This window comes from Glycine soja, chromosome 5 (assembly GCF_004193775.1).
Source record: "Glycine soja cultivar W05 chromosome 5, ASM419377v2, whole genome shotgun sequence".
Classification (NCBI taxonomy): Eukaryota; Viridiplantae; Streptophyta; class Magnoliopsida; order Fabales; family Fabaceae; genus Glycine; species Glycine soja.
The window spans coordinates 15,006,048-15,078,136 of NC_041006.1; the positions used below are offsets into that span (position 1 = coordinate 15,006,048).

Below are 72,089 nucleotides of genomic sequence, written 5' to 3' on the forward strand. Positions count from 1 at the left end.
AGGTACCCCTGCATGTCATCAGACTCGCCGCCTCTGGATGACAAAAGGTGTGGGTAACCATAAGGTACCCCCGCATGTCATCAGACTCATTGTCTCTGGATGACAAAAACGTGCAGAGACGACCTTAGTCTCTGCGTGTCAATGGACTCGCTTGCCCATGGTTGACAAAAGGTGCAGATGACGACGTTAGTCTCTGCGTGTTAACGGCCTTGCTTCCCTCTGGTTGACAAAAGGTGCGGATAACCATAAGGTACCCCGACATATCATCGAAATCGGCGTCTCCAGATGACAAAGGTGCAGAAGACGATGTTAGTCTCTGCGTGTCAACGGGCTCGCTTGCCCCTAGCTGACAAAAGGTGTAGATGACGATGTTAGTCTCTGCAAGTCAACGGGCTTTCTTGCCTCTGATTGAAAAAAGGTGCGGATAACCATATGGTACCCCTGCATGTCATCGGACTCGCCGTTTCTTGATGACAAAAAGGTGTGGATAACCATAAGGTACCCCCTCATGTCATCGGACTCGCCGTCTCTGGATGACAAAAGGTGCGGATAACCATAATGTACCCTCGCATGTCATCGGACTCGTCGCCTCTGGATGACAAAAGGTGAGGATAACCATAAGGTACCCTCGCATGTCATCGGACTCACCGTCTCAGGATTAGTAAATGGTGCAGAAGACGATGTTAGTCTCTATGTGTCAACGGGCTCGCTTGCCCCTGGTTGACTAAAGGTGCAGATGATGATGTTAGTCTCTACGTGTCAACAGGCTTGCTTGCCTCTAGTTGACAAAAGGTGTGGATAACCATAGGGTACCCCTGCATGTCATCAGACTCGCTGTCTCTAGATGACAAAATGGTGTAGAGATGACCTTAGTCTCTGCGTGTCAACGGGCTCGCTTACCCTTGGTTGACAAAAGTTGCAGATGACGACGTTAGTCTCTGCGTGTTAACGGGCTTGCTTGCCTCTGGTTGACAAAAGGTGCGGATAACCATAGGGTACCCTTGCATGTCATCAGACTCGCCGTCTCTGGTTGACAAAATGTGCGGATAACCATAAGGTGTCATCGGACTCGCCATCTCTGGATGACAAAAGGTGTGGATAACCATAAGGTACCCCCGCATGTCATCGCACTCGCCGCCTCTGGATGACAAAGGTGCAGAAGACGATGTTAGTCTCTGCGTGTCAATGGGCTCGCTTGCCCTTGGTTGACCAAAGGTGCCGATGACGATGTTAGTTTCTGCGTGTCAACGGGCTTGCTTGCCTCTGGTTGACAAAAGGTGCGGATAACCATAGGGTACCCCCACATGTCATCAGACTCGCTGTCTTTGGATGACAAAATGGTGCAGAGACGGCCATAGTCTCTGTGTGTCAACGGGCTCGCTTGCCCCTGGTTGACAAAAGGTGCAGATGAAGACGTTAGTCTCTGCGTGTTAACGGGCTTGCTTGCCTCTGGTTGACAAAAGCTGCGGATAATCATAAGGTACCCCCGCATGTCATCGGACTCGTTGTCTCTAGATGACAAAAGGTGCGGATAACCATAAGGTACCCTCGCATGTCATCGGACTCGCCGTCTCTGGATTACAAAAAGGTGTTGAAGACGACGTTAGCCTCTGTGTGTCAGCGGACTTGCTTGCCCCTGTGACATCTTGGAATTTCTACCCGGAATTTTGTAAGCGTTATATTTTAAATAATTATATATATATATATATATATATATATATATATATATATATGTATTATTCAGTGTGTGTGTGTGTGTATATATATATATATGTGTGTGTGTGTGTGTGTGTATATATATATATATATATATATATATATATATATATATATATTCTTGGTAGAAGTATGTACATTGTGGGAAAGATACGCGGGTTAGACTAATTAGCGAAGAGAAATCCATAACTGGACAATTATAGACTAGTCCTCCATTAATTAGTCTAAAAATTATCATTTTGCGTGCAACTTAAAATTTAACAAAACCAACCTCTGAACCACGCTCAGGGTTTCATTCTGAGCGTTTTGATATATATATTGCTTACTTTCGAAAATGGGCCCCGACGGATGCAGAGAAACGCGAGGGACTCGAACCAGAGAAGCGGCACACAAACCGAGGCAGGATTTTAGTATTCAAAAGGTCAAATTTTTCTCCCCTTGTGGCTGAGTATGAAGTCACATCAAGAGAAAAAGTGGGACCCTTTTTCTCCACTCAAAATGAGACATGTGGCATTGCTTTTAGAAAAAGGAAAGAGAAAATCTTTTTAAAATAAAAGCCAAATTCTCTCTCTTCATTCAGATTTCAGAAAAGCTTTTCCTCCCTCTTCCCACGTTGCTTTTCTTCTTCCTTTCTCCTCCACCATTGTTGTCCTTTGAAGCTCCAAAATTGCTCATCACTTCTACTCTAAATTGCAAAGGGAAGCCATTTTCGAAGTCGTGAAGCACAATTGTAGGAATTTGATTTATACATGATTTAGGACTTGTAGGATCCAATTTGAGCAAAATTGGATGTGGGCAAGTTGGATTTCGGAAATCTGCCATATTATGCAGAAAAATACTATCAAAATTGTGCAATAGTTTTTTTTAACATAGTGCAGAAAAATGGTTGTGCATTGCTAGTCATGGGAAGAGTAGTACATCTCAGGTTCCAGGCATTTTCTAGCAGATCCCAACGGTCAAAATGTAGATTTATGTACTAGGAACCTCCAGTAAAATTTTCAAGTCGATCCAATGGTTAACAAATTGGAACAAAGATAATGTTACTGGGGTATATGAGTAAGGAAAGCTGTGGAATTTGAATGAGTTTTGGGCAGAGTTTTCTGCCTCTACTCTGTTTTCTTGGTTTAGGGTAGTTTCATGATAAATGAAATCGAATTGTTGGATATTGAGGAAGCTTGGAGGGGTTGATGGGGACCCGGTGCTGAGAGGAACGAGGATAAGGGCTACGTAGGAGTGCGTGAGCTCAAGTTAAAGGTGGGCAACTGGGGATGGTATCCTTGTGCCTTACTTGTGGAAATGAGAGAGTTGATTTGCGCCATCGCCTGATCGCCACCTAGTACAACATATGACGGGTGTCCCATAATCCAATAAGCTTGATGTGAGAAAGTGTGGAAGAGTCAGTCTTCCTACTTTTGTTTGTTGACCACAGAGTGGTACCTGGAGATATGTCGCGGGGGTCAGGAGACCTTGGGGACGTCAGGTGGGGTGCGATTGCCCAAAACCAAGCTTGACTAATCCCGACCCAACCCGGGCATAATCAATCAATGAGAACCTGTGACGTACCTAAACAGGCGAGCTCCTGGCAGTCAACCAATAAAAGAACAAAGTCCACAAAGCAAGGAGGCTTGTGTGGCGGCTGGCCAGCTATGTATCTTGGGTGGTATATGGAAATTAGCCTCTGGTAATCGATTACCATTCGTGGGTAATCGATTACAGGGCTTAAAAATGGAGACAAGATGTTAAATGGCCTCTGGTAATCGATTACCAAGGGTGTGTAATCGATTACACAGGGTGATAGGGCACTGGTAATCGATTACCACTTATGTGTAATCGATTACACAATGTAGTTTTTAATTTTCAATGTGCAAAGGCTGTGTAATTCGTTTTTGGGCACTGGTAATCGATTACATACTTTTGTAATCGATTACCAGAGAGGAAATCCCTTGAGAAAGACATTTCGACTATACGTAGCCGTTATGGGACGCATTGTATTGTTACCTGTAGTTAGATTTCTTGTGAAAGAGTCTACCCTCTTTCTTTTATCTCTTGTAGATCGCGATGGCAGCGCAGTTGATCCATGATCGCGTGGTGATGGAGTGCCTAAAGGGTGTTTAGGAGACCTTCGAAGGCAATGAGAGGTGCCGATTCCGTGACACAATTCGACTCACTTATACTTCATTAGTACATCTAGAGGAACCCGCACGCACACTTCAGCAGCCTGTGGAGTGGATACTACCTACACCTACTCCATATCGACTAGTGGAGCCAGTTCAAGTGATAGAGGTGTCATCCTCTGAAGAGGATATTGAGGAGGACCCAGAGGAGTTACCTCCTGAACCTTCTGTGGATGCTCTTGACTTCCCAGAGGATGATGAGGACCCACTCCCTGATGTTGATTCTCTAGAGGATGTTATGTCAGCATCTGAGGCAGACTCTATAGAGGAGAGCGGCCCTGGAGGGACAGCGAATAGTGATGACTCTTCATCATAGCAGACGGCTCCTTAGACTAGGTGTACATACTTTTTGTGGATGGGTGTATCAAGTTCAGACTGCTAGGTTTACTCTTTTGATTTTTGGGTGGGTAGACCTATTGTATAGAAATTTTGATGGTTGTATATATTGTGGCTGAAGCCACCACAGTTGTTACCTTTGCTCTGGATGTCACTATGTTATTTTGCAAACTCCCATATTTTGGACAGTTTTAGATGATAAATATAATTATGTTTAATCTTATTATTTGAAAAAGGAAATGTTAACAAACTTTATTTGAAAAGAGTTTACCGACCGCATCTTATTATTTTTCACGTGACGACCTAAAATGATGGCTGGTATATTTTTGAAAGAGCAAAATAGTTTAGAGGTTATGAGTGATCAGAAAGAAATGAATCCGAATAGAGTTGTGAACTGGCCATTCAGGACTCTATAGTGATAATTTTCCTTCTGAATTTAATTGCCATGAAATGAATAACGTTGCGAAAAAAGAGAGAGAGAGAAAAGAAGAAAAAAATTTTCCCATGGTTTCCGCTATTTAATTTATTACTATTAATTCAGTCATTATTTAGGGATGCCACAATTGGTGGTATCAGAGCAAAAGTTGGATTCTAGTGAACCTGTCCATGGTCTTACTGTGTGAATGTTGTGTATCTCTGAAACTTGGAAGTAGGTTTCGGGGAGTGACGTTAAGTCACAAATTGTGTAATTCTACTTTCTTGTCTTAAGCAGGAATGTGCAATTGATTCAGTAGAATTGTTGAGTATATATATATATATATAGAGGGATATTATTGTAATTGTCATAGCCTATATGGTACACTCTCTCAGTAGAATTTCTTGGATACTAATAGCTTCCCTACAGGTTAGGAATGGTAGGACGTGGTAGGGATCAGAACCGTGATGTCCTAGATCGCATCACAGCTGTGCTGGAAACTCTAGTGCAGGAACGTGATGTGGAGCCGGCAGAGTATCGGGGACTCATGGCTTTCCGTAAGAACCACCCGCCGAAGTTCAGTGGGGACTATGATCCGGAAGGTGCTAGGTTATGGTTAGCTGAGACTGAGAAGATTTTCGAGGCGATGGGTTGCCTCGAGGAGCATAAGGTCCCTTATGCGACGTTCATGCTCCAAGGAGAAGCTGAGAACTGGTGGAAGTTCATGAAACCTGCATTAGCAGCACCTGGAGACGTGATTCCTTGGAATGCCTTCAAAGACAAATTCCTAGACAATTATTTTCCACAAGATCTCAGGAAGCGAAAGGCGAGGGAATTTCTGGATTTAAAGCAGGGAAACATGTCCGTTGGAGAATACACAGCCAAATTTAATGAACTTCTACAGTACTGGCCTCAATACCAAGATGCTCGGAACGAAGAAGACATATGTGCTCAGTTTGAGAATGGGCTTCGACTGGAGATTCAACAGGCAGTTAGCTACATGCAGATCACGAATTTCAATCAACTAGTGACAAAGTGCAGAATATTTGAGGACAAGATGAAAGAGAGGCAAGCTAGAGGCTTTGGAGGACCACAAAGAAGCCACCCTTTTAGAGGAAACAATAATAAGAGGATGAAGCCATATGCTAGCAACAAGGGGAAACAACCTATGACTACGTCCAACATGAGCTAGTCAAGGGGGATTGGGGTACAGTGCTTTCAGTGTGGAGGACCGCATATTAGAAGAAATTGCCTACAACTCCAGCAGACACAGGAGAATCGTTGTTATATTTGTGGCAAGGTAGGCCATTATGCTCGAGAGTGTAGGATGACTGGGAGACCGACGGTAACTGCCAATTCCAACACAGTCAATCGTGGGTCTACTAATCCCACAAGGAGCGGTAATGTTAGCAACAACAACAACACTAGTGGTGGAAGACCAAAGGTACCCTCCCGGGTATTTGCTATGAGTGGATCAGAAGCTGCTGCCTCCGACGATTTGATACAGTGTAAGTGTTTGATTACTGATAAACTGCTAGATGTACTCTATGATTCAGGTGCCACGCATTCGTTCATATCTCATGCATGTGTGGAGAGGTTGGGGTTATGTACGACGGAGTTACCATATGATATGGTGGTGTCTACTCCGACTAACGAGCCTGTAACTACCTCTCTGGTGTGTTTGAAGTGTCCTATAACTGTTGAGGGTTGATCTTTTATGGTGGATTTGATTTGTCTACCTTTAGCTCATCTAGATGTGATCTTGGGGATGGATTGGTTATCTACTAACCATATCTTTCTAGACTGCAAAGAGAATATGCTAGTATTTGGTGGAAATGTAATTCCAAATGAACCATTGAAACAAAATGCTGCCACCGATGGAGTAGGGGATGTTCGAACTTACATGGTGTTGTTCTCCATGAATGTGGAGGAGGTCTCTGAAGTTAGCAGTATACCGGTAGTGTCAGAATTTCCAAAAGTCTTTCCTGATGACATTTGTGAATTACCACCTGAGAGAGAAGTGGAATTCAATATTGACTTGGTGCCTAGGGCGAATCTAGTGTCGATCGTGCCCTATAGGATGTCTCCAGTAGAACTAGCAGAGGTGAAGGCACATGTGCAGGACCTTTTAAGTAAACAATTTGTTCGGCCGAGCGTATCACCATGGGGAACGCCGGTCTTACTGGTTAAAAAGAAGGATGGAAGTATGAGGATGTGTGTAGACTACCGGCAGCTGAACAAAGTCACTATCAAGAACAAATATCCTCTACCGAGGATAGATGATTTGATTGATCAATTGAGGGGAGCGACGGTATTTTCGAAGATAGATTTGCGATCGGGGTATCATCAAATCCGAGTTAAGAAGGAAGATATCCCAAAGACTGCGTTTCGACTCGGTATGGGCATTATGAGTATTTAGTCATGCCATTTGGAGTGACTAATGCTCCGACTATCTTCATGGACTATATGAACCGTATATTCCATGATTACTTAGATCAGTTCGTGGTTGTGTTCATTGATTATATCCTAGTGTATTCAAGGAATAAGGAGGAGCATGAAAAGCACTTGAGAATTGTGTTGCATATCTTGAGGGATAGGAAATTGTTTGCCAAGTTGTCCAAATGTGAATTTTGGTTAGAGAAAGTGCAGTTCTTGGGGCACGTGATTTCTAAAGACGGGGTTGCGGTGGATCCGATTAAAGTGGAGTCGGTTATGGAGTGGCAACAACCGACAACTCCAACAGAAGTTCGAAGTTTCTTGGGGTTGGCCGGCTATTATAGGAAATTCATTGAGGGATTTTCTAAATTGGCACTACCCCTAACTAAACTAACTCGTAAGAATGAGAAGTTTGTCTGGAATGAGAAATGTGATCAAAGCTTCCAAGATTTGAAGAGGCGGTTGGCAATAGTTCTAGTGTTAATTTTGCCCGACCCTAAGAGACCATTTGAAGTGTATTGCGATGCGAGCGGGCAAGGCTTAGGGTGCATATTGATGCAGGAGGGAAGGGTAGTGGCTTATGCTTCACGCCAATTGCGTCCTCATGAAGTTAACTATCCGACCCATGATTTGGAACTAGCAGCTGTGGTCTTTGCCTTAAAGATTTGGAGGCATTATTTATATGGTACTCGTTTTGAAGTTTTCAGCGATCACAAGAGCCTCAAATACTTGTTCGATCAGAAGGAACTCAATATGAGACAACGAAGATGGATGGAGTTGCTCAAGGATTATGATTTTGGTCTTTCCTACCATCCCGAAAAGGCTAATGTAGTAGCCGACGCGCTAAGCCGGAAGTCTTTATATGTTGCGACCATGATGATTCTGGAACAGAGATTGATAGAGGAATTTCGAGATCTAAATCTAGCAATCGAGATGCGACCCAAGAGCTTATTTGTGGGAGCGTTGCAGATCACCAATGAATTCGTAGATCATATACGCAAGGCTCAAGAGGATGACCAGTTTCTGCAAGGCAAAGTGTTAGATGCAATGGGAGATAAGGATGTGGAGTTTAAGAAGAACACAACCGGGTTAATTAGATTCAAGGGGAGGATATGTGTACCGCCTTTAGATGATTTGAAAGTTAAGATCTTGGAAGAAGCACATAAAAGTTGTCTTAGTTTCCATCCAGGGATGACTATGATGTACCAAGATTTGAAGAGAAGTTTTTGGTGGCATGGAATGAAGAAAGATATAGCTGAATATGTAGCAAGATGTTTGACATGTCAAAAGGCCAAGGCTGAGCACCAGCGGCCATGAGGAGAATTAAAGCCACTAGAAATTCTGGAATGGAAATGGGAGAGCACATCTATGGATTTTGTATCTAGTTTACCCAAGACGAGTCGGGGACACGATGCTGTGTGGGTCATAGTAGATCGACTCACCAAATCTGCTCATTTTATTCCGGTAAATATGAAATATAAAATGGAGAAGCTAGTAGAGTTGTATATCAAAGGAGTAGTAAGGTTACATGGGATTCCTTCCAGTATTGTATCAGACAGGGACCCGAGCTTTACCTCGCGATTTTGGACAATTCTACATGAAGCATTGGGGACAAAGCTGAAGCTCAGTTCAACTTATCATCCTCAAACAGATGGTCAGACTGAACGAACCATTCAGACTCTAGAAGATCTACTCCAGGCGTGTATTATAGAGCAACAAGGCAGGTGGATGGAATGTTTGCCATTGATTGAATTTACTTACAACAACAGCTACCAAGCCAGCATTGGTATGGCTCCTTTTGAAGCTCTATATGGACAAAAATGTAAAACTCCTCTTTGTTGGAACGATGATGGGGAAGCAGTACTCCTTGGGCCTGAAATGCTACAACAAATTACCGAACTAGTGAAATTGATTCGAGAGAAAATAAAAGCATCCCAGGATAGGCAGAAGAGCTATTATGACAGAAGGAGAAAGCCATTGGATTTTCAGGAAGGAGAACATGTGTTTTTGAAGGTTTCTCCTGTAACTGGAGTCGGGAGAGCTCTCAAATCTAGGAAGCTGACGCCCAAGTATCTGGGTCCGTATCAAATTTTGAAGAAGGTTGGGCCTGTAGCTTATCAAATCGCTTTACCTCCGAGCTTATCAAATTTGCACCCTATGTTTCATGTCTCTCAACTGAGACGATACAACCCGAATCCATCACATGTACTTGCACTGGACGAAGTACAAGTGAAGGATAACCTCACCTATAAAGCACAACCTCAGAAGATTACTGATCAAAGAATGAAGTCGTTGAGAGGAAAAGAGATCGCGTTGGTGAAAGTGCAGTGGGGACCCGACGAGGGTGATTCAACCTGGGAATTAGAGGATAGGGTGAGAGAATTGTACCCAAGTTTGTTCCTAGAGTAGTTAATTTCGGGGACGAAATTCCTTAAAGGGTGGGAGTATTGTGACATCATGGAATTTCTACCCGGAATTTTGTAAGCGTTATATTTTAAATAATTATATATATATATATATATATTCTTGGTAGAAGTATGTACATTGGGGAAAAGATACGCGGGTTAGACTAATTAGCGAAGAGAAATCCATAACTGGACAGTTATAGACTAATCCTCCATTGATTAGTCTAAAAATTATCGTTTTGCGCGCAACTTAAAATTTAACAAAACCAACCTCTGAACCACGCTCAGGGTTTCATTCTGAGCGTTTTGATATATATATTGCCTACTTTCGAAAACGGGCCCTAACGGGTGCAGAGAAACGCGAGGGACTGGAACTAGAGAAGCGGGCCCCTTGTGGCATTCAAAAGGTCAAATTTTAATGTGCTTCAGTCATTTACTTAAGTCATTTTCTCGCCTAATCCAAAAATAAAATAAATTTCCACCGATCATTTGATTTGTAATATCCGTTAATTTCTGTTAAAATGAAATCCGACCATTCGGTCGTGCCATAACCACGTTGGAAATAAAAAAAGAGGTAAAATAATAATATAATAATAAAAAAATACCTTTTAGTAAAATAAAGCGAAAAAATCAATCGGACGTTTCTCTTTGGGATTTCTCTTTCTTAATTGAATTGACTAATAACTAAAGTGAAACTAAGGCTAAAATCAACTCGCAAAGTCAAGCTTGTCCACTAAAAATCACTAAAAAGGATTTAAAAGTTCATGTCGCAACGTGCCCTTCGCGGGCGAGCGAAGGCGAGGCTCACGGGTGCGCTTTCCAAAGGAGGAAAGATGCGCGGAGTCGCCACCAACGTTTATTTGTGGAAAACGTCGAAAAAACCGAAGGAAACCGGTCAAAATGAAATTCTAAGTTCGGGAGTTGTATTTACGTTTGAGGAAGGTATTAGCACCTCTCACGTTTGTCCCAAAGGACAACAGCCTATTTTTTTAGAATTGTGGAATTGTGTTATCTTAACTTTTATTTTTTTTTATTTTTTGAGGTCGACAAAAGCGGGGCTTTTGCTCCTACGTACCCTCCTTTGGAGAGGAAATCAGACCTACGTAGTTCTTTGTTATGCATGAATCAAGTGATTCTTTTTACTTGAAAGGTGATCATTTTAAGGCGTTGGACCTTGAAAATGATCCATTTTACTTGGTAAGAAACTGAAATGATAAACTTTCAAAAACCCCTTTTTTAGTGATTTTTTTGGTGGACGAGCTTGACTTGTGAGAATTGATTTTAGCCTTAGTTTCACTTTAGTTATTAGTCAATTCAATTAAGAATGAGAAATCCCAAAGAGAAAACGTCCGATTCATTTTTCGCTTTACTTTACTAAAAGGTATTTTTTTTATTATATTATTATTTTACCTCTTTTTTGATTTCCAACGTGTTTACGGCATGATTGAACGGTCGGAATTCATTTTAACCGAAATTAACGGATGATACAATTCAAACGATCGGTGGAAATTTATTTTATTTTTAGATTAGGCGAGAAATGAATTAAATAAATGGCTTAAGCACGTCAAAAGGGGGTATAAAAAGAAAATGAAAACGAGAATAAAAATACATGAAACAAAATGTGGACCACCACGGGTACATAGAATGAATTGAAAAGCTCGGTTTGAGGTACTTACCCGTTGAAGACTGAAGAAAACGAAGAACGAACGATGAATCTTGAAGAATGGTCGAGAATCTTCGCGTAATTACTCACGGAAACGTTACGGAAGTGCCTCGGCTTGGATTTTCTTCGTGGAAATAATTTTCCTCAGCAATTTCGAGAGAGAGAGCCAAGAAGGCTGAACCCCTTTCTTCTTCACTCCTCCCCCTATTTATAGCAAAATAGGGGAGGAGCTTGCCACCCAGCTCGCCCAGGCGAGCAAGGTTGCTTCCTCCAGAAGCAACAGGCCCAAGTGGGCCAGATTGCTATTTGTACCCCCTTTTTACAAAATGCACCCCCTTCTATTTTTTTGGTAATTCTTTTTCTGTAACGTTACGAAACTTTACGAATTTCGTAACGATACTTATTTTCCTTCCGCAAGGTTACGAATCCTTACGGATTATGTATTTACTCTTTTTTAGCTTTCGAAGAAGTTACGGAAACTCACGAATTGCACAAAAATACCTCTTTTCGATTTCCGCCACATTACGGAATTTCACGGATCGCGCAAGCCTGCTTCCTTTTGATTTCTGACACGTCTCGGGACTTCATTTATTGTGCAACAAAGGACGCCAAGTATCTCAAAGCGGCTAACCAAAGGTTGCATGTCATCAAGTAATAATCCCCGGACGAAACTAGGGTATGACAGTTCAATATCTTAGTTTTTCTTACCAAGTAAATGGATCATTTTTAAAGGCCCAACGCCTTAAAATGATCACCTTCCAAGTAAAAAGAATCGTTTGATTCACCCTTAAAAAGAACTACGTAGGTCTGATTTCGTCTTCAATGGAGGGTATGTAGGAGCAAGAGCCCTGCTTTTGTCGACCTCAAAAATAAAAAAGAAATAAAAGTTAGGGTAACACAATTTCACACAAATCTAAAAATAAGGTTGTTGTCCTTTGAGACAAACATGAGAGGTGCTAATACCTTCCTTAAACGTAAATACAATTCCCGAACTTGGAATATTCTTTTTAACCGGTTTCCTTCGGTTTTTCCGACGTTTTCCACAAATAAACGTTGGTGGCGACTCTGCGCATTTTCCTCCTTTGGAAAACGCACCCGTGAGCCTCACCTCACTCGCCCGCAAAAGGGCATGTTGTGACAGTTGGCGACTCCACTGGGGACTGTTTTTGTGAGTTAGGCCTATTTTAGGGAATTGTGGAATTGTGAAAATTTGTGTGTGCATTTTGTTGAACTGTGTAAATATCATAAATGCTGTCTTTTCCACATTTTTACACTGCATTCTAAGCACCCACGGGTTTGAGTAAAAAAAAAAAGGGGCCCTATACCCGGGTTCATGGGAATCTAAGGAGTGGAGGTGAATCTATGATCATGCTAGGTCTCCGACTTGCTTGATAATAGTGAAACCTCATCTAGAGCTTTCTCTCTTTATAATATGTTGTCGATGGTATTCCATACCGCCGCAATATTATTATATTGAGTGATGATACCTCTAGAAAACAGCCATGTGAGTTGTGAATTGTCGGGAGTAGTTATTAGAGACCCCTAGATATTATCCTATAGGTTCCCAAATAGGGGCATGGAGCGAACACGCTCCGTGCCATTTGTTCTCATGCATTCTTCTGCAAATAGCACATAAATTATAGCTTTGCTAGTGATATTTTGTTTCTCTAGAGTAATACGTCACTTTTTAGTACATACGTTGAGGCGCCATAATGCCTAGAACGTAGTATTAAAAAGATGGATATTTTTTTGGTCTCGTATATGTAAATTACCCCTTTGTTTTGTTTTCTTTCCGTTTTCATGCATGCGCATTGCATCATTCATATCGGAGTCTTGATCCACCCCTTTTTTAGGTAAAATGATGGGGGCAAATCAAAATGGAAAAAGATTTTATCAAGTCAAGATTAAAGGCCTAGATGTCACCAGCCTTAAGGAATTGGGACGATTAATGGGACCTCTCCAAAGGCAAGACTTCCGCAAAGTGTACGGAAAGATTTTAGATTTGACCGCAGTGGAGGTATTTACGGAAGCTGTTGTATCCCTCGCCCAATACTATGACCAGCCGTTGAGATGTTTGATGTTTGGGGACTTCCAAATGGTACCGACTGTTGAAGAATTTGAGGAGATATTAGGATGCCCTCTTGGGGGAAGAAAACCGTATCTTTTCTCCGGGTTTCTTCCCTCGTTGAGCAAGATTGCAACTGTGGTCGGAGATTCAGCGAGAGAGTTGGATCGTATGAAGCAAACTCGAAATGGCGTAGTGGGCCTACCGCGGAAATACTTGGAAGGCAAGGCAAGGGATATGGCAAGTCAAGAAAAGTGGGTCCCGTTTGTGGATATACTAGCTTTGCTAATCTTTGGGGTTGTCCTCTTTCCAAACGTGGACGGTTTAGTGGATCTAGCCGCAATTGATGCTTTCCTTTCGTATCACCATAGCAAGGAGAGCCCAGTGGTAGCTATCTTGGCAGACTTATTTGATACATTTGACCAAAGGTGCGAGAAGAACAGCGCACGGATTGTCTGCTGCTTACCCGCTCTTTGTGTGTGGTTGGTTTCGCACTTATTCCAACAAGACATAAGACACCCATGTCCGCTTCAAAGTTATCGCTCGTGCGTCGAAAAGAGAAGAGTCGATTGGGACCAACACTTGGCTGGGATAGGAGGCAGCACAATCAACTGGTTTCCTCGATGGAAGGAAGGAAATGAGGGAGTTCTTTTCTCATGTGGGGACTACCCTAACGTTCCGTTGATAGGGACAAGGGGTTGTATTAACTATAATCCCGCACTTGCCATAAGACAGCTAGGGTACCCCATGAGGGGAGCACCAATGGAAGAGAGCCTCTTGCCTTTCCTTGTGAAAGATTTTGGCGTGCAAAGTCTCAAGGTTGTACAAAGAGTCCACAAGGTGTGGAGAAGTCCGTTGAGGAAAGATAAAGAACTTAGGGGCATCCGTAATGGCATCATCGGTGGTTATCATGAATGGCTAAGAGTTCATACATGAGGGTTAGATTGGCTCTCCAAGGGACAACAACCTTTAATCAATGTTGATTTTCATTTTTAAACAAAAATGTGTGGGAAACTTGAGAAAACTTGAAAAAAAAAATTACGTGGTCTCTAAAACCCTAGTGACATCCCCTTTGATGAAAACAAGAAAACTTGAGACTCTAATGACCTTGTGGTAGAAGATCCATGGCAGCGTCTGCTCCAACCCCGCGGAAGTGCTCGTTGTAATACATATATGAATTCCAAGAGAGAGAAAAAAAATCAAATCAACCAATCAGGATTTGTAAATGGTGAATTTTTAGAAAGAGGGGAATTGAAGGTAGGGTTTGGGTTTATGATGGGGACCTTGAGGGAGAGGTTAGAGGAGAAATCAAAGGTCCAGTCAAGGAAGTAAGGGAAGGAAGGGTTGTGGGATTGGAAGAGAGGGTTGTTGTCGCAATTAGAGTGGTGACAAAGGGAGGGAGCAGTGGTGGTGGTGGCCATGTTGGGCAACTGGTTGTCATCGGGTAACCAGCGGGTGATGAGCCTGGTGATGCCGTTGTGCCATTGGTGGACGAAGGCGAGGGTGTGTTGATGGTGGTGTTGTGGCAAATGTTACTTGTGTGAAACCATAGCATGACATAAATGCGAGAATACAGAAAGTGAGAGACAGAGGGTGAGAAGTGAGATATAAAAGACATTTATTTCTAAGACGGTTTTTAGAAAATCGTCTCAGAATAACAATCATTCTAAGACAGTTTTCATGAAACCGTCATCGTTGAGAAACCTCATATTTACGAATTTGCCACCACCTAATATACTAAGACGGTTCTTGGAGAACCGTCGTCGTACCGCCATCATAGAAAACGCTTTTTATAGTAGTGTGCACTTCTACACATTTATGACGTTTTCTCATTTGGAATTGCACCTAATTACCCAGTTTTAGAATTAACTTTCTCATTGATGTAGAAATATAATTAGGACAAAAAATATATGTTTTCAAGGTTTTTAAATGCAAAGAATTCAGTTTTGGATTCAAAATTTCCTAAATCCACTTCCATTTTGCCCTAACCCAAAACTGCCCTGCACTTACTAAACAAAGTTTACAAAACTTGTTTTCTAATTTCCAAGAGTTGTAGAAATCCATTTCTTGTAAATTTTATATCAAACCCCATGTCTTAAAACACGAGGAACTCATTTCCATGGTCAAAATCTATAGAAACCAAGTACATGTATGCAGTTCGTTCAAAATAGAGTACAATTTACCGAAAAAGTGCAAAACTTGAAATTGTGATTCCAAGAGCTATACTTACTCAAATGGGTGTATTTTATGTCTAACCCTAGGTTTTTAGACCTTGTTAGTTTAATTTTAAGGTCCATAACAATAGATTCCAACTCCAATTTGAAAATTTTCAAAAATAGAGCATGGGATACATATAATTTGCCCTAACTTGAAAATTTAATTCCCGAGGCTACACAACTCCAAATAAGACATATCATATATGTTTTATTAGGTTTTTGGGGTCAAGGAACTCATTGTTGAACCTAGAATTCACAAATTCAAATCGCATTATTCATGGAACCCCAGTTACAAAATACATGTTTTATGTCAAACATGCAAAAATCTCAATATAAATGAAGTTCAACTTCCTAGTATAAGAAATTAAAGACTCCTTTCTTACCTCTTTTTCGACACAAGGAAGCAAAGAGATGAGTGTGGGTAGCAAGAGATCCTTGAGCCTCTCCTATAGCTTAGTCATGAAAAATGGAGCAAAGAGGGATGTGAGGCTTCTAGTGAGTAGAGAAGAGAAAAATGGAGATGAGTTGAGAAGAGGTTGGGAAAAACTCAAATAAACCTTCAAGAACCTTGAAGCCCCTCAACATTGGAGGAAGAGAGAAGAAAAAAAAAGAAAAGAACTCTCCTTTCTCTCTCTATGGTTGGCGGCTCTAACAAGGAGGAAGGGGGTTGAGCTCTTTCTCCCTTTTATAAAGGGAGACTTAGGATTTATGAGGGGGGGGGGGGGGGGGAGGGGGCACATGTGGGTCCTTAGGTTTTTCTCTTTCTTATTCAAAATAGCAAGCTCTCAATTACTCCCTAATTAATTCTACTTTATAAATTGGTTCTAGAGTAATAGATTCATTTATTAATGTGTTCCATTTGTCTTAACTAAAAATAATTAAAGTGAATGAGAAATTAATTTTTCTCTTCTTTAATTATTTAAATTAATAGTTTCTCACTATGAATCATGCCGGTTTCAGGTTTTGATGATGCCAAAAAGAATTTGCTTGATAATGATTCTCATCATCAAAAAGGGGGAGAATGTGAATCATGTAGGTTTCGATGATGCTAAAAAGAGTTTGCTTGATGATGATTCTCATCATAAAAAAGGGGGAGAATGTGAATGTATGAATACATGATTTTGATGATGCCAAAGAATAATCAAACAAGGTTGCATTCAAGATTACTTCAACAAACATTCAAAGGTTAAGCATTGCTTTAAGATTAATACAAGGTTGCTTCAACAAACAAACATTGCTTCAAGATTAATTCAAGATCAAGCTTTTGCCTCAAAACAAAGTGTTTCCAAGACATCAAGGCTCTGGTAATCGATTACCAGAAGACATTTTCAAAAATCAGCTTTTTTGAAGGGTTTTGAAATTTGAATTTAAATGTTGTAATCGATAACCATTGACGTGTAATCGATTACTCGTAATGGAACTCCTGAAATTCAATTTGAAAAGTCACAACCCTTCAAAATATAACTGTGTAATCGATTACCAGAAACCTATAATCGATTACCAGTGAAGAATTTCAGAAAAAACTTTTTGAAATGACACATCTCTTCAAACCATTTTGAAAAGGCACACAGGGCCTATATATATATATGTGTGTGTGTGTGTGTGTGTGTGTGTATCTGACTTCGAAAAGCAAGAGAGAGATATTCTAAGAGAACTTAATTGCCAAATGCTCTCTCAACAACTCTTGGGCAAACACTTGCAGATCTATTGAGAATTCATCTAGGAACTTCAAATTGTATTATCATCTCTAAAAGAGAGAAATTCCTCTAGGAACTTCAATTTGTATCATCCACTCTAAAGGAGAGAAATCTTTATGTTCATCTTAGAAAGTCAGTTGTAATCAAGAGACTGGTTGTCTCTTGGATTATGAGAATTGTAATAAAGAGATGGGTTGTCTCTTGGAGAATCTTTGAACACAAGGGTGAGGGATCCCAAGGTGTGTTCAAAGTCTATAAAGGATTTACAGAGATAGTGGAAAATCTCAAGTGGGTTGCTTGAGGACTAGATGTAGGCACGGGAAGTGGCCGAACCAGTATAAATCGAGTTTGCATTTCTCTCTTCCTTTATCTCATTTATGTTATTGCAATTAAGTTTGTCTTGCATGTTTTAAGAACATTAAGTCTCTCTTCCTTTTTTATGATGACAACCATCTGTAGATTAGGAGTAAAAACAAAAGAATATCTATCTGTATAGTTTACTACCCCTTGATTTTGCAATTGTCACAACTGTCCCTTCGGCGGGGGCACGAAAAGGCCTCTCAGATGGGCCAAGGGTGCATCTTCCATTGAAGGAAAACATGTGAAGTTGCCACCAACGTTTATTCGAGGAAAACGTTGAAAAAACCAAAATGGAAAAGGTCTAAGGTCTGCATATTTTGAAAATAAGGGTTCGGGAGTCATTTGCGCATGGGGAAGGTATTAGCACCCCATGGACCCATCATAAGGGACGACAGTCTCTAATCGAGTGTGCAAATCATGACTTCAAAACTATGTATTTTCCATTTTTATGTTTTTTTTTTTTTACTTTTTTGGGGTTGACAAGGGTGTTTCCCTCGCTCCTACGTATTCCTCAATTGCGATGAGGAAATCAGACCGACGTAGTTGTTTGAGAACTAAAGGTTTGTTTGTTACATTGATTTTATCTTTTTTGAAAGATTGATTTTAATTGTGGACAAAAAGTCGTTTAAGGCATTGGACCTTTGAAACGATCTTTTGATTTTTGAAAACAGGAGAAATAGTCGTTAAGGCATTGGACCTTGAAACGACCTCTTGATTTTTGAAAGGAGAGAATCATTAAGGCGTTGGACCTTGAAACGACCTCTTTATTTTTGAAAGGAGAGAATCGTTAAGGCGTTGGACCTTTGAACGATCTCTTGACTTTATTTTATGAAATGAAGAAGTTTGAGTTGGTTTTATTTGGTTTTGGCTCACTAATCTTCAATTCTTTTTTAAAGATGACTTGTGGCGTTAATGACCAGTTAAACTTATTTTACATTGATGAAAAGAGTTTACGACACAAACGATCGATCAAAATTTCTTTTAACCGTGATAAATTGAGATTACAACACAGACGATTGGTTGAAATTCATTTAAGCAGTGATTAAATGAGATTACAACACAAACGATTAGTTGAATTTTATTTTAACGGTGATTAAACGCGATTACGATATAAACGATCGGTTGAAACTCGCTTTAAACAAAGAAAAAGATCACCGATGATCGAAGAAGGAGATGAAGATGCACAAACAATAAAGGGGACCCCTAAGGGTCCATAAATCAAGTTCAAATCCTTAAAAGCAAACACTAACCGGATGAAGAACGAAGAACGATGAAGAATGGCCAAAGAACGAACAACGAACGGTGTAGGAATTGATCACGGATGCGATTTGGAAGTGTTTCGGCCTTGTTTTCTCTTCTTTCTTCTTCTTTCTGGACCTCTGGACTTTAGGGAACTTCAGGAACCTCTTACTTCAGCCTTCTTAGGCTTATTTATAGCAAAACAAGCCACTTGGAATGAAGGTAGCTCGCCCAGGCGAGCTGATAACTTCATTCTGAAGCAAATTGCTCGCCTAGGCGAGCTGGTTACTTCATCATGAAGTTATCTAGGTGGCTTGGGGGCTGAAAAATGCCCCTAAAGTGACCCTTTTGCCCTCCTTTTGGTAATTAGCACATTTCCTTCCGAAACATCGAAAAATCTTACGGAATGCACGACAATTGGTGTTAAGCAGCTCAATTCGGCTGGCAAAAATCCAAATGTTTGCAAATGATCGTCCCCGGACGAAATTAGGGTATGACAACAATTATTGCTTATATGAAACAGGTGAAGATTTCATAGATTTCATATATAAAAAGGTATCTCATAAAAAATAGATAATTTCCCTTATTATCTTATCTTTTATCTATCTATTTAAAAAAGGTTTTGAATTTGAATTTTGAATCATGTAATTGATTACCATATGTTTGTAATCAATTACCAACAACGACACTTCAAAAAACACTTTGAAAAGACATGACCCTTCAAAATATAATTGTGTAATCGATTACCAGAAACCTATGATCGATTACCAGTGTAAAATTTCAGAAAAAACTTTTCGAAAAGACACATCTCTTCAAACCATTTTGAAAAGGCATGAAGGGCCTATATATATGTGTGTCTGACTTCGAAAAGCAAGAGAGAGATATTCTAAGAGAATTTAATTGCCAAATGCTCTCTTAACAACTCTTGGGCAAACACTTGCAAATCTATTGAGAATTCATCAAGGAACTTCAAATTGTATTATCATCTCTAAAAGAGAGAAATTCCTCTAGGTCCCTTCATTCCTACAATGGTAGTGGGAAATGCACCTATAGAAAAACCTAGAGAAGAATGGGATGATGATGAAAGAAGAAGGGTTCAATACAATTTAAAGGCCAAAAATATAATCACTTATGCATTAGGCATGGATGAATATTTTAGAGTCTCAAATTGTAAAAATGCAAAAGAAATGTGGGATACATTACAAGTAACCCCTGAAGGCACACCTGATGTCAAGAGATCAAGAATAAACACTCTCACACATGAATATGAAATGTTTAGAATGAATCAATACGAAACCATACAAGATATGCAAAAGAGATTTACTCATATAGTTAATCATCTTGCATCATTGGGAAAAATATTTCCTAATGAAGATCTCATTAACAAAGTGTTGAGATGTTTAAGCAGACAATGACAACCAAAAGTAACAACAATTGTAGAATCAAGAGATCTTACTAACATGTCTCTTGCAACTCCTTTTGGAAAGCTTCAGGAACATGAAATGGAACTTATGAGACTCCATCAACATGAAGAGAATGACAAAAAGAATAAAGGAATTTCACTCAGAGCCTCATCATCTTCTATTTAAGAAGAAAGTGACAAAGAGGACTTGAATGAAATAGAAGAAGATAATGATTTCAGATTTTGTGTGAAGAGATTCAATAAAATTTATGAGAAACAAAGGAAATCAAAGGAGATCAAATATCAATCCAAAGAAGAAAGGAGCAAATTCCTCCTTAGCCCCAAAATGCTATGAATGCGATCAACCTAGACACTTGAGATTCAATTGTCCTGTCTTTAAAAGAAGAATGGAAAAATCTGACAAGAGAAATTTCAAAGAAAAGAAAGCATACATCACTTGGGAAGATAATGACATGGATTCTTCAAGTGATTTAGAAAATGAAATCATAAATCTGGGTCTCATGGCCAAAGACTATGAAAGCAAAGAAGAGGTAATGTCTTCTAACTATGACTCATCTATTTCTTTTGATAAACTTCAAGATGCATTCAATGATTTGCATAAAGAATCTGTTAAACTTGCCAAATTAGTTTCATATTCTAAGAAAACTATTTCCAGTTTAGAAAAGGAAATTTCGAATTTGAAATTTGAAGATTTAAAAATTGTTATTGCCAAATTTACTCTTGTTACTAGTTCTACTTTGTTAACATGCTTTTACTGTGGTAAGAAAGATCATAGTGCATCAACATGATGTATTAGAAAGAATGGTAGTAGCATTGGAAAAATGGTATGAGTTCCAAAAGGATCCTTACTCAAAACTAACATTCAAGGACCCAAGAAAATTTGGGTACCAAAATCAAAATATGATTATGTGAATGATGGACTCCTTGAAGCAAAGTTAGCACATTGATAGCGGTTGCTCCAAACACATGGCGGGAGATGCATCAAAGTTTATTCACATTTTTCCCAAAAATAATGAACATGTGATCTATGGAGACAACAACAAAGGTAAAATTGTTGGAGTTGGAAAAATAGGTACGAATCCCTCTACCTCCATAAAAAAATGTTTTACTTATTGATGGTCTTAAGCATAGTTTATTAAGTATTTATCAATTATGTGATAAAGGCCTTTTGGTATCATTTGATTCTCATATATTCCAACAAGTGGTATCAAGAAATGATACTTTGAATGATATGGCATGCTCTACTTCTTTAACTTATTATAAATTGCTGAATGCTTTTTTCCTCTCTGCTCATGATTTGTTTTTTGATGTTGACAAAGGGGGAGAGATAGATAAAAGATAAGATAGTAAGGGAAATAATCTATTCTTTATGAGAGATTTTTATATATGAAATCTTCAACTATTTCATATAAGCAATCATTGCAATATCAAGGGGGAGTAAACTATATAGATATATATTCTTTTGTTTTTACTCCTAACCTACAAATGGTTGTCATCATCAAAAAGGGGGAGAATGTGAATCATGCAAGTTTCAGGTTTTGATGATGCCAAAAAGAATTTGCTTGATAATGATTCTCATCATCAAAAAGGGGGAGAATGTGAATCATGCAGGTTTCGATGATGCTAAAAAGAGTTTGCCTAATAATGATTGTCATCATCAAAAAGGGGGAGAATGTGAATGTATGAATACAGGGCTTTGATGATGCCAAAGTAGAATCAAACAACAAGGTTGTTTCAACAAACATTCAAAGGTTAAGCATTGCTTTAAGATTAATAGAAGGTTGATTCAACAAACATTCAAAGGTTAAGCATTGCTTCAAGAATAATTCAAGGTCAAAGCAAGCAAGATCAAGAAAAAGATAAGGCCTCAAACAATCTCACTGGTTGATCAAGTTTTTGCCTCAAAACACATTGTTTCCAACATCCAAGGCTTTGGTAATCGATTACCAGGTAGTGTAATCGATTACTAGAAGACAATTTTGAAGCAAAGGGTTTTGAATTTGAATTTTGAATCATGTAATTGATTACCAGATGTTTTTAATCGATTACCAGCAACAACACTTCAGAAAACACTTTAAAAAGACATGACCCTTCAAAATATAACTGTGTAATCGATTACCAGAAACCTATAATCGATTACCAGTGAAGAATTTTTGAAAAAGCTTTTCGAAAAGACACATATCTTCAAACCATTTTGAAAAGGCACGAAGGGCCTATATATATGTGTGTCTGACTTCGAAAAGCAAGAGAGAGATATTCTAAGAGAATTTAATTGCCACATGCTCTCTCAACAACTCTTGGGCAAACACTTGCAAATCTATTGAGAATTCGTCCAGGAACTTCAAATTGTATTATCATCTCTAAAAGAGAGAAATTCCTCTAGGAACTTCAATTTGTATCATCCACTCTAAAGGAGAGAAAGCTTTCTGTTCATCTTAAAAAGTCAGTTGTTATCAAGAGACTGGTTGTCTCTTGGATTGTGAGAATTGTAATCAAGAGACGGGTTGTCTCTTGGAGAATCTTTGAACACAAGGGTGAGGGATCCCAAGGTGTGTTCATAGTCTGTAAAGGATTTACAGAGATAGTGGAAAATCTCAAGTGGGTTGCTTGAGGACTGGATGTAGGCACGGGAAGTGGCCAAACCAGTATAAATCGAGTTTTCATTTCTCTCTTCCCTTATCTCATTTATGTTATTGCAATCAACTTTGTCTTGCATGTTTAAAGAACATTATTAAATTGATTGTTGCTTCTTCTTCTGCATTCTGAGCCTATCATTTAGAGGGGTGTTAAAAGTTTGTTAGTGGGAAATTTTGAAACTTAATTCACCCCCCCTCTTAAGTTATTGAGGCCACTTGTCCAACACTCACATCTAGACACACTAATACTCTAAACTTTCATGAATTAATATAAATCTCTCATATTATTCTAATAGTGTTTAATTACTAAACTGCTAACAATGAGAGATTTCCTTATTTTGACTTTCTAAATTGTAGTTAACTTTTGTTAAGTGATGGTTTGAGAAAGAGTTTTTCTTCATCTAAATCACTTATTTCTAAACTTAAAACTTAAATCTAGGCCACTTAATTGTCTAATGATCTTAGTAAGAATAATGTTACTACACTGCATATTAATCAAACACATACAATTTTTACATAGAAATTTTCAGTCTAAGAAAATTGGAATGTTACATAGACTAAATATATACATATGCAATTATATATGATTTTTAAACCATCATAGATTTATTCCAAAAAAGAATAAAAAACAAATTAATTTTCTTCCAAGACTATCCCCATTTATCTCCTTTTATATATATATATATATATATATATATATATATATATATATATATATATATATATATATATATATATATATATTTCAAATTAGACAAATTGTCATATCTTTATGATGAATTAATGTTAAATTTTATTCCAAATATATTAATGAGACATAAATATATTATTATGATGAATTTGAGTTTGAATTTAATTTTAATTTGTAATCAAACTAAACATTTATGAAACATCAAATGATAATATGTGTTATCCGAAGCTTGAAAAACAATCTTATTTCGTGATGTGGGCTTCGGATCTATTTTGGGATAGATAAATTATTATAGATAGATTTTGAAAATCTTGGTTAAAAAAACCCTAAGCTAAGCGGTGACGATGGGAAACACGGAAACTTGTGAATAGATCACGAAATTTAAATGGGTGTTGCTAGGTGCACCTAGCATTATTGCTGGTGCACCCATCTCATTCAGCTTGATCCGTGTATGCTATGACGTGATCCGCATAGGGTTTTGTTGATCTGCAGAAGCTATATTTGATCCGTAGTTGACATAGATGATCCGCAAGCTTGTTACGGATCAAGTTGATCCATATGCCTGTTGCGAATCAAGTTGATATGCAAGTGACTTACGAATCAAGTTGATCCGTAACAAGCTTGTGGATCAAGTTGATCCGCAAGTTACTTACGAATCAACTTGATCCGTAACAAGCTTGTGGATCAACTTGATCCGCAAGTTACTTACAGATCAAGTTTATCTGTAAGTAACTTGCGGATCAACTTGATCCGCAAGAAGCTTGTGTCTGTTTTTTTTAGAAGGGGATTTTATTTTATTTTTGAATATGAATAACATAAGATTTGCACGAATTCAAACATAAAATCATTCCAAACATAAAAATAACATTAAATTAACTTCAGCAGAGTCGAAAGAAATAGAATTAGCATCAAATACGACAACTAAGTGATGCTAATTTTGTGACAAGGACATATTATCTTCCATTTCGATGACATGCTTACTAAAAACAGGTAAAATTTCTATTGGCCCAAATTTTTTCCAGTAGTTAGAATACACTAACACCTTCAACACATCATCGTTGGTTTTCAGTTCAATAATTTCGAATTTGATAATTTTTTCTAAATACTCATAGTGACTTGGTTGTCAAAAAAACAATCGCCTTACCGTTTGTGTTTAATGAATACCATAAGGGGGAATCCCATGAGGCGCAATTTGCTTGATCAAATCCTTCGGTTCATCCATGGTACATCCGGAAGGAATGTCAAACTTTTTGGGATTTATTCCTGTGAGCAAGTAACCAACAAACTCATTTTGACGAGTAGGGGTCATAGTGGCTTCAAGTATGTTTAATATACCATCTGGTGTTCTACCAATGGTGCATAATAACTCAATCAGACCAACACTTGAAAATTGATGATTACACATTAACATTGTGTTAACATCATCATCATTTTTCAGTTGTATACATTGAAAGCGAAGATGGTTACCTATATATGTGAATGGCTGCCGGTAGTAAATTTCATCCAAATATTATTCGTCGGTTAGCTGAAGGGTATTGTGTATTCTGGTTTTTAACGTTTGAAAATACAAGCATTAGGTAGTCGAAAAGGTACTGGAGTGGAGGTTTGAAAATGAACACCACTATCATTGCGAACAATGGAACCATTTGGAAAAATAAAACCTAATGCAAAGTTCACAATTGTTTGACTGTTTGTTTCTCCCAAGAATGTCATACTTTGTTCAAAGAGTTGAGTTAGGAATGAATGTTAAATTTTTTACAGTGTTTGACTGTGTGATATATATAGATGAGTTTCAATATCATTGATTCAAATTTTTAAAATAAATACATACGGGTGCACTTGGTTTCTGTCTGTGTTGTCAACCACACCAATGACGTGACATGCTAACACGCTTTATGTTAACACCCTTGCATTTCCCAATGTGTAGTCAAGTCTTACAGTGTCCTGTCACGCTTTATGTTAACACACTTGCATTTCCCAATGTATAGTCAAGTCTTACAGTGTCTTGTCATGCTTTATGTTAACATGCTTGCATTTCCCAATGTGTAGTCAAGTCTTACAGTGTCCTGTCACGCTTTATGTTAACACGCTTGCATTTCCCAATGTATTGTCAACTCAGACAACGATTTATCATACATGCGTACTTTATTTTCGTTGCACCAATTATTTTCTCTCTCGAAAAAGCAACAATTAACTAATAATTTTTATGTTAACATAACAAATAAACAAAGATAGATAACTCTAATGTCAGATTCAAATTCAAAATGATCATTCATTCAAAGGTACATTTTCAATCATCATTTAAGTCAACATAGTCTCTTTTGTACATCGTGAAGCTTCTATAATGTTGCATTCTACTAATATATAGAGTTGGCCACTACTTCGCCTGAGGATGACAATTGCTAGACCATAACAATGCTACTGGCGGTAAAGGACAACGATATTTTAAATAAATCTGTTGTACATGCAAAAAAATATATTAACTCAATCGTACACAACTGATTGCATATATATAAAAAAAATTTATATATACAATGTACCTGAACAAAATGATTGTCATAGATGTGACTGATACAAATTATGTGATGCACCGAAGAATCTCCCGGTGGTTGACTTCTAAGAGGAAAGAACGTCATACTTTGTTGGTGAGATATGGATACAAGGATTACATTATACCTTGACGCAATCACATATCCCATGTCGGTTATATCCATCCACTTATCCATAGTGACCTGAATGAAACAAATATAGACGTTGAAGCTAATTTTAAAGTTAAGTCTTAAAAATCAAAAACATAAATTAAATACCTTGGTTAACCCATCAACATGTAGTGATATCCTTAATTCCTCAAATTTGTCCGTGCCACCAAAGAGCTTGATATAGTCTTCTAAGAATTTGCCAAGTTCTATAAGCAAATGGGTGCGGACCAATGACCAAGAGTCTTCACCCATACCTAATAAACCGGAAACCGACCAATACCCATAGTTTCCATCAGCTTGGACATCAATAATGTTGTCAATGAAGTCGTGGATAAATGGCTGAAATTGATCCAACATAGGCATGATCCTTCTTGGATTGGGTTGCTCAAAAGATGATGCACTACGCTTCACTGACGAATTGCTATTTTGCGTAGAATGAAAAGCATCTACATACTCCCAGTAAGATGGATCGCACTTTGTTGACCTTGGGTTTCTTTTCATTGGTTTCTACGGTGCACCTTTTGTGTTAACCTTTGCTAGAGGAGGACACATCAAATTTTGATCAGGGTATGCAATTTTGCAAAGCTTAGTCTTCAGAGTAAACTTACCACAAACATCAAGTTCTTCAAATCTTTTGGATATTGTTTCCATTACTTCCTTGATGCTTACCTCGGGCTCAGATAACCCTTGGTCTGAAAAACTGAGTCTCCTCTAGAACATATGGATCGATTCCAGTGGGATGCAACCAACAACATATTTGGATAGCTCACAAGCACAAGGAAGACTGTGCATGGTTCTCATGACACAATCACAAGTGGAAGGATTCTTTCCAGCATAGTGAACACGCTCAAATTCAGCAGCAATCTGATTTAAAGCATACCTTGAAACCATTTCAAGAAGCCTCTTGTATAAGGTTTTTTGGAAGACATGTCCAATGACATGTGTACTTGTTTCAAATGATGCTCTAATTTCCGTGTGTTGTAGTGTCATCATGTTGTTCATGGCATCCCAGACACTGCATAAGTCTCCCAGGCGATTCTATAACACTCTTTTTAAAGCCTAGTGAGCATATTCAACCCTACATTTCAAATACACAAATAACAATAAACATATACAACAATAAAAATCCATTAATTCATCAACGTTAATAGAAATAAGTGAAAAATTTCATACCTGTTTGTTGTTGTGTTCCCTAAGTGCATCACCTTATTCGTCCACGCGGTAACAAATTTTTCCTTGTGTGGAATTATCCATGTATCCTTGACATAATCAACAAACATTGGCCAAGGTAAACAAACTATTTCAAACCTCTTTAGGTACTCATCAAACTGATGCTCTGAAGGACAATCAACAAGAGTTCCCCAGACATCCATGACATATTCCCAAGCATTTCTTAGACCAATTAACGATTTACATTTGGCCTTCACATTCTTGTTTATGTGAAAGCTGCACAACAAATTTGTACACTCAGGAAATACAGTTTTCACTGCATTCATCAAATCTATGTCTCTGTTAGTGATAATAACTTTAGGGAGGACATCACGCCTTAAAAATATACCTTGGAAGCGTTCTAAAGCCCAAACCACATTATTAAGACGTTCACCCTCCAGATATGCAAAACTGGCAGAGAATGTCATCCCAATTGGTGTCACCCCAACAAAATCGAGCAGTGGAAGTCTGTACCTGTTTGTTTTGTAGGTACTGTCTATCAAAAACACCAAATTACATGTGTTGACTAACTTCACTACATTAGGGTGACACCAAAAGATATCACGAACCACGTCTTCATCCTTTAATCTGTGCCAATGAATATACTGATCCCATTCAAGAAGCTTCATTAGATGTTGCATTTCAGTATCACTTCCTCTTATGGAAGAACGATATGCACTTCTTGCATTGTATATTTGTTTGATGGTCGTACAACTATTGGCATTGTGCTCCTTCAGAGTCAGCAGAATGTTTCTTGGTTTGACCATTGACTTCATCATATCAACAATAAGTGTCTTTTCAGCTTTAGTCAATCGCCCGACATATGGATGTCCAACTAATGACTTGGCTAATTCATGATTATGAATCTCACAAATCAACTTCACCATCCAGCCTTGTCCTCCAACCACTGGCTTGCCAAGAAGCTTGAAGGGACACCCACATTTCCTAATCCCAATGTCTCTTCTAACAAATTCTTTCTTCTTACACCTATACTCGCCACTCCTTTCACAGCCAATTAACACAAACAAAGTCCTTCCTCTACTACCTGTGTTTGTGTCAGACCTTACAATCACTGCCACAAATCCATTTTCATGAGCAACGGATCGAGCCCACCGCAAAACATCCTCTCGGCTGTCAAATACCTACAAACCAATCCAGATAATATCAGTTTCCTACAACATATTCATTTTATTTTATTAAATCACTCACAATCATGAACGTTATTACCTAAGAAGTATTGAGCGCATCCGAACAATCAACATGTGATTCATTCACACCACATTTTTCTTCATTTTCATAATCCATATCCACTTCTTCAGACATTATACTTTCATACATCCACTGATCTTCGTCCATCATAACAATAAATCAAAAAATTTCAACACATGAAGACAACACCTATCCAAACTATACATAACATACAAAACTATACATAATAACTCATCATTAGTAAACAAAGTAATAATTAAAAAACAAAATTAAAATAAAAAATGACAATACAAAAAAAGTAATAATTAAAAAACACAATTAAACTTAAATAAAGGTTAAAATTTCAAAAAATGTAGAATGTTACGGATCAAGTTGATCCGTAAGTCTTTTGCGGATCAACTTGGTCTGTAAAAGACTGGCGGATCAACTTGATCCGTAATAATCAACTTGATCCATAGCTTTAAAATCAACATACGGATCAAGTTGATCTGTAAACTTCTTACGGATCAACTTGATCTGCCCGATCTACCATACACCAGAACGCACCATGACGCAAATGCGTACCTTGTATGTCACCGACAACCACCACAACACTGAACACCGGTACCTTCACCTTCACCTTACCTAACTGATCGCAAGGAAACGAAGAAACGGAGAAACACTGCGCACCAAAGACAGAAAACGAAGGAGAGGATGCACAAAAATGGAGAAAGAAGGACTGTGCCATTTTTAAAACATAAAAAAGCTTTTTTAAAGGAGAAAGAAGGCGCAGGGGCAGTTTTGGGTTTTTCAAAATTTGCTGGGTGCACCTAGCAACTCCCAATTTAAATTCATGCCGAAGTCATTGCAGTGTCAATCGCGCAAGTGCGATTTGTAGGAAAAATTGAAGACATCGAGCACTGACAACGCAATCCGCAAGTGCACCAAGCCTCAACGCCGTCATCGAACCCCTCGAGCACTCAACACTCAGGATGCTACCGCCGTCAACCGAACCTCATGAATCCTGATGACTAGCAACCCCCCCCCCCCCCCCGACCTTGATACTGATACCAACAAATAGGGTGTTTAGTTAAAGATTATTTCTTTGATTGGCTCTATACCCGTTGGGGTCTAATTTGCATGGATTATCTATCTGGTTGCTTCTCTGTTTGAGGTGTTTCTGGATCTATTTAAGAAAATCAAACATGTCCCTTAAGGTGGGCCTATAGTAGATCTTAAAAAAAGTGATTTTATTTTTTTCCAATGGTGTTTGTGAAGATTGTGGGTTCAGTTTTAACTTGGGTTTTTGGATCTAATTTATGTTGTGTGATTGTTTGTTTTGGTTGATTTTCCAAACAAAAAGATGCAACTCCTGATAAATGGTATGATGAAGCAATTCCTGGCTTTTTAACCGCCAACATTATTTAATATGATTTAAAAATTATTCAAACAATTTCTAACAGTTTTTAAGGGTAGGAAAATGAACTGCCAGAATCATTTAACATGTTTCACTCACCACAACTGTCACGCCATCGTTTAATAGTGGACTTAACCTAGGGACTAAGAATACAAACAGATAGAAACAGTAACTAGAACTGGTCAAAATTTTGTTTAGAAACTAAAAGTGAATACTTAGAAAAGTTCAGAGAGTAAAAACATAGTTGATCATTAAAACTTTGGATGCTTCGCTATCTTAGCTTTGCATCTCCTCCTAATTGCAGTTCCACTATAACAGGATACATTCAGTTGCGCAGCTGGAGGCAATGATCCTGAAAGTTAAAACGGCTCCTTAAAGCAAATCTGATTATATAATTCAAATCATGGAAAGTTCTTTTCAAAATGTAGCTCTTGAATGTTTGTAAAATAATCTTAATTTTTTTATTGTCCTTACATCAGGCTTTACAAGTTGGACATTTCTGTTGGGAAATAAAAATAAATGGGGCCAAAGAAACTTAATAAAACATGCTTACTCGTAAATTGTTGCTCCATTTCTTGGATATATGCCTAACCAATAGTGCATTAGACAACTTAGCTCAGGACACAAAGGAAGAAAAATTGTATTGATGCATGGAAAAGAAGAAAAAATAATACAATATTGCATTTGCATATCAATATAACATTGAGGCAATGCAACAAAAATACAGAAAAGCTGGGAAGAACACGTACTAAACTCCTAAATATTCAACACTCAGTTATTGCAACACCCCAAAAAGTAAATTTTCCTTTCTCCGTGAATCAAGCAGAACCATGGTGATTACTTTGGTGACTGGCACCATTCACTTGCCACTGGCAAGCTGGTTACGGATGAGTTTTGTGGCAGCAACCATGTTTGTGAGGGCCGGATTCACCTCAGGGTATTTGCGAGTCTTGAGCCCACAATCAGGGTTGACCCACAAAATGTTTTTCTCAAGCACTGCAAGCATCTTATTGATCCTATCAGCAATTTCATCAGTTGGTGGTATTCTTGGGGAGTGAATGTCATACACTCCAGGGCCAATTCCGGCTCCATATTTAACTCCATCACGGAACACTGACAGGAGCTTTTCATCAGAGCGAGAGTTCTCAATGGTAATCACATCAGCATCCATATCAATGATTGAGTGGATGATGTCATTGAAGTTAGAATAGCACATGTGGGTGTGGATCTGACAATTTTTAAGAATACAGAACATGTTATATTTTGATGTAAAGGCAGATGAATTCTATCTAATTCTAACTCATTGATTTGTAATCCAGAAGTACCTGAGTTGTATCCTGCACACCAATATTGGTGATCCTGAAGGAATGGACAGCCCAGTCCAAGTAGTTAGCTTGCTCTGACTTTCTCAATGGTAGCCCCTCCCTCAAAGCAGCCTCATCAATTTGGATAACAGTAATACCAGCCTTTTCAAGATCTTCTACTTCATCCTTGATAGCCAAAGCAATCTGATAGGTGGTCTCAGACCTGTAGATGGGGGTTAACACCATGTTAGAAATAACCATATTCTCTTTCTGAGCTCTTGAGTTTGTTTGTACGTACCTAGGTTGGTCATTTCGAACAAAGGACCAGTTGAGAATGGTGACAGGGCCAGTAAGCATTCCCTTCATTGGGCGTTTGGTCATGCTCTGAGCAGTGGATGACCAGAAGACAGTCATTGGCTTGGGGCGGCTCACATCACCATAGATGATTGGCGGCTTCACACAACGAGATCCATAAGATTGCACCCAGCCATTAACGGTAAAGGCAAAGCCTGACAACTGCTCACCAAAGTACTCCACCATGTCATTCCTCTGCAATGAAAGGCACACCATTAGGCATTAGTACAAAGTAAAACCGCGAATTGGCAACATCACTTTCACCAAGAGGAGCGGAAAATCTGACAAGAGTATGCTATGTTATTCTTCAAAATGAAAGAGGTGAATAAAGATCTATCAAAGTAGTCTTTATGTGAGGATGAGAGCTGACCTCAGGCTCCCCGTGTACCAGGACATCGATATCAAGATTCTCTTGGAGTTCAACAACTTTGCGGATTTCCTCTTTAATTGAACTAACATACTCCTCCTCTGAGATCCTGAAAGAAAAAAACACAAATCAAAGGGGTCAGTAAAAGCCAAAATGGTCAAGAAAACAAGCCAACCTATCAACTCAAGGCATATCTTACTTGTTAGCCTTGTATTCACGACGCACCCTCCTCAGTTCAACAGTCTGAGGGAAGGATCCAATTGTGGTGGTTGGGAGGATTGGAAGGTTGAACTTCTTTTGTTGAGCATCCAATCTAGCACTGACATTTGTGGCACGACGATGATCAGAACCCTTCAATGCAGCAGCCTGAGAAGAGAATAAAAGATGTCATCAATAACAGTGAACAAGACAATAAATTTCCTAACAAATCTTGCTCAACTGAATTAAGCAGTTGAACAGAAAACTACAGAAAATAAGCACTCACAGCCTTCTGAACAGCCTCATTAGTCACTCTTGGAGAGGACTTTCTTGAAGCTTGAGCAGCAGCATTAGAAGAGAAAAAGGCCTGAAAATGAAAACATAAAAACAGTAATTCAGAGAAAAATGTAGTGAAACTGAGAGGAATAAAACAATTAATATATGAATATGCATATATTTCCTGTCAGTGCTAACTTTCTATCAAAACGCTTGGCTAATTTTATGATACTTGTTATTACTATTATGGGAACATTATACTTTCCCTCAAATTTCTTAATTTTATGTCACCGATAATTATATACTATTTTCACTTTAAAATTGTTTTGATCTTTTTATCATACATTTTCTCTTCCAATTCTTATATTGATTGTTTCAAAATCATGGCAATTTTACAAGTGTATATTGCATAAGAATATGGTTGAAAAATATATAAAAATTTCTTGCTATGGCAATAGTTCCAAAAGTAAATGTTTCATGATAGTATCATATTTTTAAAATTTAAACTACTGTTTATTTTTTCCCATATTTTATTTGAATTAAGATAACCATATTTTATTGTATTCATTTATATTCCCCCCACTACTATTATCTATTTATTTAACAACTCATTTGTCTGATGTAAGATAAAATAAAAGGAATAGAGTTTACCTCATCCTTTTGACCAGACAATGCCTTGGCCAATGCATTTACTTCAACAATTTTTTGGGCAGCAAAAGCCAGCCATGATTTTATCTCATTATCCAACTTGGTCTCATTAACAAGATCAACAGCAGTGTGAAGAAGTGAGCAGGAGGTAGACACGACAAGTTTATCTGCATTATAGTTTAGTAAATAGACGAATCAAGTGATTATATTAACTGTTATCTCCTTTCAAAAACAAAAATATTAACTGTTATCTAAAAAAAAGTGATTATGTTAACTGAAGAATTCTCCCAAATTTTTTCATGAATTACAGCAAGTACCTTTTCCCACAATGCCCTCAAGACTATTTAATGTATCGAGAGAAGCAGCAAGATTGTTAGCCCAAATGTTTCTTCCATCCACCACTCCAGCAAACATGTATTTTCCACTGGGAAATCCACCCTTGATTAGATCAAGAGTCTTGGTTCCACGGACTAAATCGAATCCAAATGCTGTGACTCCATTAAGAGCTGTGAGGGTCTGGTATGCCTCCGCGGTAATGTCAGCAAAGTAGGTCTCAATAAGAACGTTTAAGCCAGATAAAGTAGATTCAAGTTCTGCGTATGCTGTAGAAAATGCTTGCAACGTTTGAGAGTCAAGGTCTAAGACAAAGATAGGTTCATCGAATTGAACCCACGAAGCACCAGCTTCCTTAAGATCAGCCACAACTTCCCTGAGTTGAGAAATAACACAAAAATATAATCAGAAAGAGAAAATAATAAAGTTGTGCTGCACACAATTTAAACTCTTACTTATAGATAGCAAGGACTTTTGGGAGGAGAGAAAGAAGACAAAAGGATTTATCAACACCCTTGGCAGGTTTGGAGAGAACCAAATATGATACAGGGCCAATGAGGACTGGAACTGTATCTACTCCAAGCTGGAAGAGAAATTAGACATTCAATCAGAATCTAGATACAGATAATAACCACTCAAAAAATCATAATGCTGCTCACACTCGAAGCTTAACTTAACTAAGCTCTAAGGTTTGCAAATAAGCAGATAACGAGAATAGCTATAAATTCATACCGCCTTGGCCTCCTTGTACTCATTCACTGCCTTGTGGGAAGCATAAGTGAAATTCACATCAGGTCCCAATTCGGGGACAATAAAGTGGCTGGATCAATGCACATACACATCAGGTCAGTAATGAAATCTTTACCACCATGGCATCACAAGTACAATCAATACAACAAAAACCTGAGCTGCCACTTACTAGTTGGTGTCAAACCACTTCGTCATCTCCATGGCAGGCACAGAGGCATTACCTCTGGCCATGGAGAAGTAGGTATCGAATTCTATCTCCCCATTGTTCAACCCATATCTGGGTGGAACAGCACCAAGCATGGCGGTAGTATCAAGCATTTGATCATAGTACGAGAAAGTGTTGCTGGGGATATACTTGATTCCAGCATCAGTCATCTGCTTCCAGATGGATGCCCTGAGATCAGCAGCCACCTTCTGCAAATCATCGGCACTGCTCTTTCCTTCCCAGAATGACTCCAGAGCAAACTTCAGCTCTCTCTTGGGGCCCATGCGGGGGTATCCAACAATATGAGAAGCCATTGTTCTGTCACATCAAATCAAATTTCAAACCAAGGTAAGTCTTATCCCTATACCAAATATTTCACATGTTGCATTTCCATAGGTAACCATGACTAAAATTATTGATTAACATTGTGTAACGAATGATTCAAGATTTCTAATTATAATCCGCAACGTCCATATTATCATTGTTTTGGAGGTCTCCGCAATTGCATCACAACTGCAGCATTGGCTGCATTTGCCTACACTTTCAGCAAAACCACAATTTAAAACCTTGGATTGGTTAACGAGCCCGTACCATTTAATCAATAATTTACTTATCACTAATAGGTGTAGCCATGTAGGTTAGGTGTAAAATTTCATGTGGAAAGCTAACGTTCTGTGATTCATGAAAGATCACATTATATTAATCACGGTAAATGAAAAGGCATTGAATTGTTATTTATAGTTCAAAGAAGAAAGGCCGCCAAAACACAACTGTTGGGATCCATATCCGGCCCTTACAACAACAACAAAAAATCTGACAAACCAGAATAAGAAAAATCTTGTGGGAAAAACAAAATTTAAGGCACCCAAGTAAGCCTATAAAATTACCAGTTTGGAGAATGAGAAAAGGAATAAGAAATAATGATGTTAGTAACAGTAGTAATATAAAAAGTGTAGTTAGAGAAATAGAGAGCTAGGAAGGGAGGTAGATACGGAAGGTGAAGAGGAGGTGAAGATGATATATTTAATAAGCGAAGTGAATGGGTGAAAAGGGAAAAGATGAAGTTAGATGAACGAATGAGAGTGAGAGAAGGAGAGGGTGTTGTACCCTTTTTTTCCGTGTGTGGTTTATAGAGGGAGAGAGACCAGTTCTTTCTTTCTCTCTGGCTTGGTGAACAGAGAGAAGGGCACGAATGTAATGGAGCGGTCTGCGGAGTATTTATAGCTTGTTTTGGATCCAACTACTCCTACACTCCAGATCTCACTTTCTTCTTTCATGCATGCTAACCCAAAAATAAACCCAAAAATAATGTGTGTGTGTGTGTGTGTATATATATATATATATATATATTAGGAGGTATCATACTTCTATTGACACCTAACTAATCTCTCTACACCTGATTGGTCCATTTTAGGATAAAGTGATACCTATAACTCATCACCAACAGCATATCACAACTCCAAGCATTTGTTTTTTTACTCTCTCTCATGTTCCTTGCTTTGTAGTTAATTTACATTAATTTTTATTTGTACTTAATCAATAAACAAGATTCGATTTGAGTCACAAATTGCTTATATTATATATATATATATATATATATATATATATATATATATATATATATATATATATATATATATATACACATTAGGAGGTATCATACTTCTATTGATACCTAACTAATCTCTCTACACCTGATTGGTCCATTTTAGGATAAAGTGATACCTATAACTCATCACCAACAGCATATCACAACTCCAAGGATTTGTTTTTTTTACTCTCTCTCATGTTCCTTGCTTTGTAGTTAATTTACATTAATTTTTATTTGTACTTAATCAATAAACAAGATTCGATTTGAGTCACAAATTGCTTATATTATATTATATATATATATATATATATATATATATATATATATATATATATATATATATATATATCACAACTAAATTTGGATGTTTCTTGATATATACTCTAAACACCAACACCTCAACCAAATTATTAAATAATTAACTTTTATTAACAACGTATCTAAGGAGTTGGTCTAGTAGTCATCAAGTTAGTTTACAAGATTAGAATGTTTTTAGGAATATTCTTAAGTGAGAGATCCCTTGTTTGAATCATGTGAAAAAAATCATTGGCAAAGAAGTGATTCGTACAAGCCACTACAAGACTACCTTTAAAGGAGGAAACATATCGATTTATATTTTCAAAAATTAGTCATTAACATTGTTTTGCTATCTGGTCTTTCTTTTAAGACCCAATTAACTAATTCATTAGGATTGAGGATAATAGTTAATTTAGTTGGTAGTATTAAGTTTATTCTACATTTATATACTGTTGTATGAGAGTATTCTTTCTTGCGCTTTTTACTTTAGTTGTTCCTTCATGAGTCATCTCCAAGTTGTCCTAAATTTCTTTGGCATTGGCACACTCTGAAACACGATAAGTTTCGTCAAGTGTCAAAGCAAAGGAAAGTATATTTTTAGCTCTTTTAACATCATATTAACCACATCTTCCAGCATTTGTCCAGCTGGGCCAATCTTTCTTTAATATTTTTCCTTCTACCACAGTAGGAATAAAGGCAAACGAAATATAATATTTATAGATTTTCAAAAAACATCAACATTTTCAAAGTCATCACATAGATAAATGATATTGGTTCAAACGTAATTGGCTCTTCAAAGGCCATTTAAATCCATAACTAAACTTTTACAATAAAAAAACATAAGTCAAAAGAGGAAACAAAAAGAAGTCTATAGCCTCGATGATGTCACAACCTATCATAGCATTACAACCTACAAAGAAAATGTAAAGTAGACAATCACTAATTAAGACCTATGCCTCTCCTCCAACATCATCCTCAGCATGGTATTGAACCTCACTTCCAAATGACAATCAACCTAAACACAAACAAGACAAACAATCGATAGAGGAGTAGGCCACATCTCACCATAAACCAATTTGAAGATTAAGAGCATTTAAAAACATTCATTTTCACACATAGCATCCACTTGTCCCGTAATCACACAATTACAAATATTCTCATAGACACACATGCATTATGATATGAATACAACTTAAGACTCTATATGCATGTGGTACCAATAAAATACTTATGAAAGAAGCCCAGGAGGACATGCAAGTGACAAATTTTCACACCACGGGAAACCTGACAACACACTCTCACTGAGATGAAACTGTCGATGATGCATAAGGATTATCTAGTCATTCAAGGATACTCAATCCATGGAATCAACATGAGCCATATAGAGATTCCAAACCAAATAACACCCCCAAGGATAAAGTTGGTGCATAAAAATAATACTCACACAATGACAAGTGTACCCTACCTAGTAGTGTCAATGGACCTAAGTTCGTACATGGAACCTAGAGGACCAGTCACATTCCCAAATAATTAACTAAGCAACAACTAAGCAGTTTTTAGTTTATCAAATGAAGAAGCAATTGTGATCAATTACTCTTAATTCTAGGCTTTGAAGGATTTAACATGTCTAGTCATGTAATTAGGTGTGGTATCAACCCCAAATTGATAGTTTTGCATGAAATTATGATTTTTTGTGGAGGAAATTATTTTTATGAGCCTTAGGTTGCAACCCCCCATTTTCTTGTGAAATCGGGACACTTAGTTGGATTTGGGTTTTGTTTGATTTTTGTGTTGGATTTATATTTTTGGGAGTGAACGTGCATAAAGTAGCTTTAGTAAAAAATAATAATAAATAAAATAAAATGAAAAAGAGGGGAAAGAGAAGAAAAACAAGATAATGAAATAAAATAAAAAGGAGATGGGAGAATAGAAAAGACCCAATGGCTAACTCGTCTCTGAAAATAGTTTTTGCTAAGATATTGGTGTTTGTTTGGCTTTTTTTTTTTGTTTCACAGATGGCCTCGAAGAAACTTGCTGCTAAGAGAGCTAGGAAGGCCACTGAAAGGGAAGGATCCAGTGCAGCCCCACAAGCGGAAATTGAGTTTCATGGGCACCACTTCTGAAGCGAGGAGCATCAGCGCCATTTTGAGGTGATTAAGGATTGGTCTTTTCTCAATGAAAGATGGGTCCAGCTAGCAGAGGGAGAGTATGCGAAATTCCAAGCCGAAGTTGCTAGGTGGCATTGGACACATCTGATAGAGCCTATGGCAAAGTATGATCCTAAAGTAGTCATGGAGTTTTGCACAAACGCCTGGCCCACTGAAGAAGGAGTCATGGACAAGCGCTCTTGGGTGCGGGGCCAATGGATCCCATATGACACAGATGCTATCAACCAATTCTTGGGTCATCCATTGATCTTAGAAGAGGGACAACGATGCGAATACACTAAGAAAAGAAGCCAATTTTCAGGTTTTGAAGAAGAGGCCATATGTTAGCTACTTTGCTCCCCGGGACATGATGCGTAGCAGGGAGGCGGGTGTAGATCATGCGCACTAGCATGGCCACTCTAACTCAAATCTGTATGACACTCCTGCTCAATAATATCCTTCCCAGTGACCATAACTCTGATATCATGCTACCCAAATGTCAGTTGGTCTACAACATCATGACCCAAATCAGTGTTCATGTGGCACAACTTATCTCAGATGCCATCCATCAGTTCGTAGGTATTGTGCCTCCGAGACATCCAGTGGACCCAGAGAAGTCCAACAGGGCACTGGGATTTTCGGCATTGATTATAGGTCTTTGCCATGGAATACCAGTCGCGCCGACATAGCTCACCCGGCCTCCCATTAACAGGACATTCATTGAGAAATATTGCATGCCGAGACAAGTACAGTAGTCAGGGCAAGATCACCGCCTCCATATCAACCACCATCCTTAGAGTCCATCTCAGCTCACATGCAAAGGATGGAGCTCTAGATGCACGCATACGTGCTGCATTTGGCTGATCAACAGACAACAAACCATAGGGGCCAAATGCAGTTAAATGACAGCTTCTATCAGTATACACTACACCATCATCGCTAGGACGCTAACCCTTACCTGTGGCCTACTCCCAAGCAGTTCAGAGCCACTGCTGCATGGCCTGGGGATAGGCCCAATTTTCAGGAGGAGGCAGGTCCTATAGATGCGCAAGGAGCTGCCTAAGGGGACGAAGGTGGAGCTGAGGATGATGGAGACATGACAGATTTTCTTGATTTCTTCATTGGAGGAGGCTGAGCTCCCCGACCACAATCTTCTAAATTTGAGAACTTGTCTTTATCTTATTTATTGCTTTGTTATGTTTTTTTGTTGTGATGATTGTTAAAAAAAGAAAATTTACGCGTGGTTTATTTTTTATTTATTTTTGCGCGCGCTCTGATGTTTGATGGTGTAGTCTTTGAATATAACTTTGTCCAGGTTTCAAACCTTTTTCTTAAAACTAACATGCTTTTGAAAGAAACAACCACCAGTACCCTTCGAAAATTTTGTAGATCAAAACACAACAAAAAGGGTTTTTGAAAAACAAAATGTGTATCTTGAGGATGAAAATAATGAAGGACTTTCCCGAATACCAGGTGGACTCAGGTGGTTTTGCATGGACTTGATAAAAGAACAATTGTTGAAACACTAATTTGATCTGAATGTGGAAACAAGCTCTAAGCTTTAGTGACTGCGTGTGACCATAAATTTTATGTTGAGTGTCCGCATGGATATGTTCTACGATTGGTTTTGCATGAATTTCTAATTGTCATAGCATATGATTTGTGGAAGTGATCTGGGCATTCTTTCTGCTTTACATTTCAAGCCATTGGCCAAACTACTGTCCCAACACACCTTATTTTTTGCCATTTTGTAATCCCTTTGAGCCAGACACTTGATTTGTTGTCGGAACACTAAACCTAGGATGAAAGCTTCCTACCTTACCTAAGGATAGGAGAGCAGGGGTGTTTCTAGGGGAGATTTCTATCACTTCCATGGCTAGTTGTGGGTTTTGAAGGAAGTTAGGTATTTACTGAAAGTTTAAAAAAAAAGAAGAAAAGAAGTTAAAATAAAGGGGTTTAAAAAAAACAACGGAAAAAAATTGAAATCAAGATGAAAAATGGAAGAGAGCGAAAAGGAAAAAGGAAAGAGAAAGGAAAAGTAGTTTTTTGGAATAAACAAACATCTGAACCATCTGCGGGGTTGTGGTAAAGAGTGAAGGAAAGAAAAAATAATGATAACCTAGTCAAGACATGAAGGGATAGGAAATGATCGCCCATTTAAGTTATTAGCCAAAGCTTTATGCCTGTTCTCCTATTCACACAAAAAAAAAAGACCAAAGCAACCAAAGCCAAAATCTCCTACAGGTCCAACCTCAAAAAGACCTATTGATCTGTGATGATTATGCGCATTACCCCTTGATTTGACGGGAAATAACTTGCAAAATCAATTTATGACGTATCTGTGATTTGGAATCGAGAGGAGACACTTGCCTGTGTGAGATTTTATACACCTTTGAGTGGTTTTCCTCCATTTTATTGAATCCAGTGTTTCTTCTAATGTTTCTGTAGAAACAAAATGCAAAATGTCTTAATCTTATTCTTGGTTATGAGAAATTCTATCTTTGTGCTTTCATTCCTCATTCGTCGCATTATTTTTGAAAAAAATGTGTGTTGTTCTATCATACCCTAATTTCATCCGGGGACTACCATCCATTGATGTTTTTGATTCTCACTAACTGAAAGGTGTTGTTTGACACCGACTTCTGCACAAGGCACGAGATCATTCGACATTTTGGTCAAGGATGCGAAAATACCCAATGGGAGGGGCAAAAGGGTTATTTTAAGCAATTTTTTGGACCTTGGCTCTCCCAAGCTAGCCTCTGGCTCTCATGGGCCCCCAAATTGCTTAGGGGTGAAGGAACCAGCTCGCTTGGGCGAGCTGTAAGTCCACCAAGTGCCCTTTTTTTGCTATAAATAGGCATGAGGGAGGCTGAGGAAGAGGTTGGACCTTCAGTGTTAAGAGAAATTGGAGAGAAATCTGAGAGAAAAAGAAGAAAGAAGAGAAAAACAAGGTCGAGGCCTAGTGCCTAGTGCCTAACGTCGTCATCCTTCCAAAGTTCAAGGTGCCGGATTTTGACAAGTACAAGGGGACTACTTTCCCCAAGAATCACCTGAGATGTATTGCAGGAAAATGGGAGCATACGCGAAAGATGGAAAATTATTGATGCATTTCTTCCAGAAAAGTCTTACTGGGATAGCCATCACTTGGTATACTAATCTGGAACCTTCCTGAGTCCATTCTTGGAAGGACCTAATGATTGCCTTCATTAGGAAGTATCAGTACAATTCTGATATGGCTCCGGATAGAATATAGCTACAGAACATGTGTAAGAAGGAGCACGAATCTTTCAAAGAATACGCCCAAAGGTGGAGGGATTTGGCAGCTCAAGTAGCGCCCCCAATGATGGAGAGGGAAATGATAACAATGATAGTGGACACATTACTAGTGTTTTACTATGAGAAGATGGTGGGTTACATGCCTTCGAGCTTTGCAGATTTAGTGCTTGCGGGTGAGAGGATTTGATGGAAGCTTGCTTGTGGAGCTTCTATGGAGGCTAGATCTTTGAGCTTCAATGAGGTCCTTCAATGGTGATTTTCCACCATGGAGATGCAGCGGAAGGCAAAGGAGAAGAGGAGAGACGAGGCACCATCCACAAGGGAATAATCCATGGAAGAAGGAGCTTCACCACCAAGAATATGCCTTGGATAAGAAGATTGAAGAGTGTCATACCCTAATTTCGTCCGGGGACCTTTGCTTGATGACAGACGACCTTTGTTTGGTCCTTGTAAGGTGCATGGCACCCATCATTAGGCAATTGGTGAAATTCCGGGACATGCCGAAAAACAAAAGAAAATATTGATGCACAATCCGTAAGGTTCCGTGACACACCGGAAATCAAATGGAAGCATCATTGCATAAATAGTGGGGTTTCGTAACATTCCGAAAGTCAAAAGGGGATGTTTATGTAATCCACAAGGTTCCGTAACATTACGGAAAGAAAACGAGTATCGTTACGAAATTCGTAAGTTTCCGTAACTTTACGAAAAAAGAATCACCAAAAAAAGGCAAGGGGGGTGTGCTTAGTAAAAATGGGGATGCAAATAGCAACCAGGCCCACTTGGGCCCTCCAGAAGATTCCTCCAGAAGGCTGTTGCTTCTGGAGGAAGCAACCTGGCTCGCCTGGGCGAGCTGAGCTCGCCTGGGCGAGCTGGGCGGCAACCATCTCCCCTATTTTGCTATAGGGGAGGAAGTGAGAAGGAAAAGAGTTCAGCCCCTTAGGCACTTCTCTCTCTTTCGAATTTGCTTGGAAAAATTGTTTCCGTGAAGAAAATCTAAGCCGAGGCGCTTCCGAAACGTTTCCGTAACGTTTTCCGTGAAGAATTTCGCAAAGGTTTCGACCGTTCTTCGACGTTCTTCATTCGTTCTTCATCGTTCTTCGATCTTCAACGGGTAAGTACCTCGAACCAAGCTTTTCGATTCATTCTATGTACCCGTAGTGGTCCGCATTGTGTTTTGTGTATTTCTATTCTTGTTTCATTTACTTATTATACCCCCTTTTGACGTGCTTAAGCCATTTTACTTAAGCCATTTCTTGCTTAACCTAAAAATAAAATAAGTTTCCACCGATCGTTTGAATTGTATTATCCGTTAACTTCAGTTAAAATGAATTCCGACCGTTCGGTCGTGCCGTAACCACGTTGGAAATCAAAAAGAGGTAAAAAATAATATAATAATAAAAAACATCTTTTAGTAAAATAAAGCAGAAAATCAATCGGACGTTTTCTCTTTGGGATTTCTCATTCTTAATTGAATTGACTAATAACGAAAGTGAAACTAAGGCTAAAATCAACTCGCCTAGTCAAGCTCGTCCATAAAAATAGGTTTTTTTGAAGTTTATCATTGCAATTTCTTGCTAAGTAAAATGGATCATTTTCAAGGTCCAACGCCTTAAAATGATCACCTTTTAAGTAAAAAAGAATCACTTGATAAGAAAGAACTACGTAGGTCTGATTTCCTCATCGCAAATTGAGAAATACGTAGGAGCAAAGGGAAACACCCTTGTCGACCACAAAAAGAGAAAAATATAAAAAGGGTATAAAGGATATAAGGACATAAAAGGGAACATAAAAAATCAAAGTCATGTTTGCACATTCGATTAAAGGCTGTCGTCCCTTGGGACGGACGTGTGGGGTGCTAATACCTTCCCCGTGCGTAAATACAACTCTCGAACCTTTCACTTAAAAGTTCGTAGATCGCGCCTTTTCCGGTTTTTCCGACGTTTTCCTCAAATAAACGTTGGTGGCGACTCCGCGCGTATTCCTTTCGTGGAACACGCATCCCGCGAGTCACGCGTCGCCCTCCCGCCGAAGGGTTGGTTGCGACAGTTGGCGACTCTGCTGGGGACTGTTTTTAGAGAATTAGGCCATTTAATCTTGTGCAATGTTTTACCATGACTTACCCCTTTGTTAGTTTCCATTCATTATGTTCTTGTGTATATAAACTCTTTGTTGCTTTTAGTGCATTTTAAAATGTATGCATTCATTTGATGCACACAAACACCAACACTATTTGCACACACTGTGAGTAAAAAAGGGGCCCTATACCCGGGTTCATGGGAACATAAGGAGTGGAGGCGAATCTGTGATCATGCTAGGTCTCCGACTTGCTTGATTACAGTGAACCCTCATCTAGAGCTTTTCTCTTTGAAAACTTATTGTTGCTAGTAGTCCCTATTGCTGCAGTATGTTCTTCGAAGAGGATAATACCTCTAGAAACCGTCAAGAGAGATATGACTACCTTGGGGGGTTATCGCTAAATGCCTAGTTAGTTCTCTCCCTTATAGGTCCCTTAAATAGGGGCACGGAGCAAACACGCTGCGTGCCATTTTTCACACTGCCATGCATAAGTATCATATATCCTTTTGCTCGTGTTCAGTGAATATTGTCATACTATGTACATTCCCGTATTGCGTCTTTTGCATATACATCGCATATGGGTTCTGTCTTGATCCCCTCTGTAAACAAACCAACGGAGGGTCCGTGTCGCCTTCTTAAAAACGTACGTTGGGGCACTTTGCTACCCCTAGACGTTGTATCTAAAAAGGGGACAAATTCCTCAGACCCCCGCATTCCTAGATTGCATCTGTGTCATATGCATTCCTTCATGCATTTGTCCATTTCACCCATGAGATATCGGAGTTTTGATTTGCACCGGCTTTTTGTCTCACCTTAGTAAGCATGGGAACAAATCAAACCGGCAAGAGGTTTTACCAAGTCAAGGTTAAAAGCCTAGATACCACCAGCATCAAGGAATTAGGGCGGTTGATGGAACCTCTCCGAATGCAAGCCTTCCGCAAGACTTACGGAAAGATCTTAGAGTTGACCACAGCAGAGGTATCCATAGAAGCTATTGCATCACTCACCCAATACTACGACCAGCCTTTGAGATGCTTCACGTTCGGAGACTTCCAATTGGTACCAACCATTGAAGAATTTGAGGAAATTCTAGGATGTCCTCTCAGGGGAAGAAAACCATACCTTTCCTCCGGGTGTCTCCCCTCTTTGAGCAGAATTGCAACTGTGGTCAAGGATTCAGCAAGAGGTTTGGACCGCATAAAACAGACTCGAAACGGCATAGCGGGCCTACCACGGAAGTACCTAGAAGATAAGGCGAAGGATATGGCAAGTCAAGGGGATTGGGTCCCGTTTATGGATGTGTTAGCGTTGCTAATTTTTGGGGTCGTCCTCTTTCCAAATGTGGATGGTTTGGTAGACCTAGCAGCAATCGATGCTTTCCTTGCATACCACCATAGTAAGGAAAGTCCGGTGGTAGCTGTCTTGGCAGATTTATTTGACACATTTGACCGAAGGTGCGAAAAGAGTAGCGCACGGATCATCTGTTGCTTGCCCGCCCTCTGTGTTTGGTTGGTTTCGCACTTGTTCCAGCAAGACACGAGGCATCCATGTCCGCTCCTGAGCCATCACTCGTGTACTGAAAAGAGGAGAATAGATTGGGACCAGCTTTTGGCCGGGATAGGAGGTAGAACAATCAATTGGTTCCCCCGATGGAAGGAAGGAAAGGAAGGAGTCCTTTTCTCATGTGGAGGATACCCAAACATTCCGCTGATAGGAACGAGAGGTTGTATTAACTACAATCCCGCACTCGCTATAAGACAACTAGGGTACCCCATGAGGGGAGCACCAACGGAAGAAGGCATGTCTCCTTTCCTTGTGAGGGATTTTGGCGCACAAAATTCCAAGACTATACAAAGAATCCATAAGGCATGGGAAACCCCGTTAAGGAAAGATCAAGAACTTAGAGGCATTCGTAATGGCATCATTGGTGGCTACCATGAATGGCTGAAAGTTCATATACGAGGTTTAGATTGGCTCGCCAAGTTAAAAGTCGTCAGCGAAGAGAGTTCTGAGGCACCGGAGGAGGACGAAGAAGTCCAAGCTCTCAAAAGTGAGTTAGGAAAGGCAAAACTTGCCAAGGAGAAGTTCGAGTTGGCCGCTACACACATCCAGAAGGAATGTGCCGGATTACGGGAAGAGAATGCAACTACCGCGAGAGCCCTTGAACAAGAGACCAAGAGGGCTCGCAAGGAAGAGTATGGCCGTAACAAATTTCGCGGAGCTCTGTGGGGTAGCAATAGTGAACTCAAGCTGCGAAGGGAAGAGAGGGACCAGTCGCGAGCACATAGCATTGTCTTGAAAGAGGAGTTAGTTGCCTGTTCAAGGTCCAAAAGGAGCTTGTCTCAGCGTTTATGCGAGACGGAGACCAACAGGCTAGCTATCATTGCCAAGTACCAAGAAGAGTTAGGTCTAGCCACGGCCCACGAGCATAGGGTCGCGGACGAGTATGCCCAAGTATACGCGGAAAAAGAGGCTAGAGGAAGGGTGATTGACTCTTTACACCAAGAGGCAACCATGTGGATGGATCGGTTTGCTCTTACCTTGAACGGGAGTCAAGAACTTCCCCGCTTGTTAGCCAAGGCCAAGGCGATGGCGGACACCTACTCCGCCCCCGAAGAGATTCATGGGCTTCTCGGCTATTGTCAGCATATGATAGACTTAATGGCCCACATAATTAGAAATCGTTAGGAAATTTGTATAGGTCTCTCAGACCTTGACTAGATACGACTTTCTTTTTGAAATAAAATGAGTTGGTCCCATGTTTCTACTCCAAAAAGCTTGTGTGAATCAAATCACTCCTGCATTTCATCTCTACCATGCATTTTTCTTTCTTTACCCACTCCTCACGTTTGGTTTTTTAGGAAAAAACACCATAACTAAACGCGCCACAAGGCATCCCTATCGCACCAGATCCAAATCTAGAACGATGGGTGATCAAGAGGAGACACAGGAACAGATGAAAGCCGACATGTCGGCTCTGAAAGAACAAATGGCTTCCATGATGGAAGCCATGTTAGGGATGAGGCAGCTCATGGAAAAGAATGTGGCCACCGCTGCCGCTGTCAGTTCGGCTGCCGAAGCAGACCCAACTCTCTTGGCAACTGCGCACCATCCTCCCTCAAACATAGTAGGACGGGGAAGGGACACACTGGGGCACGATGGCAGCCCTCACCTGGGATACAACCGAGCGGCTTACCCTTATGGATTACCGCCCAACTACTCACCACCCGTCTTGCAAGACGATGCGGGCCATATTGCTTCTCCCGTCCTTGAAAGAGAGCCTCCTCAACAGCCCGAAGAAGTCCACAAAGACCCTCAAGACTATGCTCGAAGGGAGGTCGAGCTCTATCCCCCGATCCCTGAAGGACCGGCACCCAGCACGTTGCCTCAGCCCAACATCGCCACACAACCAATAGTTTCATCCACGGAAGGACCGTCCCCGGCAACTGAAGAAAGGAGGAAGCTCGATCTCCTTGAGGAAAGATTGAGGGCCGTGGAAGGATTTGGGGACTATCCGTTCGCAGACATGACGGATCTTTGCTTAGTACCCGATGTTGTTATTCCCCCGAAGTTCAAAGTGCCGGACTTCGACAAGTATAAAGGGACGACTTGTCCCAAAAACCATCTCAAAATGTACTGCCGCAAGATGGGCGCACACTCTAAGGATGAGAAGCTATTAATACACTTCTTTCAAGATAGTTTGGCCGGGGCCGCGGTAGTGTGGTACACTAATTTGGAAGCTTCCCGTATCCGTACTTGGAAGGATCTGATTACTGCCTTCCTAAGGCAATATCAGTACAATTCCGATATGGCCCCCGACCGCACTCAACTACAGAATATGTTCAAGAAAGAGGGTGAAACCTTTAAAGAATATGCGCAGCGGTGGAGAGATTTGGCGGCACAAGTAGCTCCTCCCATGGTCGAGAGAGAGATGATCACCATGATGGTAAACACTCTGCCAGTGTTCTACTATGAGAAGCTAGTAGGTTACATGCCGTCCAGCTTTGCGGATCTAGTATTCGCCGGGGAAAGAATCGAGGTAGGATTGAAAAGAGGAAAGTTTGATTACGTTTCCTCCACGAGTATGAATGCCAAAAGAATCGGGGCAACAGGGGCAAAAAGGAAGGAAGGAGATGCCCATGCCGTCTCTTCAACACCCGCGTGGGTCAAACCCCAGCAAACACCTCATGGTACCCATCAGTACTCGCAACATCACCCGAGCTTCTCGGCTCATACCGGGAACGCCTCTAGTTCAGCACCCGTGCAGCCTAAGGCCCCCACCCAGAGGGAAGCTCCCCAAGTTCCAACTCCAAACACGACTCGCCCGGCCGGTAATTCCAACACGACAAGGAACTTCCCTCCGAGGCCATTTCAAGAATTCACCCCACTCCCAATGACGTACGAAGACCTCTTGCCATCCCTCATCGCCAATCATTTGGCCGTGGTAACTCCCGGAAGGGTCCTCCAACCCCCTTTCCCAAAGTGGTATGACCCTAATGCAACTTGCAAGTACCATGGGGGTGTCCCGGGACATTCCGTTGAAAAATGCTTGGCCCTTAAATACAAGGTCCAACATTTGATGGATGCTGGGTGGCTGACCTTCCAAGAGGATCGGCCCAATGTAAGAACCAACCCGCTCGCCAATCATGGAGGGGGAGCGGTTAACGCCGTTGAGTCCGATAGGCCGCGCAAGTCTAAACCTTTAAGGGATGTGGCAACCCCTAGGAGGTTTATCTTTGAGGCCCTACAAAAGGGAGGTGTGATTCCCCATAGTGGGTGTAAAGAGGATTCCTGTTTGCTACATTCCGGCGAGCTGCATGACATGGAGACGTGTTTGGGAGTAGAGGAATTGTTACAGCGGATGATAGATCAAGGTCGACTGGAAGTCGGCAGTGAAGGAAAAGAAGAGCAGCATATATGCATGCAGTCCACGGATGGGAGCAGTGTTGCGAAGCCCAAACCCTTGGTGATATACTTCACTAAAAGCGCAGCTTCGCAAAAGCCCGGACACCCCTTAGTAGCCAAACCGGTTCCTTTCCCGTACCAAAATAGCCACGCGGTCCCATGGAGATATACACCTCCGAGGGGGGAGGAAGAAGAAGCCACCGACGTCAGCTCGTTGTCGGCTAAGGTGACAAATATCATGGGGCTGAGTGGTGTGACCCGTAGCGGTCGTGTGTTCGCGCCTCCGGACCTACCAGTCCAACCCGCGGACGTCAAAGGAAAAGGAAAAGTGGTGGAGGAACATGATGGCGAAGCACCCCACACTTCGAATAAAGATATTCCGGCAAAAGGCCTCCCAGAGAAAAAGGATGGTAAAAAGGAGGTGTCGCTAGTGGAAGCCAGCGAGTTCCTCCGTATAATTCAGCAGAGCGAATTCAAGGTTATCGAACAGCTCAACAAAACCCCAGCCAGGGTCTCGCTGTTGGAGTTACTTATGAGCTCCGAGCCTCATCGGGCTCTGCTAGTAAAAGTTCTGAACGAAGCCCATGTGGCCCAAGATATCTCGGTAGAAGGTTTCGGAGGGCTGGTCAACAATATCACTGCCAACAACTATCTTGCCTTCCCCGAAGAAGAAATCATCGCCGAGGGGAGAGGGCATAATAAGGCTTTGCACGTATCAGTCAAGTGTATGGACCATGTCGTAGCCAAAGTGATCATCGATAATGGTTCCAGTTTAAACGTGATGCCTAAGAGCACTTTGGAGAAATTACCATTCAATGCTTCCCACTTAAAGCCGAGTTCAATGGTGGTTTGTGCCTTCGACGACACTCGCCGAGAGGTTAGGGGAGAGATCGATCTCCCAGTACAAATAGGCCCTCACACCTGTCAAGTCACCTTCCAAATAATGGATATTAACCCCCCTTACAGCTGTCTGTTGGGGCACCCGTGGATCCACTCAGTGGGAGTTGTGCCCTCTACACTCCACCAAAAGTTGAAATTCATAGTGGAGGGGCACTTGGTCATCGTGTCAGGCAAGGAAGACATCTTGGTGAGCTGCCCATCCTCTATGCCTTATGTGGAAGCCACAGAAGAATCGTTAGAAACCGCTTTCCAGTCTTTTGAGGTGGTCAGCATTTCCTCCATGGACTCCTTCTCTGGGCAGCCTTGCCTGTCCGATGCAGCAGTAATGATGGCCTGAGTTATGTTGGGGAACGGTTACGAACCCGGAATGGGTTTAGGCAAAGACAACGGCGGCATAACTAGCCTGATAAATGCCAAAGGAAATCGTGGGAAGTATGGTTTAGGCTATAAGCCCACTCAGGCGGATATAAAGAGAAGCATCGCGGGAAGGAAGAGCGGTGGTCAAAGCTCGCGTTGGAGACAAGAAAGTGAAGGAAGCCCGCCCTGCCACATAAGTAGAAGCTTTATAAGCGCGGGTCTGGGAGACAAAGGTCAAGTGGTCGCGATATGCGAAGATGATGTTCCGAGTACATTGGATTTGGTACGACCATGCCCTCCTGATTTCCAGCTGGGAAATTGGCGAGTGGAGGAACGCCCCGGCATTTACGCAACGAGCATAATGTAAACCTTTACGGTTTTAAAAGCTCTATAGTTGGGCCTAGGCTTTAGAGTTTTTCCTTTTGTTAAGGCTTTGTGTCTTTTGTTGTTGAATTTATAATACAAGGATCTTTCTTCATCTGTTCCTACGTCTCTACCCATTCTCATTCATTTGCATGTTTACTTCTTTTTCTGAAACGGCAGATCCGATGACGAGTCCCCCGAAGGTACTAATACCTGGGACCCGCCTATCGACTTCGAGCAAGAAATGAATCAAACGGAAGATGAAGGAAACGAGGATGTGGGACTTCCCCCAGAATTAGAAAGAATGGTCGCCCATGAGGACCAAGAAATGGGGCCTCATCAAGAAGAAACAGAGCTGGTAGACTTAGGAATTGGCAGTGGAAAAAGGGAAGTAAAGATAGGTACAGGTATTACCGCACCTATCCGTGAAGAATTAATAATCCTGCTAAAAGACTACCAAGACATCTTTGCTTGGTCATACCAAGATATGCCCGGTTTGAGTTCTGACATTGTACAGCACCGATTACCTCTAAATCCCGAGTGTTCCCCGGTAAAGCAGAAACTGAGAAGGATGAAGCCCGAAACATCCTTAAAGATAAAAGAAGAAGTGAAGAAGCAATTTGACGCTGGTTTTCTGGCCGTCGCTCGGTATCCAGAATGGGTTGCCAACATTGTACCAGTCCCTAAGAAAGATGGGAAAGTATGAATGTGTGTGGATTATCGGGACCTGAATCAGGCCAGTCCCAAGGACAATTTTCCTTTGCCACACATCGATATCCTCGTGGATAACACGGCCAATTTCGCTTTATTTTCCTTCATGGACGGTTTCTTCGGTTACAATCAGATAAAGATGGCACCCGAGGATATGGAAAAGACTACTTTCGTCACCCTGTGGGGGATGCTCTGTTACAAAGTGATGTCCTTTGGACTCAAGAATGCCGGGGCAACTTATCAACGGGCCATGGTGGCTTTGTTCCATGATATGATGCATCAAGAGATCGAGGTCTACGTGGACGACATAATTGCTAAATCTAAATCCGAGGAAGAACACCTTGCCAACCTGCGGAAGTTGTTCGAAAGGCTTAAGAAATATCAATTAAGGTTGAACCCCGCTAAGTGTACCTTTGGGGTCAAATCAGGGAAATTACTTGGTTTCATTGTAAGCCAGAAAGGGATAGAGGTAGACCCCGAAAAGGTGAAGGCTATCCTTGAGATGCCAGAACCCCATACAAAGAGGCAAGTCCGAGGTTTCCTGGGACGCTTGAATTATATTGCCAGATTCATATCGCAGCTCACCGCCATTTGTGAGCCATTGTTCAAGCTCTTACGCAAAAACCAAACTGATCGCTGGAATGAGGATTGCCAAGAGGCTTTTGGAAGGATCAAGAAGTGCCTAATGAATCCTCCCGTGCTTATGCCACCAGTACTTGGAAGGCCTCTCATTTTGTACATGACAATCTTGGACGAGTCAATGGGGTGTATGCTGAGTCAACACGACGAATCCGGAAAGAAAGAGCGCGCTGTTTACTACTTAAGTAAGAAGTTCACGACCTGTGAAATGAATTACTCCTTGCTCGAAAGAACGTGTTGTGCTTTAGTATGGGCATCCCATCGCCTAAGGCAGTACATGCTGAGCCATACTACCTGGTTGATATCCAAGATGGACCCGGTTAAGTACATCTTTGAAAAGCCAGCTCTCACGGGACGAATCGCCCGGTGGCAAGTCCTGCTATCCGAGTTTGATATAGTCTACGTCACCCAAAAGGCGATAAAAGGAAGCGCCTTAGCAGATTATTTGGCTCAACAGCCACTTAACGACTATCAGCCCATGCATCCTGAATTCCCGGATGAGGACATCATGGCCTTGTTTGAGGAAAAATTGGACGAAGATCGGGACAAATGGACCGTATGGTTTGACGGAGCGTCAAACATTCTAGGCCATGGCATTGGGGCAGTATTGGTCTCTCCGAACAATCAATGTGTACCCTTCACAGCCAGGCTAGGATTCGACTGCACCAACAACATGGCCGAATATGAAGCATGTGCCCTAGCCGTCCAGGCAGCGATTGACTCCAATGTCAAACTACTCAAGGTGTACGACGACTCGGCATTGGTAATCCATCAGCTGAGAGGGGAATGGGAAACTAGAGATCCCAAGCGGATACCCTACAAAGCCTATATCAAGGAATTGGCTAAGACCTTCGATGAGATCTCCTTCCATCATGTTCCCCACGAGGAAAATCAAATGGCGGATGCACTTGCTACTTTGGCGTCTATGTTCCAGCTAACGCCGCATGGGGATCTACCCTACATTGAATTTTGGTGTCGTGGCAAACCCGCGCATTTTTGCCAAGTAGAAGAGGAACGGGACGGAAAGCCTTGGTATTTCGACATCAAGCGATATGTCGTAAGCAAAGAATACCCGCCAGAGATTGCCGACAATGATAAGAGGACATTGAGAAGGTTGGCAGCCGGTTTCTTCATGAGCGGAAGCATACTGTATAAGAGAAATCACGACATGACACTCCTGCGGTGTGTGGATGCCAGGGAGGCAAATCACATGATCGAGGAAGTCCATGAGGGCTCGTTTGGAACACACGCCAACGGGCATGCTATGGCCAGGAAGATCCTAAGAGCAGGTTATTACTGGCTTACCATGGAAAGTGATTGTTGTGTCCATGTGAGGAAATGCCACAAATGTCAAGCGTTCGCAGATAATGTCAATGCCCCACCACATCCTCTGAATGTCATGTCCGCCCCTTGGCCTTTCTCCATGTGGGGAATAGATGTCATCGGGGCCATTGAGCACAAGGCCTCGAATGGTCATCGCTTCATCCTCGTGGCGATAGATTATTTCACCAAGTGGGTCGAGGCAGCTTCCTATACCAATGTCACGAGGAGTGTGGTGGTCAGGTTCATTAAGAAAGAGATCATCTGCCGATATGGTTTGCCAAGGATGATTATCACAGACAACGGCACCAACCTGAATAACAAGATGATGGACGAAATGTGCGAGGAGTTTAAAATCCAGCATCACAATTCCACACCCTACTGGCCAAAGATGAATGGAGCCGTGGAAGCGGCCAATAAGAATATCAAAAAGATTATCCAAAAGATGACCGTGTCATACAAGGATTGGCATGAAATGCTCCCATTCGCATTACACGGTTACCGAACTTCAGTGCGAACGTCAACTGGGGAAACGCCGTTCTCATTGGTATATGGGATGGAGGCTGTGTTACTGTTTGAGGTAGAAGTCCCGTCATTAAGGATCTTGGCAGAATCCGGATTAAAGGAATCCGAGTGGGCTCAAACGCGCTATGACCAGCTCAACCTCATTGAGGGTAAGCGCTTAACGGCCATGAGTCATGGGCGCGTGTACCAGCAAAGAATGAAGAGTGCATTCGACAAGAAAGTACGCTTGCGCAAGTTCCATGAAGGAGACCTTGTGCTAAAGAAAATGTCCCATGCTGTCAAGGACAATCGAGGGAAATGGGCCCCGAACTACGAAGGGCCTTTTGTTGTGAAGAGGGCTTTTTCCGGAGGAGCCCTGGTGCTTACCAACATGGATGGCGAAGAGCTACCTTCACCCGTGAATTCTGATGTCGTCAAGCGATATTATGCTTAGAATCTGGGGCAATTAAGGATGTCGCTGCATGTTCTTTATCTTTATGCGTTTTCTGGATTTCCCCCAGGGATTTCCTGTCTGCTGTATCTCTCGTTACAATCTTTCAAAGAAATGAATGTAGATTCGAGGCTTTAGTCCTCACGTTGGTCAAACCTTGCGTTGATTTGTGATCACCTGAGCCCTTCCGCTCAGTTCATGGGATGCCCCAAAGCGCTTAATTAAAATTGAACCTAAACTAACTTTCACTAAAATTTGCTGCATTTGAAAACATTCATGCATACGCATACGCATGCATATTGTTGTGGTAAAATAGGGGCATGATCATCTTGGGCTACCTTCCGGGGTGGGGATCAAACATGGACAGCAGAAACCGATCAAGGTAAGACAACGACGCGGTCAAGATTGGCCATACCTGGTTGTTTATTACTTGCAGGTACTTAGGAACGGATGCAAGTGGGGATGGGGTCACGATCAACTGATCGTTGCCCTTTCTCTGCGCTAGACAAGCAGAGCACGTCGCTGCAAGGCAGCCCTGTATCCTTTGTATTCGCAGTTTTCTTTTACTATTTGTTTGTTTTAAAAAATAAAAATAAGTAATCAACGCCTAATTCTAACTTAAGTAAGTTCAAGTTAGGCAAGACGCTAATCCATGAGAAAGGAGGGGACATGGTTAATGTTCCCCTCAAAAAAAAAAAAAAAAAGTGCAGGTTAGCTCGCCTGGGCGAGCCACCTCTGCACCAAAATATAAAAGTGATGAAAGGGGGGACGTTTTTGCATTCAAAAACTTCTTTTCCCCCCTTTCAAAAGCCATACCCACGGGATTTACGAGTTTGCAGCCCTAGGGTCATCATTTTTTGCATTTTTTGATTCCGTTTCGCGCTTTTGTTCATCACCGACAAGTAAGTATTCCGTCCCTAAGCTTTCTAGCTTTTCATTGGTGTATTTTGATTTCCTTTTGGTGCTCTAAAATGTGGGAATGTGCTCAAATATGTGGGGCAATTTTGGTTTGTTTTCTTGCTTGATTGGGTTGAATTGGGGGTTTGTATGGGATGGCCCTAGGCCTATAATGCATTTTGAAGCAATGGGACATGCCACATTGTCCCCGTTCTCTTGCTATTGATGCCTAAAAGCGCGCCCACCAAGTGTTCGGTGAAATGCCTCAATGGCATTAGCGCGTGATTTTTATAAGGAAACAACCCGTGGGGCATTTTGGTTTGCACATATTTTCTATTTTTTTTTGGGACATGCATTCATTCCCGAAAAGGCTAGAGTAATTGCTCCACATATATCCTAGGCCTAGGAACCAAAGTTTTATGCATAAGAACACAAGAGGAGGTGCATATTGGGTAAGGTTACCCTTTTTGGCCAGCAATCAGCTATGGGCCACGCTACAATAATTTCCCTACGCCTACATGGTTAGGAATTTTGCTCATCATAAATGTGTAGGTTTAGAATAGGTAGCAAAATACCTTTGGCAATTTACACTTTGGATATGGTAGCAAAATACTTGGATGTATGTACATATAATTTTTGGTAGTCAAAATGTCTCACAAAAATATATAAATATGTTGCATGTTATGTAAAGAAAATACCTTACAAAAATACCTTTTAATTTGAATACAATTTTAGTCAGCAAAAGGTAATGTACTTGAATTTGCATGCGGCTTTTAGGTAGCAAAAACACTTGAATAAAGCATGAAATGTAGTACCTTATTGTGTAGATAGCCAAGATTCATCACAAAGTTTGTATGTGCATAGGTATTAGAAATACCAGAATGTGCACGTGTGCAATTTTTGGTAGCCAAGATGCTTTGAGTATGCATGTATGTAAATTTAGCCAAGGAAATGCATGTGATGTAGGTAGTACACCTTGGAAGTACATACAAATAATCTAGGTAACGAAGGTGCCTTGATTGTGCATGGGTGCATTTTTCTTAGTTAGAAGAATATCTTGTGCGAGTGAATGTTCGTAAGGAAATATGTGCATAAGTTTGCTCTAAATTTACATTGATGTTTGTGTTTATTGAAGGAGGTTGTACACCATTTTTGTTTTAAGAGTAGCATTCCTTGGTAAAACTAACTTTCCAAATGTTTGCCTTCGCAGGAAATGGCCCCGAGGAAGCTTGCCTCAAAGAGGTCCAGGAAGGATAAGGCGGCCGAAGGAACTAGTTCCGCTCCTGAGTATGACAGTCACCGCTTTAGGAGCGCTGTACATCAGCAGCGCTTCGAGGCCATCAAAGGATGGTCGTTTCTCCGGGAGCGACGCGTCCAGCTCAGGGACGACGAGTATACTGATTTCCAGGAGGAAATAGGGCGCCGGCGGTGGACATCACTAGTTACTCCCATGGCCAAGTTCGATCCGGAAATAGTCCTTGAGTTCTATGCCAATGCTTGGCCAATAGAGGAGGGCGTGCGTGACATGAGATCCTGGGTAAGGGGTCAGTGGATCTCGTTTGATGCCGACGCTATCGGCCAGCTCCTGGGATATCCGTTGGTGTTGGAAGAGGGCCAGGAATGCGAGTATGGCCAGAGGAGGAACCGGTCTGATGGGTTCGATGAGGAGGCCATCGCCCAGCTGCTATGTATACCGGGGCAAGATTTTGCCCGGACTGCTGCAGGGAGGCGAGTGCGAATCATGCGCACCAACATGACCACCCTGACCCAGATATGGATGACGTTGCTCCTCAGCAACATCCTGCCCAGCGACCATAATTCCGACCTCCCCCTGCCGAAGTGTCAGCTGGTGTACGCCATCCTAACACGGATGAGCGTCCATGTGGCTCAGTTGATCGCTGATGCCATCTATATTTTTGCAGGTATGGCGCCTACCAGGCACCCTTTGGACCCAGATAAGTCCAACAGGGCCCTGGGATTTCCCTCGTTGATCACAGGACTCTGCCAGTCATTCGGAGTCCCCGTTGCACCTACCAAGGTAATTCGGCCGCCCATCACCCGGGCTTTTATTGAGAAGTACTGTACCCAGAGACAGGCTCAGGGTGATGCTCCACAGGCCGCAGGCGCGCCACCACCACCTCATCAGGCTGGCCAGGCTGGGGCATTTGACATGGAGCAATATTTACGGCATTTGGTTCGCCAGCAGGCGGCCAACCACCGAGCACATGTACAGACCCATGATTGTCTGTACCAGATGAGCCTCAGCATGCAGAGCCAGGGCTTCGCTTCTTTTTCATGCCCTACTCCAGACCAGTTCAGGGCAGAGGTTGCATGGCCCGGAGATTGGCCCGAGGCCCAAGCGGGAGAGGCGCCCCCAGAAGCTCCCGGCGATGGAGAAGAGGCCCACGAGGACGAGGAGATGGCCGATTTGCTTGACTTCTTGGGAGGGAGTGGAGATACATGACTGGGAGATCCCCAAGATTCATGTTTTCTTTCATATTTCTTTTATCATTTTTATGTTATGTTATTGTTTTGACTTGAGAGACTAATGTTTGTTTTTGTTGTTTCGATTGTCATTTGTACAGCGCATACATTTTTGTTTGGATTGTTGCGTTAGTGTTTATATCATTATTATCAATGATGTTTGAAATTTTGGAACCGTGTAGAGTTCTTCGTTTAGGAACATCGTCCAAAAAAATATATGTAAAACAAACAAAAATCATGATAAAAATAAAAATAGAAAATAAAAAATAAAAAAAAAAGAGCAAATAAAGAAAAAAAAAGCAAATAGAGAAAAAGAAAGCAAGTAAGAAAAAAAGATGGGAAAAATAAAATAAAGTTGTCTAGCTGAAAAACCGACATGCTTTTGAAAAGAGATGACTTCCAACTTTTCTTTGAAAAAATTCATTGATCATAACCAATATTTGGAAAAAAATGTGTATACACCTGAAGGGTGAATGCTGTGAAATTTTCCCGGACGCCCGAAATGGACTCGGATGAATGCACAAATTGATAAAAGAACATATTTTGGAAACATTGGGTTGACTAAAATAGAGGAAATGAATCCTGAGCCCTAGCATCACATGACCATAAAAATTTGACACTTGAGTGTCCGCATAGGTGCATGGATGACCAGTTTTACATAAAATTTCCAAATCATCATTGTTGCATTTGTGTCATGGAAATAATGTGGGGCATCCCTTTTATCCTTGAACCAAACCAAACCCTGACATGTACCATGCCTAGCCATTCTACAAGTCTTGAGCCAAAATCTTGACTCACCATAAACCTTGACCCAGGGTGAGAATGTCAATCCTTACCCTCGGAAGCAAAAAAGAAGAGAAGGGAAATTTCCAATCAAAGAAAAAGAGAAGTAAAATTTCCAATCAAAGGAAAAAAGGAAGCAAGGAAATTCCCAATCAAAGAGAGGGAGAAAGAAAAAAGAAAAGAAAGAAAATTCCCAACCAAAGAATGGGGGAAAGTAAAGAAAAAAAAAAGAAGAAAGCTCCTGGTCAAAGAAACCAGAAGAAATGTGCAGAGAGGTCTTTAGACCGGACAATATCTGAACAATACAGAATTGTCACCAAATGAACAAAAAGAAGGAAAGGAAACCATGACCTAAAATGGTCTTCTCCCTTTAATTGCCAACCAAAATCAGTGCGCTAGCGACTTTTTCGCCCCGCACTAAACAAAAACAGAAAAGGAAAAGCCAACAAAAAATCAAAAGCCAAAAACACACAAAAGCCGAAAAACCCACCAAAAGAACCCATTCCCAAGGGAAGTCCTATTGATCCATGATCACACATGTAATTTTTGATTTGATAGGAAATAATTTGCAAAGTCAAGTCATGATATATCTATGGTTTGGAATTAGGATGAAACACTTACCTGTGCGAGATTGATACACTTTGAGTGATTTTCTTCTATTTTGTCGAACCCAGTGTTTCCTCTAAATGGTCATTTAGAAACGAAATACTAACATCCAAAATATCAGTTAAGGTTATGGGGGATTTCATCAGCAGACTCTCCTTCCCTGGTAGACGCATTGTTTTTCACTCAAAGAAGCATACGCTGCTCTAATCGGTTGGAATATTTGTCTCTTTGCTAAAGCATGTTTGCATTTTAGTGGAGAAAACACCGAGACTTTTTCAAGTCTCACAAGTTATCAAGAACTACGTAGGTCTGAGTTCCTCATTGGGGGATACGTAGGAGCAAAAGCCTCGCTTTTGTCGACCACACCGCTTTCTGTTACCATGACCCAAGAGCTGGTAGCCTGCGGAGACACCTTACGGTTATCCGCGCCTCGTCATTCAGTGACCCCAAGTGTGATTGATGGGTAGAGGCCAATGTGGTCATCTGCGCCCTTTTCGGAGATGTCAGCATCTTCCGGTGGAGACTTTTTCAAGTCTCACAAGTTATCTAGAACTACGTAGGTCTGAGTTCCTCATTGGAGGATACGTAAGAGCAAGAGCCTTGCTTTTGTCGGCCACCCCAAAAGATCTGTCATACTGACCCTGAGGTCATGTGACATGCGGAGACAAAATTTGGTCATTTCGCACCCCTTTGCCATTCAGACACATACGTGTCCGATGGCGCGCAGAGACAAAATTTGGTCATTCTGCACCCTTTGTCATCCAGAGGCGGCGGGCCCGATGACATGCGGAGACAAAATTTGGTCATTCCGCACCCCTTTGCCATTCAGACATAGTCGTGTCCGATGGCGCGCAAAGACAAAATTTGGTCATTCTGCACCCTTTGTCATCCAGAGGCGGCGGGCCCGATGACATGCGGAGACAAAATTTGGTCATTCCGCACCCCTTTGCCATTCAGACACAGTCGTGTCCGATGGCGCGTAGAGACAAAATTTGGTCATTCTGCACCCTTTGTCATCCAGAGGCGGCGGGCCTGATGACATGTGGAGACAAAATATGGTCATTCCGCACCCCTTTGCCATTCAGACACAGTCGTGTCTGATAGCGCGCAGAGACAAAATTTGGTCATTCTGCACCCTTTGTCGTCCAGAGGCGGCGGGCCCGATGATATGCGGAGACAAAATTTGGTCATTCCGCACCCCTTTACCATTCAGACACGGTCGTGTCCGATGGCGCGCAGAGACAAAATTTGGTCATTCTGCACCCTTTGTCATCCAGAGGCGGCAGGCCCGATGACATGCGGAGACAAAATTTGGTCATTCTGCACCCTTTGTCATCCAGAGGCGGCGGGCCCGATGACATGCAGAGACAAAATTTGGTCATTCCGCACCCCTTTACCATTCAGACATAGTCGTGTCCGATGGCGCGCAGAGACAAAATTTGGTCATTCTGCACCCTTTGTCGTCCAGAGGCGGCGGGCCCGATGACATGCGGAGACAAAATTTGGTCATTCCGCACCCCTTTGCCATTCAGACACAGTCGTGTCCGATGGCGCGCAGAGACAAAATTTGGTCATTCTGCACCCTTTGTCATCCAGAGGCGGCGGGCCCGATGACATGCGGAGACAAAATTTGGTCATTCCGCACCCCTTTTCCATTCAGACACAGTCATGTTCGATGGCGCGCAGAGACAAAATTTGGTCATTCTGCACCCTTTGTCATCCAGAGGCGGCGGGCCCGATGACATGCGGAGACAAGATTTGGTCATTCCGCACCCCTTTGCCATTCAGACACAGTCGTGTCCGATGGCGCGCGGGCCCGATGACACGCGGAGATTTACATTATCTTCCGCACTCACAAGACCTGTCATACTGACTTTTAAGTCACGCTGACGGGCGGAAATACCCGAGTGGTTATCCGTATAAACATTCTTTTGCTATCTGTAAGACAGAACGCATGATAGCATGCAGAGACTGACATCGTCTTTTGCACCTTTTATTCCCTCGGGAACAGCAAGTCATTTGCATGTGGAGATTTTGCGGTCACCCGCGACTCTCGTCAATCGAGAGGAACGAAATTAGTGTCTTATCTTTACTTTCCTTTTATCTCCAATAAAAGACAAGTAAAGAGGGGCAACTGTCATACCCTAATTTCGTCCGGGGACCTTTGCTTGATGACAGGCGACCTTTGTTTGGTCCTTGTAAGGTGCATGGCACCCATCATTAGGCAATTGGTGAAATTCCGGGACATGCCGAAAAACAAAAGAAAATATTGATGCACAATCCGTAAGGTTCCGTGACACACCGGAAATCAAATGGAAGCATCGTTGCATAAATAGTGGGGTTCCGTAACATTCCGTAAGTCAAAAAGGGGATGTTTATGTAATCCACAAGGTTCCGTAACATTACGGAAAGAAAACGAGTATTGTTACGAAATTCGTAAGTTTCCGTAACTTTACGAAAAAAGAATCACCAAAAAAAGGCAAGGGGGGTGTGCTTAGTAAAAATGGGGATGCAAATAGCAACCAGGCCCACTTGGGCCCTCCAGAAGATTCCTCCAGAAGGCTGTTGCTTCTGGAGGAAGCAACCTGGCTCGCCTGGGCGAGCTGGGCGGCAACCATCTCCCATATTTTGCTATAAATAGGGGAGGAAGTGAGAAGGAAAAGAGTTCAGCCCCTTAGGCACTTCTCTCTCTTTCGAATTTGCTTGGAAAAATTGTTTCCGTGAAGAAAATCTAAGCCGAGGCGCTTCCGAAACGTTTCCGTAACGTTTTCCGTGAAGAATTTCGCAAAGGTTTCGACCGTTCTTCGACGTTCTTCATTCGTTCTTCATCGTTCTTCGATCTTCAACGGGTAAGTACCTCGAATCAAGCTTTTCGATTCATTCTATGTACCCGTAGTGGTCCGCATTGTGTTTTGTGTATTTCTATTCTTGTTTCATTTACTTATTATACCCCCTTTTGACGTGCTTAAGCCATTTCTTGCTTAACCTAAAAATAAAATAAGTTTCCACCGATCGTTTGAATTGTATTATCCGTTAACTTCGGTTAAAATGAATTCCGACCGTTCGGTCGTGCCGTAACCACGTTGGAAATCAAAAAGAGGTAAAAAATAATATAATAATAAAAAACATCTTTTAGTAAAATAAAGTAGAAAATCAATCGGACGTTTTCTCTTTGGGATTTCTCATTCTTAATTGAATTGACTAATAACTAAAGTGAAACTAAGGCTAAAATCAACTCGCCTAGTCAAGCTCGTCCATAAAAATAGTTTTTTTTGAAGTTTATCATTGCAATTTCTTGCTAAGTAAAATGGATCATTTTCAAGGTCCAACGCCTTAAAATGATCACCTTTTAAGTAAAAAAGAATCACTTGATAAGAAAGAACTACGTAGGTCTGATTTCCTCATCGCAAATTGAGGAATACGTAGGAGCAAAGGTGAACACCCTTGTCGACCACAAAGAGAGAAAAATATAAAAAGGGTATAAAGGATATAAGGACATAAAAGGGAACATAAAAAATCAAAGTCATGTTTGCACATTCGATTAAAGGTTGTCGTCCCTTGGGACGGACGTGTGGGGTGCTAATACCTTCCCCGTGCGTAAATACAACTCCCGAACCTTTCACTTAAAAGTTCGTAGATCGCGCCTTTTCCGGTTTTTCCGACGTTTTCCTCAAATAAATGTTGGTGGCGACTCCGCGCGTATTCCTTTCATGGAACACGCATCCCGCGAGTCACGCGTCGCCCTCCCGCCGAAGGGTTGGTTGCGACAAAGAGGATGCTTTAATGGAGGAAAACAAAGAGAGAAGGGGGGAGCACGAAATTGAAGGAATAAAAGAGGGAGAGAAGTGGAACTTTGAAGTGTGTCTCATAAGACTTTCATTCATCAAAGTTACAACAAGTGTTGCACATGCTTCTATTTATAGACTAGGTAGCTTCCTTGAGAAGCTTTCTTGAGAAAACTTCCTTGAGAAGCTTCTTTGAGAAAACTTCCTTGAGAAGCTAGAGCTTAGCTACACACACCCCTCTAATAACTAAGCACACCTCCTCGAGAAGCATCCTTGAGAAGATTCCTAAAGAAGCTAGAGCTTAGCTACACACACCTCTCTAATAGCTAAGCTTAACTCCTTGAGATAAGAAGCTAGAGCTTAGCTACACACCCCCTATAATAGCTAAGCTCACCCCCATTCCAAAATACATGAAAATACAAAAAAAAAGTCCCTACTACAAAGACTACTCAAAATGCCCTGAAATACAAGGCTAAAACCCTATACTACTACAATGGCCAAAATACAAGGCCCAAAAGAAGGGAAAATCTATTCTAAAATTTACAAAGAAGAGTGGATCAAACCTTGACCCATGGGCTCAAAAATATACCTTAAGGTTCATGAGAACCCTAGGGCCTTCTTTAGTAGCTCTAGCACAATCCTCTTGGAGCCTCTTGCTCATGGCTTTGGTAACTGGTCCCTTCCTAGAGAGGATTGCATCATCCCCTCCCCCTTGAAAAGGATTTGACCTCAAATCTATTGGTTCCTCTTCCTCAATATCAGATCCACCTACAAAAGTAATTAAATCATAAATGTTAAAAGTGGTGCTGACTCCATACTTTTCTGGAAGGTCCAACCTATAGGCATTGTTATTAATCCTCTCCAAGACCTGAAAAGGTCCATCCCCTCTAGGGCTAAGCTTGGATTTCCTTTTAGTAGGGAATCTATCCTTCCTAAGATGGAGCCAAACCCAATCCCCCTCATTAAGAACTAGCTTCTTTCTTCCTCTATTTCCCTTAGTTGAATACACCTTTGTTTGGTTCTCTATTTGGGTATTAGCCCTCTCATGCAACTTCTTTACAAACTCTAACCTAGATTCCCCTTCTTTATTTATAAAAGAAGTGTCAAGTGGGAGGGGAATGAGGTTTAACGGTGTTAGGGGATTGCTTAGTGGTTCTATGAACCCTCCTGTTGTAGGCAAATTCTACATGAGGAAGATACTTATCCCAAGACTTTTGGTTGCCTTTCAGAAGAGCCCTTAAAAGGGTGGATAAAGACCTATTCACTACCTCTGTTTGCCCATCAGTTTGTGGATGACAAGTGGTAGAGAAAAGAAGCTTAGTTCCTAGCTTAGCCCATAATGTTTTCCAGAAGTGGCTAAGGAACTTAGCATCTCTATCTGACACAATGGTCCTAGGTAAACCATGGAGTCTCACAACTTCCCTAAAAAAGAGTTTTGAGATGTGGGAAGCATCATCCACCTTGTGGCATGGTATAAAGTGTGTCATCTTGCTAAACCTATCCACCACCACAAAGATAGAGTCTACACCTCTTTGGGTTCTAGGAAGCCCAAGGACAAAGTCCATACTAATGTCTACCCAAGGTGCAGATAGAATGGGTAAAGGTGTGTATAGCCCATGAGGCATCACCCTAGACTTGGCTTGTAAACAAGACACAGACCTAGTGCAATGCTTATGGGCATCTTTCTTCATATGGGGCCAATAAAACTTCTCTTTGAGTAAGACAAGGGTCTTGTCTATCCCAAAGTGGCCCATGAGCCCACCCTCATGGCTCTCCTTCAGTAGTAATTTCCTAATGGATCCTTGGGGTATGCAAAGCTTTCCCTCTTTGAACAAATACCCCTTAGCCAAATAGAATCCATCTTGGGCCTTTTTCCCACAACTCTCATAAATGGGAGAGTTCATCTAAAGCATAAAAGTCCCTAATGTTACCAAATCCTAAAATTTGAGCTCCTAGGGAGCAAAACAATGTGTGTCTCCTAGAGAGGGCATCAACTACCACATTTGTTTTTCCCTTTGTGTATTTGATAACATATGGAAATTGCTCTAGGTACTCTACCCATTTTGCATGCCTTTTGTTTATTTTGCTTTGCCCTCTAATGGACATAAGTGATTGATGATCACTATGAATGACAAATTCCTTGGAAACAAGGTAATGTTCCCAAGTTCGAAGGGCTCTTATTAAGGCATAAAGATCTTTATCATAGGTGGGGTAGTTGAGGGTGGCACCATAAAGTTTTTCACTAAAATAAGCAATAGGGTGCCCACCTTGTAACAAAACAACTCTAACTCCCACTCCAGAGGCATCACATTCTAGCTCAAAAGTTTTAGAAAAGTCAGGAAGAGCTAGAACAGGTGCCTTAGTAAGCTTTTCTTTGAGCAAAGCAAAGGCTTGCTCTTGTTTCTCACCCCAGGTAAATGCCACATTCTTCTTCACCAGCTCATTGAGAGGTGAAGCAATTGTAGAGAAATTAGGAACGAATCCTCTATAGAAGCTTGCTAACCCATGGAAGCTCCTAATATCTCCCACACTTTTTAGGGTGGGCCATTCTTGGATGGTCTTGATTTTCTCAGGGTCCACTTGGACCCCATTTCTACCAACTACAGACCCCATTTCTACCAACTACAAACCCTAAGAAAACTATATTATCTACACAAAAAGTACACTTCTCTATATTTGCATAGAGGGTGTTTTTTCGAAGGACTAAAAGAACTTTCCTAAGATGTCCTAAGTGATCATCTAGGCTCCTACTGCACACTAAAATATCATCAAAATAAACAACTACAAATCTACCTATTAAATCCTTTAAGACATGATGCATAAGCCTCATAAAGGTGCTTGGTGCATTAGTGAGCCCAAAAGGCATCATTAGCCATTCATACAAACCAAACTTGGTCTTGAAAGCGGTTTTCCACTCATCACCCTCTTTCATATTGATTTGGTGATAACCACTTTTAAGATCAATTTTTGGAAAGATGTTGGCACCATGCAACTCATCAAGTAAATCATCAAGTCTAGGAATGGGATGCCTATACTTTACAGTAATGTTGTTGATGGCCATGCAATCTATACACATTCTCCATATACCATCCTTTTTAGACACCAACAACACTGGCACAACACAAAGGCTTAGGCTCTCTTGGACCCAACCCTTCTCCAACAATTCTTTAATTTGAGACTCTATCTCCTTAGTCTCCTGAGGGTTAGTCCTATAGGCTGGCCTATTAAGAAGGCTTTCTCCTGGGACTAAATCTATTTGATGTTCTATTCCCCTTAAAGGAGGTAGCCCAGAGGGTATCTCTTTGGGAAATATATCACCAAATTCATGTATGAGTTCTAGGACCTTTGAAGGTAAGGTCTCAAATGTAGGAATTTTGGTCGTGCTAAGGGATGTTTCCCTTAATAGGAGAAGGTAGAAAGATTGTTTAAGAAGGAGTGTTCTTTTAATATCACCTTTTGTTGCAAAATGATTTTCCTTCTTAACAATCTTCTTGGAGGAATCATTTTCCTCTTTTCCTTTCCCCTTGGCCTTTGAAGACAAGGCCTTACTATCCTTCTTTTTCTTTTGTTTTTCTAGTTTTTCTTCCTCATCCCTCTTATCTTTCATAGTTGATCTTTGGCCACCTGTGAAGGTGTTTGAGGATGCAACACAAATTTAGTGCCAAGATGGGTAGGTTAATCTCATTAGTTAGGCCATTGTAAATTATCTTTCTATCAAATTGCCATGGTCTTTGATGTGTCATCATTTTCTCCTATTTCTTAACCTTTTTTGTCACCATTTTAATTACTGATTAGCCGTAATTATCAAATTAATTATGCAGTTTTATCATTTGAGCCTATTGGACTAATTTTGTGTTTTTAATTTAATTTCAGGAGAATTATAAGCAATTGGGCTTGAATCCAAAATTGGGCTTGGACTTGAAGAGAGCAGGCAATTTTATCAAATCTTATCTTATCTTATCTAGATCAAATCTTATCTTATCTAGATTTTATCTAATCAAGATATTATTTCATCTAGATCTTATCTTATCTTATCTTATTTAGATTTTATTTCATCTAGATTTTATTTTATCAAATCTTATCTTATCTTGTCTAGATTTTATTTTATTTATGGGCTTGGACTTAAAACAGATTTGTAAGCTTTGGGGCTGAAAACTATATAACAACACCAAGGTTCTAGTTTAGGCTTTCTCCTCTTTCGTTTTTAGTTTTAGGCTTCTTTTCTTCTTTTAGACACTTTTTCGTTTTGCAATTCCAGTTTTTACTTTTCGTTTTAGCAATAAAATTTCGTTCTCTATTGATTAATGGAAGGTTAAGTCTCCAGCGTTGTTTTCTCTTGAGGATCAAGCACAGTTCTCTTTGAGGTTCTATTATTACTATTAAATTCTGTTTAGTTTTTCCTCTTCACTAATTACTCTGAATTTGTTGTTATTAATTCATGCATGCTTAGTGCTTGATTAATTGTCTCTGCGCTTAATTTACGTTCATGCTTAATGATCGTTTATGATTAATTGGTGTATGTGTTGCTTAATCACATAATGAATGCCTTATGTTAAATTTCGCTTAGTGATTTAATTTAGGGTTGGATTAAGTGGTTGAACAGATAAAGGATAAACTCTCGTAACCTAGGATAAGAGACTTGCTTGTGAATCAAGGGGAAGCAACGTGTTTTAATTCTAATATTTTCTAATTCACATCTATTCGCTGTTTAATTTACAAAAGCAAACAACCCCCCCCCCCCCCCAATTCGTTACTATTTTCCTACTATCTGTTATGAACATTAGGTTTATCATTGCTCGTTGGGAGACGACCTAGGATCACTTCCTAGATACTGCATTTTTAATGTTTATTTGATTCGGGTACGGCCTCGATCAGTCTTCCTAAAAGAATATGTCCTGCCTCCATGGGAACTATATCACAATTAACTTCATCCTTATATGTCCCAACGGAGAAAGGTACTTTCACTTGTTGGTTAACTATCATTCTCCTTGCTCATTGAGCCATTGAAGTTTATAAGGTTTTGGGTGGGGAATGATAGTGAGGTTCAACTTGGAAACTAATCTTGTGCTACAACAATTGCAACAAGATCCACTATCCACAATGAGAGAACAAGTTTTATCTAAAATTTTGCATCTAACCATTAAGAGGTCACCTTCTTCATGGGGGTAGACTTCCTCACTAGACTATTCACCCCTTACTTCATCTTCACTTCCACTAGAGGAAGGGCAAGAAGTAGTTTCCTCTTGACTACTATAAATGTCTTGACCCCTCATAATCATGGCTTTCTTTGTGGGGCATTGAGAGGCAATGTGGCCTCTCCCAAGACATTTGAAGCATTTAATGTTGCTAGTCCTTTCTTGGGAACTAGTCTTAGGGGTGTATTTCTCTATGGTCTTACCCTTATCTTCCTTGGGTTTTGAAGGTGCAGCCCCCAAAATTCCTTGGGCTTGGTACTTCCTTGGATAAGAGTGAAAGCCATAAGATTTTGAAGAAGGATTTCTTTTTAGTTGTTGTTCCACTCTTATACAAAGTTGGACTAGTTCATCTAGGTCCCTATATGGAAGGAGTTCAACCTTGTCCCTTACTTCCATATTAAGCCCTGTCGCAACCTACCCTTCGGCGGGAGGGCGACGCGTGACTCGCGGGATGCGTGTTCCACGAAAGGAATACGCGCGGAGTCGCCACCAACATTTATTTGAGGAAAACGTCGGAAAAACCGGAAAAGACGCGATCTACGAACTTTTTAGTGAAAGGTTCGGGAGTTGTATTTACGCACGGGGAAGGTATTAGCACCCCACACGCCCGTCCCAAGGGACGGCAGCCTTTAATCGAATGTGCAAACATGACTTTGATTTTTATGTTCCCTTTTATGTTCTTATATCCTTTATACCCTTTTTATATTTTTCTTTTTTGTGGTCGACAAGGGTGTTTCCCTTTGCTCCTACGTATTCCTCAATTTGGGATGAGAAAATCAGACCTACGTAGTTCTTTCGGAACAAAGTGTTTGGTTAGGTTGTTTTTGTCTTTTTTGCAAAATATGTTTTTATTGAACAAAAGGTCATTTAAGGTGTTGGACCATTAAACGGTCTTTTGATTTTGAAAGGAGAGAAACGTTAAGGCATTGGACCATTAATGATCTCTTGGGGTGGTCGACAAAAGCGGGGCTTTTGCTCCTACGTATCCTCAATTGCGATGAGGAAATCAGACCTACGTAGTTCTTTCAAAAGCGGTAAAGTTACATGTTGATTTTATGCTTTTGAACGGTCCATGTTAACCGATAAAAGCAAAGAGGACCGTTTAAGGCGTTGGACCTTAAAACGGTTTTTAGTGATTTTCGGACAAAACTTGATTTGTGAGTTGATTTTAGTCTTAGTTTCACTTTGGTTATTAATCAATTCATTCAAGGAAACTTCCAAAGAAAAACGTCCGATTGATTTTTTTTATTATTTTATTCAAAGATATTTTGTTTATTTTATTATTATTTTTCAAGATATTTTGATTATTTTATTATTATTTTACTTTTTTTGTTTAACCGAGGTTATAGCGTGAACGATCGGTTAGATTTCATTTTAAAAGTGATTAAATGAGATTACAACACAAATGATCGGTTGAAATTCATTTTATCATTTATTAGGTGAGAAAACGGCTTAAATAAACGGTAAAAGCGCGTTAAAGACGGAAGAAAAGAAATCGAAAATGAACGAAATAAAGAGGAAAGCTTAAAAAAACAAGAAATGAATTGAAAGTCTCGGATTCGAAAACTTACCCGTTGAAGAACGAAGAACGGATAAAGAACGATGAAGAACGATGAAGAACGGACGAAAACCTTCACGGATTTGCTTACGGAAACATCTCGGAAGCGTTACGGAAGCACCTCGGCTTGGATTTTCTTCACGGAAACAATTTTTTTCACCCAAAACAGCTGAAATACATAGCCAGGGGGCTGAGGGATCCTTAGAACAGCCCCCTTCAGCCTTTTTATAGGAAAAAGGGGGAGGAGGTTGCCGCCCAGCTCGCCCAGGCGACCTTAACTCGCCCAGGCGAGCTGGGTTGCTTCCTCCAGAAGCAACCCAGCTTCAAAAAACGTTCTGGATGGCCCAATTCAAAATTTCGAAATTGCTATTTGCACCCCCCCCAATTTTGATAAGTTCACCCCCCTCTTTCGTAATTTACGGAAAAGTTACGGAAGCCTTACGGAAGCATATAGGACTTGATTTTCTTCTTTTTTTCTCTTCCGTCTCACCCGTATTAAGTTAATTATGCTTATTTAGAGTTATGGGAATTTTACGGAAGCATTACGGGTGTCCCGGAAGCCCCGGAATCCCATTTTTCAACAAAACGGGGGGTGTGGTGGCCATCTAGCTCGCCCAGGCGAGCTAGGTTACTTCAATCTTAAGCAAGAATTTGCCCAGAAACCTCTAGAAGGGCCCAGATTCGAAAATTACTGTTTGCACCCCCCATTTTACTAAATACACCCCCCTTTGGCTTTTTTTTTTTTTTTTTTTTTTTTTTTGGTGATTCTTTTTTCGTAAAGTTACGGAAACTTACGAATTTCGTAACGATACTTGTTTTCTTTCCGTAATGTTACGGAACCTTGCGGATTACATAATCATCCCCTTTTTGACTTACGGAATGTTACGGAACCTCACTTAATTATGCAACGATGCTTCCTTTTGATTTCCGGTGTGTCACGGAAACTTACGGATTGTGCATCAATATATTTTTTTTTGGTTTTCCGGCATGTCCTGAAATTTCACAAATTGCCTAATGATGGGTGCCAAGCACCTCACGAGGACCAAAGAATGGTCGCACGTCATCGAGCAAAGGTTCCCGGACGAAATTAGGGTATGACAGTTGCCCCTCTTTACTTGTCTTTTATCGGAGATAAAAGAAAAGTAAAGATAAGACACTAATTTCGCTCCTCTCGACTTGGCGAGAGTCGCGGGTGACCATAAAATCTCCACATGCAAATGACTTGTTGTTCCCAAAATTTCACAAATTGCCTAATGATGGGTGCCAAGCACCTCACAAGGACCAAAGAATGGTCACATGTCATCAAGCAAAGGTCCCCGAAAATCAGTGTATGACACTAATTTCGCTCCTCTCGGTTGACGAGAGTCGCGGGCGACCATGAAATTTCCGCATGTAAATGACTTGTTGTTCCCGGAGGAACAAAAGGTGCAGAAGACTGTGTCAGCCCCTGCATGCTATCAAGCGTTCTGTCTTACAGATAGCAAAAGAATGGGTGCGAATAACCATAAGGTATCTCCGCGTATCATGTGTGCAGAATGACCAAACTTGGTCTCTGCGTGCCATCGGACACAACTGTGTCTAAATAGCAAAGGGGTGCGGATAACCGTAAGGTATCTCCGCGTATCATGTGTGCAGAATGACCAAACTTGGTCTCTGCGTGCCATCGGACACAACTGTGTCTAAATAGCAAAGGGGTGCGGATAACCGTAAGGTATCTCCGCGTATCATGTGTGCAGAATGACCAAACTTGGTCTCTGCTTGCCATCGGACACGACTGTGTATGAATGGCAAAGGGGTGCGGATAACCGTAAGGTATCCCCGCGTATCATGTGTGCAGAATGACCAAACTTGGTCTCTGCTTGCCATCGGACACAACTGTGTCTAAATAGCAAAGGGGTGCGGATAACCGTAAGGTATCTCCGCGTATCATGTGTGCAGAATGACCAAACTTGGTCTCTGCGTGCCATCGGACACAACTGTGTCTAAATAGCAAAAGGGTGCGGATAACCGTAAGGTATCTCCGCGTATCATGTGCGCAGAATGACCAAACTTGGTCTCTGCTTGCCATCGGACACAACTGTGTCTAAATAGCAAAGGGGTGCGGATAACCGTAAGGTATCTCCGCGTATCATGTGTGCAGAATGACCAAACTTGGTCTCTGCGTGCCATCGGACACAACTGTGTCTAAATAGCAAAGGGGTGCGGATAACCGTAAGGTATCTCCGCGTATCATATGTGCAGAATGACCAAACTTGGTCTCTGCGTGCCATCGGACACAACTGTGTCTAAATAGCAAAGGGGTGCGGATAACCGTAAGGTATCTCCGCGTATCATGTGTGCAGAATGACCAAACTTGGTCTCTGCGTGCCATCGGACACAACTGTGTCTAAATAGCAAAGGGGTGCGGATAACCGTAAGGTATCTCCGCGTATCATGTGTGCAGAATGACCAAACTTGGTCTCTGCTTGCCATCGGACACAACTGTGTCTAAATAGCAAAGGGGTGCGGATAACCGTAAGGTATCTCCGCGTATCATGTGTGCAGAATGACCAAACTTGGTCTCTGCGTGCCATCGGACACAACTGTGTCTAAATAGCAAAGGGGTGCGGATAACCGTAAGGTATCTCCGCGTATCATGTGTGCAGAATGACCAAACTTGGTCTCTGCTTGCCATCGGACACAACTGTGTCTAAATAGCAAAGGGGTGCGGATAACCGTAAGGTATCTCCGCGTATCATGTGTGCAGAATGACCAAACTTGGTCTCTGCGTGCCATCGGACACAACTGTGTCTAAATAGCAAAGGGGTGCGGATAACCGTAA

The 72,089-nt window shown here is 40.9% G+C and overlaps 3 protein-coding genes across 4 annotated transcripts; 1 reads left to right on the top strand and 2 right to left on the bottom strand.

Annotated features, from left to right (window-relative positions):
• Window positions 1-5,188: 5,188 nt before the first annotated feature.
• On the top strand, window positions 5,189-5,833 carry LOC114411166. The gene has a single exon (XM_028374920.1). It carries the CDS (start codon window positions 5,189-5,191, stop codon window positions 5,831-5,833), a length of 645 nt encoding a protein of 214 aa, XP_028230721.1.
• Window positions 5,834-24,625: 18,792 nt separating this feature from the next.
• LOC114411167 lies at window positions 24,626-26,672 on the bottom strand. Its single transcript, XM_028374921.1, has 2 exons — window positions 26,290-26,672; window positions 24,626-24,818 (listed from the first exon to the last, which is right to left on the bottom strand). The coding sequence occupies exons 1-2, from the start codon at window positions 26,670-26,672 to the stop codon at window positions 24,626-24,628; spliced, it is 576 nt and encodes a 191-aa protein (XP_028230722.1).
• Window positions 26,673-30,507: 3,835 nt separating this feature from the next.
• Window positions 30,508-35,611, bottom strand: LOC114412356 (5-methyltetrahydropteroyltriglutamate--homocysteine methyltransferase-like). Of its 2 annotated transcripts, none has more exons than XM_028376204.1 (12): window positions 35,528-35,611; window positions 34,385-34,738; window positions 34,198-34,285; window positions 33,921-34,048; window positions 33,450-33,841; window positions 33,136-33,299; window positions 32,495-32,575; window positions 32,210-32,376; window positions 32,014-32,119; window positions 31,588-31,838; window positions 31,311-31,512; window positions 30,508-31,213 (listed from the first exon to the last, which is right to left on the bottom strand). In XM_028376204.1, the coding sequence occupies exons 2-12, from the start codon at window positions 34,732-34,734 to the stop codon at window positions 30,845-30,847; spliced, it is 2,298 nt and encodes a 765-aa protein (XP_028232005.1). In that variant the 5' UTR covers window positions 34,735-34,738; window positions 35,528-35,611; the 3' UTR covers window positions 30,508-30,844. The 2 variants fall into 2 exon arrangements, with proteins under 2 accessions (XP_028232005.1, XP_028232006.1); XM_028376205.1 differs by lacking the exon at window positions 35,528-35,611 and adding an exon at window positions 35,308-35,455.
• Window positions 35,612-72,089: the final 36,478 nt, after the last annotated feature.

Coding starts and splice junctions, on each gene's coding strand:
- LOC114411167 (XM_028374921.1), bottom strand. CDS start 26,672: ATGAAAAGAAACCCAAGGTCAACAAAGTGCGATCCATCTTACTGGGAG. Junction 24,819..26,289: donor ATATCACTACATGTTGATGG/GTTAACCAAGGT, acceptor CACCATTGGTAG/AACACCAGATGGTATATTAA.
- LOC114411166 (XM_028374920.1), top strand. CDS start 5,189: ATGGCTTTCCGTAAGAACCACCCGCCGAAGTTCAGTGGGGACTATGAT.
- LOC114412356 (XM_028376204.1), bottom strand. CDS start 34,734: ATGGCTTCTCATATTGTTGGATACCCCCGCATGGGCCCCAAGAGAGAG. Junction 33,842..33,920: donor AAAGTCCTTGCTATCTATAA/GTAAGAGTTTAA, acceptor TTCTCAACTCAG/GGAAGTTGTGGCTGATCTTA. Junction 31,513..31,587: donor GTTCGAAATGACCAACCTAG/GTACGTACAAAC, acceptor CCCCATCTACAG/GTCTGAGACCACCTATCAGA.